Below are 72,089 nucleotides of genomic sequence, written 5' to 3'. Positions count from 1 at the left end.
ATTTTTTTGTTTATGAAAAATGAAAATTTGAGGGGATGTTCCCCTTTCCCTTTTTATACTTTTTTCCAGTGGAAGGGGATTCCCCCCTAAAAAAAAAAAAATCACTTTTGAAAAAAAAACAATTTTTTGTTTTAAATTTAAAACTTTTTTTTTACTTTCATCCCTATTGACATCTTCATAGCAACAAAAAAAAAGGCCTAACAATTTGATTTGGTTGCAAAAACATGTTTTGTGAAAACATTTAGATGATTTTTTTAATAGCTCTGATTCTTACATAGCTTTCCTGCTCAATGGGTTGCAAATTTGAATATTTGTATTGTTAAGCACCATCTTGTCAATCAAGAATGATTGTCCTTCATAAGCTCCACCCATTTTAATTGACTATTTTCAGTAGACAAAAAAAAATTGTAGGGGGCAGAGTTTGTGCCATTTAGACACAGCCCCATCTTGGGAACAGTGCACAGCTGCAGGACAATTCCTTTTCATGAAGAATTCCTCTTTGCATGTATGGCCTACTCTGCTGGCACATGAGTATGAGAAGAAACATGACAAATAATTCCTCAAATGAACTTTCAAAATGTAATATTCACATACCATGTGCAAATGCCACATCATTTACAAATCATGGCCCAATCAGGGCAATACAAACCCATTTCTCAAACAGCACCCCAGCTCCCTCTGCCAACAAAGGCCTCTCACAACTAGTTATGCAATATATTTGCTCTCATACATCTTCACCAGGGAGGCATTGCATGGTCAGCAACTAAGGAATGAAGTCTTCTGCACTAGTACAAAGGATTCCCTAAAGGTAGAAACAGTTGGTCTTTCAGCCTGTTGTTCCTCTTATTTTTATTTATTTATTTGGCAATTAAAGCAATATTGAGGAAGGGGTAAGCTGAAAAGAGAAAGCAGAAAATTAGTTGTTTTGGAAGGAAATTGTGGCTGCAAAGCACTGCAAAGGAAGAGCTGTCTGTAAATTTGCACCCTCATCCTGCTGGTTCTCTGTAGGGCTCTGTTTCCTTTGGGAGAGAAGAAAGGCAAAGACCATGAAGATTTCAACACCAGAAGCTAACTAGCATGCTTGGATTCCTGAGGTGCTCATGTAAATCAGCATCTTAACTGTGGCAGCTGCTGTGAATACCCCAAGGGTTGCCCCTGAAATTATTGTCTATCGAGTTAGATTCTTCGTTGCAGTGAACCATTGAGGAGAGGATAGCCTGAATGTTGGATTTTATTCTCTATTTAACTTAATCACCCTGGAATTTTAGCACAGACTTGCACTATGACTTTGCAAGAAGCACTCAGCTTGTTACCATTTCACTTCAGTTCCTGAAAATGAATTAAAGCTGCTGTTTGTCAGTTGGTTGCACTTTCTAGCACTGCTCATCTGCCAGTGCTGGGCCTGAAGAAAAAGGGAGCTCTCAGCATTGCAATTTGAGCATGCAGATACTAGCATCTTCACTGTGGTCCTCTTCTGGAGCCTGGGGAACAGTTGATTGGGTATGTGGACAGGTTGATTGGGAAACTGTTAGATTTCTCTTCTCTTAGCTGCAGGCCAATAGGGGCTGCGGGAAGCGGCGTGGGCTGAGGGACGTACTGGACGCCGCTTCCCACAGCCCCCATTGACCTGGAGTAGCGAACCACAGCCAGTGGGAGCCATGATCAGCCAAAGCTGCGGATGCGGCAGGTAAACAAACCGGCCTGGCCTGCCAGGGGCTTTCCCTGAACAAGTGGCGTCCCAAGTTTGGGAAACACTGTCTTAGAGAATATTACCTTTATGTCCCATGTCCTCAGTAAACCCATTCCTAGTGCCATCGGCAGGAATATTACTTCTTATATCCTGATTTTTCAACTCTTCATAGCACTGTGTATACTACACTAAACATCCTGTGTATGTTTTAGGAGGCAGTTAAACCTATTGTGAGAGCCGGAAGCACCGCTCCAGCACCACTAATTGATTACCTCAGTTCCAGTTGCTATTAAACAGATGATGCCACAGACCAGGTCAATAACATCCTGGCCTATCGCCCTTCAATAATGTTCGCAATCACTGTCTAGCAAAGCAAGGGTTACCTACTGTAATTAACCCTGGTTTATGGTGCTACTGTGATCATCACCAGTCCCCTAGAAATTTGGTAGATTCTGGGTCTACTACAAGTTTGGAGGGAAGTGCTATAGATGCTCCAAGCAGAAGGCTCTACAAGTTCTAGCTCTCATTGGATTCCCATAAATATTCAGAATCTGATGAATAACCAAGGATTGCTTTGCTAGGGCTGCCAGAAATAAACAGTGCACTACACAGGATAGCTTAAAGTAGCATACAAACCGTGAGCCTAATTCAGCACCTAAAGGCACTCTAATGTAGGGACCTAAAGGCAACAGTGTCATTACATCCACTTCACGCTATCCTGCCTACAAGTTGCAGCCATATGTTCTCCTCCTCCTCCTGCTGGCCCCCTGCCAGCACCAGAATGAGTCTCTGTCCCATTCTCAGGCTTTCGAAGCCCACCCGCTCCAACTCCTAAACTGCCTGCAATCTGGCCTTCCTTTCACAGCCAGCTCCCAGACTGCTCTCTCCAGCCAGCTGCTCTCATTCTAATGCTTTCTCCTGACCCCAGTCCTCTCTCAGCTTTGGCAGTGCTTCCTTTCTTGTGCTCTGGGGAGATTATAGATCTCTCTGCCAGCTGGATGTTGAAATAGGGGCTAGCACAGTGCCCAGTAAGGAGTCAGAAGTCAGACTTTCCAACCCTATGATGTTTCCCGTAGACTGTAGAATTTCAGTCCTCTTATGGGTCTGCAGGAAATTCCTCAACTGGTTAGCTACCTTCCCCAGTCTCCCCACCTCCTGGGCATGACAGCAATCAGTTGTTGCATGACTGTCCGGGCAACAATTCCTGGCTCCTCCTGCTCCCCATCCCACATGCTGGGGGTCAATAATCTCTACTGCTGCTGCTATGTCACCCCTAGCCTGGTAGGGTGAATATGGTCCCCTTCCCATAGCCTAGCAGCTACTCTTTTATTGGCATGCTGTGGGGAGTAAGGAGAAGGGCCCATAAAAGTGGCAGGATGGGCAGCCCAGCAAATCCTCTCAAATGTTGGGGAGTTCAGAATCGTTTGGATGGAAGGATGTGGAGGGGAATCCAGAATCCATTGTGGAAAGGATGTGTGTGTGTGTGTGGCGGTTGGGGGAAGGGGATGGGCGGCTGGAATCAACTGTGGGCAGTGTGCGGGCAGGGCTGTCAAGATCAGTTGCAGGGTGGGATTGGTTCAAGAACATTGTGGGCACCAGAATCTGTTGTGGGTAGTGTAGGTATATGCACAGAAGTGGGGAATCGGTTGTGGAAGCACCAGAAGCAGTTGTGGGGTATAGGAGGTGAATGGAATGGAGAAAATTAGTTGTGGAATGAGGGGGGTTGGAAGAGGGGAGGATTGCAGCCAGAGGATGATGGGTGTTTCAGGCGAGGGACCAGAATGAGTTGTAGCCCTAGGGGTGGGGTCGGGGCATGACAGGATCAATTTGGCAGGACAGAATGGGTGTGGAAGGGAACAGAAGCAAGTTGTTTCTTTTGGTATATGTGGAGGCTGTTGCCACCACTCCCAAATCCATTCCCTCTCCCCTTGTCCATATTCTCCCCTTTTTAATACCCAGGCCATTTTTCTGTTTCATTTTAGAACATGAAAAGATAAGATTGAAGTGGAACAAGGGAGCTAGAAAGAGAGGTAGGTGCCAAGACAGCCTGCAACACTCATCCTTACCCACGATGAGCTGAGAAAAGCACCCAGTGCCTCTACGGCCTACCACACACACTTTTCACCTGCAGCTGACTTTACTCTGCTTACAAATGAGATGCCCCACACACACCAAGAAAGAATCTGGAAGCATCAGAACCATTAGGATTGACTCTAATTTGGTTTTGTGTCAGTTTATGTAAATCTGAACTCTAATTGCCAATGTACGTAGGTATGCATCATGGGTTTTTTTCGTAATGTATACACAGAATTTGGGATTTATTACTTTGCATAATGTTTACCTTGTGCATGGGAACAATATCTGATTTGATTTTATTTTTTTAAAATACAAAATAGACCCATAATGTTAAAGTTACATAATATTTGCTTGTCACTGGAGGCAATACAGACAGTTGGTAATTGGGCTTTGATCCTGATTATATGATCGTTAGGAGGAGAGGATGGGAGCTGAAATGAAATAAAGATTATAGAAAGGGCAAACGCATACTCAAGGGAAAGTTATTTCTGCCACCTCACAATGAGCAATGGAATTTGTGAATATTATTTCCCAACCATTATTTCCCATGTGGGACTTGCATGCAAAATGGCTGATTTTGATGCATATTTGACCATATGAATGATTCCTGCTTTCTTCTGATTAGGAAACATGAAAGTACTATCCCTTGATTAAGAGAAGTTCCTTGAAATGGGGTGCATTTTTGTCATATTTCTGAATAGTTTTGTCTTTTAACAGACCTATTTAGACTTTTGCATAGGCTCATTGATCTCTAATTTCTAATAGGGATATTTAAATGACTCCAACTGCAGTCCACAATATATGTCTATGCTGGACTACATTTAAAAAACATCAAAATCTGTATCTGAGAAGTTAATCACTGTAACAGTCATAAAACAGAATTTTGCTATTGTTACTTCACTTTTGTGTTTAAGGCAAAAAGTTGAATATATGTGCCCTGAATTTTATTTTATGTAGTACTCCCATTAATAGCAATGTAACTTTAAGGCACCGTTAAAATCTGTATTAAGATGTTTTACCAAAAAAAGCCTACTTTAATATATTACTACTGTTTTTTTTTTTCCATTATGATAATTTTAAGGGTTTTTTTTTAATATGTCTCCTTGCAGAAATACTAATTATAGTAAGGATCATAAGAACATATGAATGGCCATACTGGGTCAGACCAAAGGTCCATCCAGCCCAGTATCCTGTCTACCGACAGTGGCCAATGCCAGGTGCCCCAGAGGGAGTGAAGCTAACAGGTAATGATCGGTGATCTCTCTCCTGCCATCCATCTTCACCCTTTGACAAAAAGAGGCTAGGGACACCATTCCTTACCCATCCTGGCTAATATCCATTAATGGACCTAATCTCCATGAATTTATCCAGTTCTCTTTTAAACCCTGTTATAGTCCTAGCCTTCACAACCTCATCAGGCAAGGAGTTCCACAGGTTGATTGTGCACTCTGTGAAGAAGAACTTCCTTTTATTTGTTTTAAACTTGGTGCCCATTAATTTCATTTGATGACCCCTAGTTCTTCTGTTATGGGAACAAGTAAATAACTTTTTCTAATTCACTTTCTCCACACAACTCATGATTTTATATACCTCTATCATATCCCCCCTTAGTCTCCTCTTTTCCAAACTGAAAAGTCCTAGCCTCTTTAATCTCTCCTCAGATGGGACCCGTTCCAAACCCGTAAACATCTTAGTTGCCCTTTTCTGAAGCTTTTCTAATGCCAGTATATCTTTTTTGAGATGAGGGGACCACATTTGTATGCTGTATTCAAGATGTGGGTGTACCATGGATTTATATAAGGGCAATAAGATATTCTCCGTCTTATTCTCTATCCCTTTTTTAATGATTCCTAACATCCCGTTTGCTTTTTTGACTGCCGCTGCACACTCCGTGGACGTCTTCAGAGAACTATCCACGATGACTCCAAGATCTTTCTCCTGATTTGTTGTAGCTAAATTAGCCCCCATCATATTGGGGGTTGGGGTTATTTTTTCCAATGTGCATTACTTTACATTTATCCACATTAAATTTCATTTGCCATTTTGTTGTCCAATCACTTAGTTTTGTGAGATCTTTTTGAAGTTCTTCACAGTCTGCTTTGGTTTTAATTATCTTGAGCAGTTTAGTATCATCTGCAAACTTTTCCACCTCACTGTTTACCCCTTTCTCTAGATCATTTATGAATAAGTTGAATAGGATTGGTCCTAGGACTGACCCTTGGGGACCACCACTAGTTACCCCTCTCCATTCTGAAAGTTTACCATTTATTCCTACCCTTTGTTCCCTTTCTTTTAACAAGTTCTCAATCCATGAAAGTATCTTCCCTCTTATCCCACAACAACTTAACTTATGTAAGAGCCTTTGGTGAGGGACCTTGTCAAAGGCTTTCTGGAAATCTAAGTACACTATGTCCACTGGATCCCCCTTGTCCACATGTTTGTTGACCCCTTCAAAGAACTCTAATAGATTAGTAAGACATGATTTCCCTTTCCAGAAACCATGTTGACTTTTGCCCAACAATTTATGTCCTTCTATGTGTCTGACAATTTTATTCTTTACTATTGTTTCAACTAATTTGCCCTGTATTGACATTAGACTTACCGGTCTGTAATTGCCAGGATCACCTCTACAGCCCTTTTTAAATATTGGCGTTACATTAACTATCTTCCAGTCATTGGGTACAGAAGCTGATTTAAAGGACAGGTTACAAACCATAGTTAATAGTTCCACAATTTCACATTTAAGTTCTTTCAGAACTCTTGGGTGAATGCCATCTGGTCCCGTGACTTGTTACTGTTAAGTTTCTCAATTAATTCCAAAACCTCCTCTAGTGACAGTTCAATCTATGACAATTCCTCAGATTTGTCACCTACAAAAGACAGCTCAGGTTTGGGAATCTCCCTAACATCCTCAGCCGTGAACACTGAAGCAAATAATTCATTTAGTTTCTCTGCAATGACTTTATCGTCTTTAAGTGCTCCTTTTGTATCTTGATCGTCCAGGGGCCCCACAGGTTGTTTAGCAGGCTTCCTGCTTCTGATGTACTTAAAAAACATTTTGTTATTTCCTTTTGAGGTTTTGGCTAGTTGTTCTTCAAACTCCTTTTTGGCTTTTCTTATTACATTTTTACACTGAATTTGGCAGTGTTTATGCTCCTTTCTATTTACCTCACTAGGATTTGACTTCCACTTTTTAAAAGATTCCTTTTTATCTCTCACTACTTCTTTTACATGGTTGTTAAGCCACAGTGGCTCTTTTTTAGTTCTTTTACTGTGTTTTTTAATTTGCGGTATACATTTAAGTTGAGCCTCTGTTATGGTTCTTTGAAAAGTGTCCATGCAGCTTGCAGGGAGTTCAATCTAGTCACTTTACCTTTTAATTTCTGTTTAACTAACCTCCTCATTTTTGCAAAGTTCTCCTTTCTGAAATTAAATGCCACAGTGTTGGGCTGTTGAGGTGTTCTTCCCACCACTGGAATGTTAAATGTTATTATATCCCTCGGCCCGCGCTGCTTCCTGCTGCCCCCATTGGCCTGGAGTGGCGATGCGCAGCCAGTGGGAGGTGCGATTGGACGAACCTGCTGACGCGGCAGGTAAACAAACCAGCCCGACCCGCCAGGGAGTTTACCGTGATGGTCCATGTGCCAAAGGTTGCCGATCCCTGAACTATAGTAAGACTACAAAATTAAGATTTAAAAGAAAATATCTGATAAATATGAAGTTGAGAAGAAAAAGAAATACCTAAGACAAATTGTGATGCTTATTAATGTTAGTGAAACCAAATTTTAAATTAAAGAAGAGAGATAATGTCAAAATAATAATTTTTGTTTTAGTATCAGTCTCACTGCAATGAGCTTCCATGGTATAATATCACTTTTTAATCTTTTGAATGAACGTTTTGTTCCCTTTTTTAAATGTTCTTCTGTTTTTTCTTCCCCCCTTTAATAGTTTTCCTTCATGAGCATGCTTTTACTTCAATGTGTAATTTAAGGGGTGGAATGTGTTGATTTACTTGCCATATTTGAGCATCTCTAGAGATATTCAATTATACATAAATTTCCAGAAGAGAGCTACAAATGATGTTTTATTATAGAGATCATCTCATATATAATCTCTGCTAGCCTCCATCCTGAAGAGGTATGACTTCTTTCCCAATAACATGCTGTTGGTGTTCCTAGGTGCTACTGTAATACAAACAAAAAGTAATAATCAGAGGGGAAAATGTAAGTCTCTGTGTTTGCCATGGATTGGTAGATTGAGAATACCCTTTCAAATTGGTTATGGAAATCTGAGTTTGAAATTTTTTTCTGATTACTTTAAACACCAGCCAGTAAGATCTATTATATATTCTCATCTAGCCTTTAACAAAACAAAATAGATGTAAAGCCTCAGGACAGCACAATAAAGGAAATGCATTGATTTAAATAATTTAATTTAAATGTCCATGTTTGTTTAATTGGCTTGTAAAATCGAACGTGAAAATGAAGCAGTCATCCTCTGAACACACTATGACATAATGCAGTATTAACACCTGCATGTCTGTTGAATCTTCAGAGAATGCATTTATGCTTTACTAATGATATTAACATTACACTGTGATAATGCAGTATGTCTAGGTGGTGGTATTAAATAGTTATTAAATCTGTTGTCATGACTCACAGTGGGTCACTGTTCAATGCTGTTCGACAGTGCACACTGGGTTTTTCTCTTATCTCTCTGCCTGCACTTTAATTCTCATGATAGCTGTGACTAAAAAAGGAAAAGAGGAGATAGCAAATACATTCTAGGACTAGTAGAAGAGCAGAGAAGGAGGTGGAAGTCAGAGGCCATTGTACTGATTCATTTGTTTTCCCAGAGTTACACACCTAATATCTGGTGGGGAATGACATTCTTGTAAAATGCCTCATTTGTCTGAAAAAATGTACAATTACGCTGATGATTAGAGAGCAGATGAATGGCAAACTGGTTTATAAAACAAGATTCACCTAAAAAATGTTTGTTCACTGGGGTCTGGGGCAGCCTCATGAGTTACGCATCTCATTGCAGTGAAGTAATTCGAGGCTCCTGAATATAAAATAAATGTTTGAAAATAAATAGGGGACCAGATTGTGTGCAGGGAGATCTTCTGCAAGGGTATTCTGGGCAGAAAGGGGGCATCCACTGCCACTGTGGCACCATTTTTCTCACACACACATATACCCACTTTCAAACACAGTGGAGGCCTATGTGCAACTGGGTCTATTCTTGGGGAAGATAAACTGACCTAAGCAGGTGAGGGGCAAAGCTGAGGTGCAAGCATATTGTTTCCCGTCAGATTCCACAGGCCTTACCCAGAAATGGTTGTAGTACATTTTTTGTGTAGGTCCCCCCCAGGATCTGGTCCACCATTGGCAAGAGGGGAGTCACTCTTAGTGTGGTCCTACTTTGTCAAAAACCTAGGGGCTTGTGAGCCTTAGCCAGTGATAGGGACTCCTATGTTGATGACCCTGGCTTTCCAAAGATCCCTTACTCTTCTTAGTTCTTACTGTGGAAAATCACAGCAGAAGAAAAACCCGCTCATGTAAACACTGGTGGGTAGAAGTCTTGGAGCGTGATAGGAGAGAACTTTGTGAGGAGAACCTGGCAGAGTTTTCCAGTGGTCAATCCATGTTGCAAGTGCCATCTTCTTAGAACAGGCACCGTTTCATCATGAAAATACAGCGAATCCCTCAAAAGAAAGGAAATTCCTTCTCCTCTTAGTTGCTCAGCTTTTATTCAGACAATTGTGAAGGCATTGTTTTCCTAGTTCCCCCGTTATCATATAATAGAGTTCTAATGTAAAAAATAAGCAGAAAAACAAATGTTTTTAGAGTATTTTTTGGAAGACGAACAGTTGGGGGAGTGCTATGCATTGGGAACACAAGAGGGTTAGAAAGAACCTCCAAAACACAGAAAAATCTTCCAGACCTTCTATATCTATTGTATAAGATCAAAAACAAAACAAAAGGCAGATATTCCCTCTTTTCCCTGTTGCCGGTCACTTTTAAAATGTATTTATTATCAAAAATATCCTGTCAAAGCCTGTAATTCTGGTTTAATTCAAATGTAACATCGCTTTAGGACAGATTATGAGTAAGGCTATGATTTTTCACAGAGGTCGTGGAAGTCACAGAATCCAGCCCTGTCTCCAGAGCACACAGTGCCCCCCCCAGCTGCCCAACCCCTGCAGGTGGTGTGGGGACCCCACAGCTGAGCTCCCCATTTTGTCAGGAATATTTTTAATAAAAGTAAGGGACAGGTCACACAGGCTTCCGTGAATTTTTCTTTATTGCCCGTGACTTGTCCCTGACTTTTACTAAAAATGTCCGTGACAAAATCTTCGCCTTAATTATGAGTACCCAAGTGAGTTACTGTTTTGTTGACTGTTAGAATCCAGTCAGCCAAATATGTCTTTTAATTAACAACAACTCTAACTGGAGCAACCAGAAGAAAATAAAATAACAAAAATAGTCAGGTTTGTACAGCGAGTGGGAGCTTGTTTTACAAGATTCATCCAGTTTCCAGCGAAGTTTTAGTTTCTGCTTCTGCTTCTGAATCTTTTGAAATCTGCCACTGAAAAGGTTCCAGAATTTTAAGCTACCTCAACCACACACAGTCCCCAAACATCCTCAAATACCATACATCACATTAATATCAGTGCATGTTTTGCTTCCCAATTTCTCATTATTACTGTGGGTAACAAATGCCAAGCCTTCCTTCCAACTTGACAGTATTATTGCACAGAATGCTAACTACAATTTCCCTCAATTTAAAATGCATCCAATGACTTTGCACTTAGAGAAAATTAACTTTTAAATTCCCAGGCTATGGTTTTACAGCAATACACTAACAATACAGGGTTATCAGTGCTCCAAACTAATTCTTTAAAATGTATTTCTTGTTACACTTAAAGAATGTAATTTAGGATGTGTGAATACCTCTATAATGGTAACCGGAGGAAATTAGCCCTTAAAATCCCTAAGTATTACTGAGGAATCTTGGGGTTTCTGTTAGATATAACTATTTGGACCTTGGTTCTTCCAGTCACTTTAAAAAGAGTTGACATGTGTTGCCTTAATTTTTTTTTCCCCAGGGAGACTGAATTACCTCAAGATCACTTATTCAAAATTAATTAATTAAAACATGCTGGTTGTTATTAAAGCCCTTATCAGGTTCATTATCATCTTTGCTATACCGTATTTATCTTTCATATGGTGGATGCCTTCCAACCTGTTACCATTTTTCTCCTACTTAAAGTTTACTGCTTTTGTAACCCAGACACCTCCAGGGTGTGGTATTCTGTCCTGCTGAATGGCACCAAGACCACTTAGAGAAAGATTAATGAGTCTGCTTTACAGCCTCAGCTAAGAGTCATATGGCTTTTAGCTCATGCAGTGGAGGCTCATGCATTGATGTCCCAGGTTCAATCCTGCCCGCCGACAGCCAGGGTCTGTCAATGCTACAAGAAGGGGGTCTTCCAGCATTTCAACAGGGAAGTAAGTCTCTGAAGCTCGGGATGTGCTTCCTCAACTTGGGGAAGTATGTAATCCACACACCTCCTGGGTGTAGTAGTCTGTCCCATCTAGTGGCACCGAGACCACTTAGACAAAGAGATTAATGAGTTTGCTCTACAGTCTTGGCTAACAGCCAGTTGGCTTTTAACTCATGCGGTAGAGGTCCATGAACTAAGCTCCAGAGGCCCCAGGTTTGATCCTGCCCACTGACGACCGGGGTCAGTTGGCGTTACACTTTCATTCTAGAAAAGTTTTCTCAGTGTTGTGATGATTGTCCCCTTGATTTATTGTAGAGCTGGGTGAAACATCTAGATTTAGTGTGTGTGTACACGCACATACACAAAATACAGAACTGTACTTGTTTTCTTAACATTCTTCTAATTCAACAGATTCTGTTGATAGTCATATAACTTTGATGAAACCTCATATTTAGATACCCAGATTAAGTGGCTTGATTCTCAGAGGTGCTGAAAGCTGACAGCTTCCACTGACTTCAGTGGACTACTTTCAAATGTAAGGATTTGTGAGGTGGCCCTTTTATGAGACATCTGAATGGTATTACAGAAGATTTTAAATTTAAAAAAATGAAACAAAAAGCTTAAGATGGAGGACAAAACAGCTGAGGTGAATATAACCACTGAAGAAAATCAAGAAGTAGATAGTCTATAACTCTTCTGTGGTACTTGCTAATATACCAATAGTTTATTTTTTTAAATCTAAAGTTTATTTATGAATTACAAATACGAACTTGTTACCAATCCAGAGGTCCTATGCTGTCTGTTTCTGATGATCCAATTATCCCACTGTCTTTTGTGATGATCCATTAGCTGGCAAAGGCTAATCTCACCTGCTATTCTAGTGAGCACTAAAGGTTTTTTAAAAACCCACTGAGGCTAGGTCAAGTCAACTGGGACTTTTAGTGCTGATTGGAATGCAGTGGTAAGGAGGTGCAGCAGCTGGCAATAAAAATCACCCCACTTTATTTTGTACAGCACCTCTGCCTGTGGGTGCTTTAGAAGAACAAATATACCACAAGCACAATAAAGAAAGCAGCTATGTTAAAATATATATAGATAAACTGGGCTTTTGCTTGAATTTAAAGCTAACCAAGGATTCTGCATGCCTATTCCCAATTGTAATGGAATACACAGAGAGGAGACATGCTAAGAGAAAGAGCACCATATGAAAGACTTCCAACATATGGTGTTCTTAAAAGTCCAAATGATCCAGACCTTAAGAATCATTTAAGGACAGAAGGAACTAACAGATCACTAAGATAACTGGCTGGTTAACAGGCTGTCACACAGGATAGACAAATCGTAAGTGTGTACACTTGCCTGTAAGTGTATAAAGCTATTTATAGCTATAATGTGAATGGCTGTAAATGTGTAGAACTACTTGTTTGTAAAAAGAAAAGTTGTGTTCATTTTTTGTTAAAAATAGAGAGCAAAGTTAGAAAAAAACAGAACATATGCATACACCAGGGGTTCTCAAACTGGGGGTTGGGACCCCTCAGGGGGTCGTGAGGTTATTACATGGGAGGTCGTGAGCTGTCAACCTCCACCCCAAATCCCGCTTTGCCTCCAGCATTTATAATGGTGTTAAATATATAAAAAGGTGTTTTTAATTTATAAGGGGGGGGTCGCACTCAGAGGCTTGCTAAGTGAAAGGGGTCACCAGTAAAAAAGTTTGAGAGCCAGTGGCATACACCATTAATGTACTATATTATGAAGCCTAACAAATCCAGAAATAAGATGGTGTTACATTTGTCATGCTGATAGGATTTTTTTCTCTTGTACAGTCTCCTCTTCCTCCAGCATGAAAGAAAAGCTAAGTTCAAAAACTGGATTTTTTAAAAACTGCCATTGGATATGTTTCACAAGACCATGTAAGCTTTTACAATCAAGCTGCTACACATGGTTCCATGAGTTTTCATGTGTGGATTTTGGGTCTTTCTATGCAGAAATTACACTTTACCCAGTTAAATGAAAATTAAAACACTAACATGAAGTTATTTAAAAAGGAAGATGATCTCAAATAAAACCACCAGCACAAGGTAAATGTATTAACAGAAGAAGCAGCTGAACTGAAAACACCAAAATGAAGCCAATGTTTTCACATGACAACCAAAATAAAAACAGCAAAATGCAGCAGACAGTTTCACAGAATGACAACCTGGCATGCATGGAAGGCATTGGTTTCTGGAAGTACCTGTGTAACTGGTAAAGAACATTGTATCCTTGGCATAAGCAGTCAGAAATCGATCTTATGTCCTTGAGTCTGTAAGCAATTATTTTCCTTCAGTGGTTTTGTACCATTCCAATAGTTGTGGATAGTAATCCTGTCCTTACATCGGTGCCAATGACATCATTGGGACATATTTGGATGTCATATCATTCCCTCGAGCATTTTTGTTATCTTCTTTGTATTCCCTACAATCTGTTGACAACATGCTGGCACTGTGAAGTTGAGAAGTATACGAGTGACTCTAAAGCTGGAATTTCTCACAGGAGCCTAAGGGAACTCCCCTGGGAACTCCCAGCTCCCAAGGAATTTCAATGGCATGTGGGTGCCTAACTCCCCTAGGCTCCTGTGAAAATCTCAGCCTAAGTGTGGTCTTAAAATCCCATAGAAAGAATCTGTGATAAGACTATGATGATATGTGATAAGGATGCCTTTGTGTACAGCTCCAAACTGCATTGGATTGATTGTTTTGATTTATTTTTCTTTCCTTCTTTTTTCTTTTCCAAATGCACTATAAGCATGCATGAACGCGCGCACACACACACACACACACACACACGCACACACATGAACAGGCATCCATTTTTCTGGGTTGATATCATTATATTGTTTCCTACGAGTATCTCTAACCTTTTGCATTTTTCTTTGCTCTATCTGGCATTCACAATACTTCCTGATGTATTAGCTTCTGTTTATTTGATTAATGTGAAACTTACCCCAATGACATTGTGCTGCTTGTTCAGGGCTTTGAAAGTGTAATGCAGTGTATGAAGTATGGACTAAAATTCTCTTTACCTTCACTTCGAGATTGTTAATGATCACAATGATCCCAGTGCCAGTTCAAGCTAGAGACCTACAGGTAACAGTATCCTGTTACTAATCCCAGAAGCATTCCAGTGCCTAGTAGCACATAAGTTAAAATTGCACAGCCAATGAGCCAAATCCTGGAGTCTTTACTGAGCTTTCACTTACTCTTTATGCAGGCAAAACACCACTTGACTGTTCAAACTCAAAAGGACTGAGACCTTCTCCTAACTGGGGTTTTATGCACTGCTGCAACTACTCCATTAAAGCTGCACTGTTGCAAACCTTTACCGTATATGGGCTTCACTAGTTCAGAAACTGAGTTGCACCAATGCATCTTACCTCATTTTCAAAGTGAGGTAAGCCAGACTGTACTTCCTTTCCTTGGATTGAGTAGTACTTCACTCCAGAAGCAGTGGCATTGAAATCATTGTGACCAATAGCTGACTGAGTGCCTGACTCAAACATCACGGAAAGTGAAAGATCCCCATTGACTTCAGAGTGCTTTGGATCAGGCCCAATTGAGTTATTCAATATGTGTACAGGTGATAGAATCTGACCTTCTGACAGTAAAATGGTTTCAATAATTCACATAGATTTTTGTTTAAAAAGTTATACCTAAGCTCACAGTTTGTATACCAAGTTTTGCCAGATGTTACTTCAAACAGCTAAATTACAAATCCTTGAAAACTGGGGTTTGTAATAGAGATGCTAACAGCCACTTAACTGGAGCAGTGCACAGATTCATTTGGTATATATGGTGTCATTGTTAATATTGTTGTGCCATCTGTTCACTCTGTGAGTTGTAAAAGATTTTAGCCTCAAACAACTGGCTTTAAAATCTGTTGAATAAATTGGGTTTTAAAGGAGGAAGCAATAAAATGATGACCCTCCCAACTTAATTACATTAGTTTTACTGCCAGTGTCCAAATGTTGGGGACAGAGAGGTTATTGAATTTTTTTCTGTTATCTTCCATCAAATCAATCATTATTATAGCAGTCACTTAGTAGCAAATGATAGTTAAGGTTGCAAAATAGATTTAATTATAATCCCCTGTATGCACATGCTGATAACTTCCAGAAAAATTCATCTCCACAGGTAATTTTTTCCCCATTTTTTGTCCCTGGCTATGATGATATCTTTTGGGAAGTTTATATCAGATCCCTTCAGTAAGTTCAGCGTTCTCAGCGTGTGAGGAAAAATACATTTTTTCCAGTTTAAATAATTTCTGCCACACTTTTTTTCATCCATATATCTCAAAAGTGGCTGAACTTGGAAGCTTGTAACATGACATGTAAATCGTCCTTACTGAGCAGTGTCTCTACAAACAAGGCAGTAAAAATACTAGATGAGGAACTCTCTGAACCACTGATAACAAATCTTGGAAAACTGGGGAAATTCCAAAAGATTGAAGTACTACCAACATAATTCCAATATTTAAAAAAGGTAAAAGGAATGACCCAGGGAACTATAGACTGGATAGACTGATGTCAGACCCAGGGAAAATAATGGAATGGTTAATCTGGAACTCTATCAACAAAGAATTAGAGCAGGGGTGGCCAACCTGTGGCTCCGGAGCCACATGTGGCTCTTCAGAAGTTAATATGGCTCCATGTCTAGTTGGCAGCCGGTGTCAAATGGAGTGCCCCAAGGGTCGGTCCTGGAGCCGGTTTTGTTCAATATCTTCATAAATGATCTGGAGGATGGTGTGGATTGCACCCTCAGCAAGTTTGCAGATGACACTAAACTGGGAGGAGAGCTAGATACGCTGGAGGGTAGGGATAGGATACAGAGGGCCCTAGACAAATTAGAGGATTGGGCCAAAAGAAATCTGATGAGGTTCAATAAGGACAAGCGCAGAGTCCTGCACTTAGGACGGAAGAATTCCATGCACCGTTACAGACTAGGGACCGAATGACTCGGCAGCAGTTCTGCAGAAAAGGACCTAGGGGTTACAGTGGACGAGAAGCTGGATATGAGTCAATAGTGTGCCCTTGTTGCCAAGAAGGCCAATGGCATTTTGGGATGTATATGTAGGGGCATTGCCAGTGGATCAAGGGACGTGATCGTTCCCCTCTATTCGACATTGGTGAGGCCTCATCTGGATTACTACGTCCAGTTTTGGACCCCCACACTACAAGAAGGATATGGAAAAATTGGAGAGAGTCCAGCGAAGGGCAACAAAAATGACTAGGGGACTGGAACACATGACTTATGAGGAGAGGCTGAGGGAACTGGGATTGTTTAGTCCGTGGAAGAGAAGAATGAGGTTGGATATTAGGAAAAACTTTTTCACTAAGAGGGTGGTGAAACACTGGAATGTTACCTAGGGGAGGTGATGGAATCTCCTTCCTTAGATATTTTTAAGATTAGGCTTGACAAAGCCCTGGCTGGGATGATTTAGTTGGGGATTGGTCCTGCTATGAGCAGGGGGTTGGACTAGATGACCTCCTGAGGTCCCTTCCAACCCTGATATTCTATGATTCTGTGAATATACGGCTCCAGGGTTGGAGCTATAGGCGCCAACCTTCTAATATGCCAGGGGGTGCTCACTGCTCAACCCCTGGCTCTGCCACAGGCCCTGCCCCCACTCCACCCCTTCCCGCCCCCTCCACTGAGCCTGCCATGCCCTCGCTCCTTCCCTACCCGCCCAGAGCCTCCTGTGCGCCATGAAACAGCTGATCAGCTGGTGTGGGGAGGGAGGGGGAGGCGCTGACTGGGCGGGAGGCACTGGGAGCGGGAGTGGGGGAGCTAACTGGGGGGCTGCTGACGTGTTACTGTGGCTCTTTGGCAATGTACACTGGTAAATTTTGGCTCCTTCTCATGCTCAGGTTGGCCACCCCTGAATTAGAGGCTAAAAATTATTAATGCCAGTCAAAATGGTTTCATGGAAAGTAGGTCCCGTCAAAGAAACCTGTTTTTTTTCACAAGATTACAGGTCTAGTTGATAAGGAAACTATGTTAATGTAATATATTTGGATGTATCCAAGGGATTTGACTGAGAAACACGTGGCTTTTTGATTAAAATATTTTTGAAAAAATTGCATTATCTGGAATTAACAGGGCACACATTAGATGGATTAAAAACAGGCTAGATGGCAGCTCTCAAAATGTAGTTGTGAATGAGGAGACATCAATGAGTGGGAGATTCTTGGCTATTCAATATTTATACCAATGATCTCGATGACAATATAAAATCCTTTGCTAGATTAGCAGCTAGTAAATGATAAGAAGGTCTGATTACTATTTCAGAATGATCTGAATCACCAAGTTAAATGGTCACAATCCAACAAAATGTGTTTTAATACAAGCAAATGCAAAGTAATGCATCTGGGAACAAAGATTGCAGGTTATATGTACAGGATGGGAGACTGTCTTGGAAAGCAGTGACTCAGCAAAGGACTTTGCGGTAACTGCAGACAACTGAGTCAACATGAGCTCTCAGTGCAATGATGTGGCTAAAAGGTCTAATGTGATCCTCCGACATATTAAAAGGAAAACAGGGAAATGATCTTGGCCAGGTCTGTTGTCTGCACATCTAGAAGGATGGGAAATCCTGCAGAGAGTTCAAAGGAGACCACAAAAATAATTCCGGGGTTGGAAAATAAGCCTTACAATGTGAGGTTTAAGAACTTAATATATTCATCTTATCGAAGAGCAGGTTGAGGGGTGACTTGATCACAGTGGACAAGAACAGAAAAGAGAAAAGAAAAGAGGAAAAGAGAGCTGAGAGAAGGGGGTTTTGCGGTCTTGCTGACAAAGGCATATCAAGATCCAAAGGCTGGAAGTTAGACAAATTCAACCTTGAAATAAGATGCAATTTCCTAGCAATGAGAGTGATTAAACATTGGAGCAGTATAGGAAGTGATAGATTCACCAGTGCTTGAAGTCTTTAAAATGAGATTATATATCTTTCTAAAAGACCCATGCTTTAATCCAGCTTCTGGGAAAAATTATTCGGTCTGTGTATATATACCGTATGTTAGACTAAATGATCATGATGATTCCTTCTGGCCTTAGAGTCTATGAATCTGTAAACATAATTATTCATATGTGAGTGAATCCATTGACTGAAAATTAATGTTTATACATACACAGTAGTACATTTTGTAAATTCTAAGGGTCAGACCCTGACCTCCACTTTGGCTGTGTTGAGTTGTTCCACCAGTGCAAAGTAGCCATAAAGTAGCCAGTGAGAATTCCCCTGGCATGGCAGAAATATTGGGTGCTGCTGGGCTGGAGAGGTTTCCCCTCCATTACCTCTGTCCCATCCTTCTGTCCCACCCCGATGTGGCTGGGGAAGAGGGAGCAAGACTGAAGCCTTGGAGCTCTGAGAAGCTGGCCCAGTTTAGAGCAGTCCCAACGCTGCTTTAACTTGTGCCTTGGGCCTGGACAATGCCCAATAGCCCCAGGAATGAGTGCCAGTATGAAGATAGCTGGAATCTAGCTTTGTATTTTGCCCTCCCAATTAAGATGTTCAGGCATAAAAAATCTGGCAAATGCAGCTATTGATCATACAATTCCTACCATTTCTTTTTTATGAAGTCTTTCCTGAGCAGAAGGAATATTCTTTTCCAACTAATTTCTTCAAGTAAGTTAAAGAAGACAGCTCACTCAGTAGTACATGCTGTGATTTTCTGTCTAGGAAGGCGTTAAGTCATATCCAACACATTTAGTTCACCATCAGTTGGAATAGTGCTGGCTTGGCATTCACTATGATGACAGTTTACAGAAGTTCAGTTAATCTCTCCCTCTCTTGTTTCGGACATGTTTCAGAGCACTTCGGTGTTAATGTATTACTCCAGATCATAAGGGATGATTCCTAGCAAATATGAAACATGGCAAATATTGTAAATTTGCATAAAAGAAGCACTATTATTTGAGATTACATCACAAAGTACTGGAGATTCTTTTATATGCTAGTTGGAGCAAACCTGCAAGCATAGAATTTGGCTTTTTAGCATTAAGAGCTTGTGGGGAAAACAACAACAACAACAAAAAATAATCATAACAAGAGCCTGCTGTTCTCTTAGCTAAAGAAACATACTGTCATTTTTTCCCAGTGATTTCTTTTGTTCTTGTGGTATGGTTTGAGTTTATTAAATATCCTAGGGGTAATTCTCTCTGTGCATCTGTTATTGGGAGCCAGCATTTTATGTTTTCTAGCAAAAACTGAGTTAAAATAAGAAAGATTATAAACGTTGGTAGCCAGGGGGATAACCAGTCTCATTACAGGGGTACTTCTAAAACAAAGAGCTTCTTGTGGTAACTGCCAGCTGGTAGCCAGCTACAAAAGTGTACAGCCAGTTGTCAGCAGTCTTACAATTAGTGCTTGATCTGAAACCCGAAGCAAGACCCTCATAGTCTGTAGGAAGCAACACAAGCATGGAAGCTAAAAATATGACTTTCTGTGCCAAGCCAATAGAACTGATGAGAAGCTTATGTAATCTTCAAGGATCTGTTTATATTACAGCTCACAATAGATGGTATGGTGGGTTGTAACTAGGAGTAATGACATTAAACTAATATAAGGAAAATGTAGGCTGAATATCAGGCTAATAAGCATCTGGACAGCAAGATCTCTGAAATCATTGAATAGTCTCCGAAGGGAAGCTACGTGGCTTGGGGCTTGTTGCATGTCTGAAGTAAATGACGATTTGAGATTGTCGAATAACAGGCTCAACTGGAATTATGTAATCAAAGATTATCAACCGGAGATTAATATAGTACTATACACGATACAGAAAGAATAAATACATTACCACCCTTGATGTAAGATAATGAGCTGGCTCTGTGTCTCTTCTTCACTGTAACTGGTGGGTTGCACTTTCATTCCCCAGCTAAGTTCCAAAAATTCTGTCATTATATAGGGTTTGTAGACAGAGTCCCCTGTTTGCCAAGAATACTCTCTAGCACCATATGTTCTTATGTCATGTCTTTTGATATACATACATTCTCAAGTATCAGAGGGGTAGCCGTGTTAGTCTGGATCTGTAAAAGCGGCAAAGAGTCCTGTGGCACCATGTAGACTAACAGACATATTGGAGGATAAGCTTTCGTGGGTGAATACCCACTTCGTCGGATTCTCAGTTTACCTGATGGATGTGTGAAGGCATGATTATTTACACCTGAGAGGACCAACGTTCTTCAAGATAATATCTCTCAGTGGATCCTTCTTCCCCCATAGTCATTCTTCTCTATTGATTCCCCAATAGGAAACGTCTTCTGTAACAATCATCCCACATCAATCTCCCAGGTTTATATAAGCTTACGTAAGCACTATACGTGTGTGTGTGTTAGTTAAGGGGATGGTTTCCAATAATACCTGGAGTTTTATAGACATGGCAGTGCCAAGGATTATTAAATACAGCCTAATGTACAAAATTCCTGAATAGGGTTATTTACAGGTTAAGAACCAGTATTCTGGTCCTTAGGATTCACAGATTCTAAAGAACAGTTAATATATAAAATGAATAAAATATACAAAGAACTAAAAGGGTTAATATTTATTAACAGGTACTAACAGGCTTCTTAAAAGAGGAGTAGATAAAGCACTGAAAATGTATTATAGGGAACAGCCCTGCCCTGACAAGGGATGAACAAGATGGCTGAACAGGTCTTTTGTCTCTCCAGTATCTATGATTCTGAGGCTCGGTAAGTAGAGATAGTGTGTTCACTTTTAAAATGATATTCTTTTGTATTCTGACAAACAACAGATCACAATCAAATTTTCTCAACTTTCAGAATCTGTCTGACATAAAAATACCTAGAAGCAGAAAACATCAATTTAACATCAACAGTGAGTTATGAACACTTGAAAATGGCAGTGACTGATGATATTGCATTTATTCACAATGCTGATGAGCTGCAAAAATTGAGTATGTGGTTAGATCCTCAAATTTAATTTACTCTGCATATTGAGGAATGTGTTAGAAAAAATGGGATGGATTCACTGAGGATGGATGCACCTGGAGAGAGGTTTGCAGCACTTGAAAATGTTCACAATTTCACCTATACTACTGGACTTGAAACTGGCTAGCACTCCATTGGGGCAGGGACATGGTCAGTGTGTATCACTGCCGCAGTCTCCCCTAGTAGGACTCTCATAGCTGTCTTCTCCTAAGAGAAATCCATGAGGCTAGACAGCAGTGCACTTCTGGCCTGCATTCTCCTGGAGTGAATACTTCCCTGAGCACAGCTATCCTTATTCGTACCTCACTGCAACAGTGTAGCTGCATTTAACTCATGTATCGTAGCGCATGATATCATAGCAGGTCTGTCCCTCGATTCCACTTCAGAAAAGGTGTACATTTTTAACAGAAGTATTCCTCTTAATGTTTATTACACAAGAGAGCTATTATTATCTTAGAGCTTATGATTCCGCAAAGCATTTATGCATGTGCTTAACTTTAAACGTGTGAGTAATCCCATTGGCTTCAGCAGAGTTACTCACATTCTCAAAATTAAACTCACAATTAAGTGATTTTCTGAACTGAGACCAGAATTATGAGGACTTATCAGGAACAATTTGTTTACCATCTCAGCATTCCTTTTGTAAGGACACATTAGCCAGCAGATTGTCTTTTCTTGTGCAATAAAAGGGATGTATATTGGGTGCCATTATTTTTGTACCCACTAAAGTACATATGTTCCACTGTATGTTGCTTTCATGTTTATTTCAGAAACTTCAGCCCACTCACTGTTTGTTCATTCTCTTAGATCTTCATGATTATTAAGATCAAAGGATGTTACTTGAAAGAAGATTTGGTAAACTTTCCATTAACAGGAAGTCAGCTTCTGCTTGAATGCTGTTGCTGTTTGCTGTTTTAAAAACAAACAACAACAACAAAGAAATGCTACCAGCATTTATTATCAGGCGCTCACATTTTAGTTATATTTAAGGAATTGGAAAAATGTATGCAAAATAATAATCCCCATGAAAGGTCCCATGAAATGGTTAAACCCTTGCTACAGCTAATGGCTTACTCCTATAAGCTGTTCTGTGTGGCTGTACCCTTGTGCCCATATAGATGATCATTAATTTTAGTGGAACTCTGCATGAGTGTAGGTATTAGCCTGCATGGAACAGCTTGTAGGATCAGGGCTTGATGTATGATTTCTCTTTCCCCACCTTAAGTTATCTTAAGAAATAAAACCATCTTGATGCACCAGGGGACTGCTTAAAATTAAAGTTATGTTGTTGAACACGTGAATGGAATACCCAAGAATGTTGTTGTCTTACATGATACTTGCTCTGAAATATAACAGCTCTTAGTTCTTTGTTAAAAATATTTTTTCTGTCAAATAATAAACAATACCAACTGCATGGGCCTTCTACTACCCAATATGAAGAGTTATAAAATGGAACAGAAATGTACCCATAACAGTAGATGGCCTCCAGAGCTGAGACTTTTCAGCATATTTCTCCCTGCTTTTGACACTGTGGAGTGTGGAAACAGTCATTTGGCTGTGCCTTTACAGATATACATGCTTTTTTTTTTTTGCTTTGCTTTTTTTTCAGATTCCTCCTGAACTGGTGTGGAAAGGAAAATGGCTGAACTGCTGGTGCAGAGTTGACAAACTATTTTTAACTCTGTTTCCGGAATGGAAACGAGATCGAGGCTTGTGCTGAAAATGATTTTCACACTCTTTATACTAATTAAACCATTTTCAAAGCCATTTCAAGGGGACCAGTGCTGTCAACCATTGTCAGCAACAGGTTAATTCCCCAGGGTAGATGGAGTCTTTTATGTAAGAGAATTGCCGTAAAGAAGCATAATCTGCTCTGGCGAGCCCCAGGTGCAGGTGATTGTAACTCAAAGGAGTTCTGAGGTATTCAATGGACAATTTCTACTAATGGATACAGTAAAAAATCATGATTTTGGCTGGCAGTTTGCAAATAAATAAATAAAAAGGGCTGTATTTGACTGATAATTTGTTTGCCGGCAAGAATTAAACCAGGTTTAATGGTCATCTAAATTGGCTGGATTTGAGAACTTTATCAGTAATTACAACTATAGTTGCTTCTGCATATACAATTAGGTCCCTTCTGTTTTCAGACTCTTCTGTGTCATGGACACAGACAGTTATTTTGGCCTGATAGCAATTGATATTTTTGGTTTGATGAACTCGTAATGCCAGGTGTTTTCCCAAATATATCCTGTAGCTGGTCTTAAATAATGCTTACATAGTTATTTTGGTCATTGTGATAATGATGACAATTACCCATCTCAGATATTACAGATATCATAAATCATGGGAATGTTGTTAAATAAGTTTTTAACAGCAACAACTGGCACTCCTCAAATCCTCCTCCAGATGTTGGGTCTACTTGTTTACCAACCACAATGAACATTCTGTTTGGAGTTGTATTATACCAGTGCCAAATTGCTAGGAACATCAGTCTGTACCAAGACAAGTTACATTACAAAGCCCAGGCCACTAGCCCATTCTGCAGTGTGCTGTGTTCATATATTCAGATACTAATTGTTTGCCACATTTACAGTCACACGGCATAGGTTCAGAGTCATTTTAAATGAAATATCCAAAGTTCCCAGTACAAAGCATATTCTTCATTGCTAATTGCTTCATTTATATTTCTCCAGTCAGTGTGATTTCAGGTGAATATCACTGTCATTTGTAGCACCTGATTAGTTGTTACTACGCAAAATATAATATCCATGTTTATTTGCCTTCCCAAATCCATATCCAAGACAATTGCATTCCAGATTGGTTATTGATCTTTAATAAATTGCATTTAATACTGTGTGCATATAGAGCATAACCAAATGCCATGTGTCTGTTCTTTGCATTGTGGAATTGTTTCATTTATAAGACAAGATCAGTTCACATAGCACAAGAATAGAGCTTCCTGTATTGTATCTTCTTTTTGGATTTCAAGAGCCCTCTTGCCATCTTTAACAGAGATACTTTATTTCTTTTAGATTATCCTTTTCATGCTGGAGATGATTTACAGTTTTTGTGGCATTATTCTTTTGTATGTAATGAAATTGCTGACTTGGAACATCTTCTTCATCTGGGCTTAATGCTTAAAGGGGACAGCACTGAAATCTGTATAGTCAGAAATGGTTGGGGAGGGAAAGACAAGACAGGGATGAAGAAATATTTATTGGGATTCCCTTCAAGGCCTTTCTTCACTGGGCTTCTCAAGAACTTAGTTCAACTCCAGACTTTGTCACTCATGTGTTTTCATTTGGCATACAGCAATGCTATGCAGAGTGGGTCAGACTCAAACGCAGGGGGTGGGTGCAGGGTATGTCACAGATCCAAAGTTACACAGAAACCCTCTTCCTGTATATACATTTACACATTTGATTGCATTTATTATACATTGTGTTACACATTTTTGGATTGGCTTGGTTTCTTTGTGGGAACCCTTTCCTGTACAGCATACTTGTTCATGCCCTGTCTGTGCTCGACCTACTCTTTACCTTATTGTTACATTATTGACTTCTCTTGTCCAGTGTTGTTTTGTGCTTAGTAAATGGTTCCCTTGGTGTTCCCCTCTCATCTTAGCTAGCTCAGACACTCCGTCGCTTAGCTTACTGACCTGTACACTTATCGTAATTAGCACAAACATTATGTTGTCCGCCTGATGATCTATTTACCTCCTTAATCCTGTCTTCCATGAAAGGAAGCCTCCCCACATGTTCAATTACTCTTGTCAAGCCAGACCTACAATATTGTCTCTACTTCCAACATTCCTGTCACAAGAATTATCAAACAAAAAGGATGGAAGGATGGGAAGAACTTATGCCAATCACATTATCATATAAAACCTTCCCTTACATACAGCCCTCTTCTATTTTCTCCACTCAGCACCTTGGGAACACAGATCACCCAAAACTGCTGCAGTCTGGTTCAGACTCAAACTGCGGAACACTTTGTTCATGCCAGAAATATCACTGGGTTCCTAGGCTTTCAATGGGAGAAGGAAATTGACTCAATTTCAAAAACCTCACCAGACAGGGTATGACATTCATGCCAACAGAGGTCAGCATTATCGAAAGTGATATCTAAGTCGTTCAGTATTAATGTTGAGTCACAATTTGTTATAAAGTTGAACCACATTTTTACCAGCTATCAATTTGATCCTGCAGTTTAAAACAAGACATTCTTTATATACAGTAGGTACAAGCTTTTAATCATTTTCAAAAAATTCATGAATTAAATATCACTGGAGTAATTTCTATTCTTCAAAAATAATAAATGGAAAAAAAATTACTTACTATTCAGGCTACCAAGTCACCATTTACCACAAAAGTATTCCATGAGCTTTGTTGAGTACCATGTTTCTAACCATGATTTCCTAAAAAATTGTACCTCACCTGGATTCATTTATCTTTGATTTGCAGTTTATGCTGTATCTGTTCCAGCTCAGATCTGAATTAACTTTGAAACTAACAAATACATTATATGACCATTCATGGAAACTAAGCTAACTAACTTTGGATTTGGTTCCATAGGCCAAGCCAAGGTACTGAATCACTTGCCTAACTTTAGGTCTCATTTAGTGTTTGTGAAAGATTTGAGAAAGACAGGAACATAGGAATAGCCATGAGGTCCATCCGGTCTACAGTCCTGAGACATGAGGTCTGAGGATCTAGTCCAGAATCCTGTCTTTGACAGTGGCCAGCACCACAAGCTTTGGAGGAAGGTATAAAAATGCTACAGTAGGCAAATGTGGGACAATATGCCCCTCTCAAGCACACATTAGGTCTCATCCTGATCTCTACTAGTTAAAGGTTGCTTTAAGATCTTAAGTATGAGTTTTAATATCCCTTCCAGAAATGTTGTTAGAACTATAACAACTCTGGTTATGCTTGTTATCCATATAAATGTCCAGTCCTTGCTAAGTTCTTTGCCTCAATTATTTCCTGTGTCAGTCAGTTTCACAGTCTTAATTCATATAGTGTGATAAAGTATTTTCTTTTATCAGTTTTTAATTTCCTACTTTTTAATTTCATTGAAGGTCCCCTTGTTCTTGTGCAATAAGCCAGGTAGGCTTATAGCATACCGTTTCTTATTTTATATACTTTTAGCATATCCCCTCTTATTCGTCTCCTTTCTAAAATAAACAATTCCATTCTTTTCAATATCTCTTCAGGAGAGCTTTTCCCTGTCCGTGATCATTTTTGTTGCTGTTCTCTGATTCCCCTTCAGTTCTGCAATATCCTATTTGAGATGGGATGACCCATACTGTACACTGTATTCCAGAAGAGGCTGCACAAGTGACTTATATAAAATGGTTATAATATTCTCTCTATCATTCACCGTCCCATTCCTTATGAATTCTAACATCTTGTTCCCTTTTTTGACTACCGCTTCAAACTGAGTAGGAGGTCCTCATTGAACTTTATGATCCATAAGCTGGTCATAAAGTTAGTCTCCCAAAGGAAATATATGACACCGCTCTGTAATGTACACATCTGAACCTTGAATTAAACATAAAAAACAAGATTTCTGGTACTACTTTTTGCAGTGCAGTAATAGCTTATTTAAAGAAATTATCATCTATTGTCAGTCTCAAGCTCAGATTCTGAAAATACTTACACACACCAGTATTTTACATGTGAAAGCAGTCTGAACTCAATGTGGTTACTCATGTGTGTAAAGTTACTCACATGTGTACATGTATAAAGGATCAAGGCCTTATTGCCCAATTTTTCTTAAGCAGCATATAGCTTTTTTACATTGATATATTTCAGTTTTCATGGAGATTCTATCCACGGAGGCTGATTAAAACTTGACTTTTAAATAATGAAATACCTACAGCATATCTCATTCTGGAATAGCAGGTTGCTAGGATATTAAGACGTGCATGTACAAGCTTTGGAAAATTATAATTAAAACTTTTATTAGCCTCAACACTATCAAGACAGGTGTCTCTCGTGTATCCTTGCCGGTTCCATGTTTTGATTGACGGAAGGCATGCTTTATTTCTTTTTAATATGTAACTCAGGAATATAATAATTGTTCCATCAGCCAGAGTCTCTTAATTTGGAAACTTTTGGGGATATAATGATATGTTTGTCAATCAAAACAAAAAACAGTGAGGAACAGAAACTGTAGTAAATACTTCAGGTAATTTGGGAGATTTCAGTGAAAATATATAAGCTACCTACCAAAATACTTGTGCTTACTAGAGATTAGTCTGCTTTGGAGGTGATGGGCAGATGCTCCCTCTCTCTCTCTCTCTCTCCTGTGGCACAATGGCTTCCAGAACTCAGGCAGAATACACCCATTACTGCAATCGTTAAGCATGTGGTCAGTGCAAAGCAGTAAACGTGTCATGGCCCTGCTTCCTTCTCACCCCTTTGAAATGGCTTGAAAATATGGTGATGCAAGTGGGAAGCAGATCATGTACTCAAGTGAGCACAAGGGCTGCAGTTTTGGGTGAATTCCTTTACACTTGGCACCAGAGGAAAAGGGCTCTTGTACCCTTCCCTGCTGCACATCTGGCCCATTAATATTATCTCTGTCCCTTCCTTTCCTTGTGCTAGTATTTGTTCTGTGCTGTGGAGAAAATGAGAAGGAGTTGTTTATAAAGGGAATTCTTAGTGTACACTAGTACACTTCTTTGAAGTGGACCAGTTGGTCTTGGAGTAACGCTGATGTGTCAAGTAGACACACTGGAGGTGATTCTCATTATTGTATTCCCAAGAGTTTCTTCAGTAAGGGAACACCTTGGTTTTGACCTTTTGTTTCATGCACTGTACTTATTTGAAGCTATGCTCTAATTACAGCACTTTTTCCCTTTCAAATGTGATCTCCAGTAATAGCAGCTCTGCAAGTTTTTGGCTCGCTGTCAAGTCATTTGATGGCTAAGTTCCTAATAAATCTAAGCCAGAAGCAAGAAATAGACCTAACCAGAATTTTACTATGAAAATAACACTCTTCAATCAAGTTAGTTAGTTACAAATAAAACTTTAGTGCCAACAAGTTATGATTGTACCATCTGAAAATAACAGAATATTGACTCTTTGAGATACTATGCATGTATACTATGTATATCTTTCTTTGACATTTTCCCCATCAAAAAAGCAGCCAAACTCTCTTCTTCAGTGTTCTTATGCTGCAACATCAGTTACCTTTGATTCTGAAAAGCGTTTAAAGGGGAAAAAAATCGCAAGATTTGTTGGCAGTAATGAAATTCTAGAATGGTACTTTACTGCTAAGTGGAATTTGGGTATAGATAAAACATGTATACATTTGCATCAATTTTCATCTTCTTCAAAAAAAGAAATAAGATGGATTCTAGAAATACATGATGCAGCTGTTAAAGACGTACTTCATGCAGTGGGTTATTTTAAATTGCATTATGTTACACTGATTTCTGTTTTGAAAATGTCTAAATGCAAAGTGAAAAGAAGATTTTTTTTTAAAAAAAATTGTGTGTTATGTCTCCCAAATCCAATCAATACGTCATGCCTCTTAATTCAACTGTAGTGATTTTATTTGGCTCTGAATAACATGAAGAGAATTAAGTAACAGCAAAATAAAAGTAAGCACAGTCAGAGGGGTCCTAGATTACAAATTAGCTATCCCCACTTCATTGTAAATTATAGTAGCTAACTGACTCAAGATGAAACTTCCTTCAGCTGACAGTATCCTTTTGAATTCTGGATCTGGAATATTCTAGCTCTTGATGCGCATTAACCACACACTGTTACCACAGTCCACAAAGCTCTATACACTACACCTGTGGTTTTAAATGTCCAAATTTAGGACTGCATTCTCCAATCCACTAAATCCCCTTTAATTGGTGCAGAGTGGCTGGAGACTGCACAGGAGGGATTTTCCACTGGTTGAGGTGCTCTTGCTGGCAGATGGCTGATGGAGGTTCCTCTGCTACCTCCTACACTACATATCACCCCATCCCCACCATGTCAGGGGTGACCCAGAGTGATGTGAGGATGGGGTGAGGAAGGTAGGGGCCCTGATCTTCCTTTGGTGCCAGGGCTGAGTGATTGAGGATTAGGAAGCCACAAATTGGCTCCTTGCACACCTTCTCTCTACTGCACCTGAGCAGACTTCACATGGGGTGATGAATGTACCTTTTGTTATTTTGGTAGGTCCACATTTTGGCTGAGAGTGCTTGTCAGGAAGCTTTCAAAAATAGTTTCTACATTAATATCGTCTTTGTGATCACTGGTTTCATCACTGTGATGGCAGCAGGCATAGCAGCATTCTTGCTTTGCAATGATCACCAACAGTATCAATTCCTTCCTAGTTAGTATCTATCATTGTTTCTCTGTTTACTTCAACAAGGTATGCTAATGGTATCTTTCTTACAACACCTTTGCCCTGCTTCCTCCCGCCTCTTTAATTTGAAACTGACATTTTTCAACCTAGATTTGAAGCCAGTGGAGCTATATCAATTTACATGAGCTATTCCTTTTGCTTTAGCTTCTTCAAAGGCCTTATTTTGCTTTTCAGTCCAAACCCAGTTTCTATTTTTCTGTAACTATGAAGACATCAGGCTTACTATTGTAGATACATTTGAAATAAATCTTCCACAGAAGTTTGATGTAATTAAAAGGATCTCAACGCCGTTGGGTAAAACACATTGTCATGGCTCTTTTATAACAGATGTATGCCTTCTGCTTCTATGCCAAATCCTAAACAAGCTACTTGGTCCTGGAAGATGGCACACTTTTCTTTATTAGTTCTAGATATATTTTTCAATCTTTTTAAACCCTCTTTCAGGTTCGAATGTCTTCCTATTAATTCTGGTTATACATATGCCAACCAAATAGCTCTTTAGAAAATGGCTAGGGGAACTAGTTATACTGTTTAACAGGTTTTTTTGTAGTCAGTCGGCCCAATTGGAATTATTGGTAGATGATGGCTCTAACAACACCCTCAAGGCAGGTCAGGTTTTGTAAACATCACCTCGCTGAACAGTTCATCAAGTGAATATTGTAGTTTTGGTTTCTGGCTTTTGCTACACCTTCACCAGGAAATTCTAGTGACTGTAGCGTCCGCACTAGTCCTCATCCTTCCATCAGTTCAAGAAGCACACACAGTGTATCTTAGGCACTACACTGCACAGAGGAAATTATTCCCTGCATTGGCAATACTTTTGTCTTTCTGCAGGTTTTTCCCAAAGCACAAGACAGGAAACAGCCTTAAAAAAAATTAGGGTCAAACTGTGGCCATATAATGTTAGCACACAGAGGAGTACGAGGTGAAAAGGCACTGTCTTACTACCCTGTTCTGGCTATCTGCCTCTGAGGTAGCAGTGCAGCAGGGATACCAGCCTTCACAGGACTGCTCCTGCTCAGGTAGGCAGGGAGTGTACATTACAGTTTGCTTCTGGGTCTCCTCCTGACACAGCACAGCAATGTTCTGCCCTTACTCAGGGTTTGTGACAAAATATGGCATTGTATGTACGATATTTTTTTAACGTGTAAGTGTGGCATTTTTAAGAAAGTTTCTCTAAATAAGAATCACAAGAATCACATTCCTTTATAAACATATTTTGTGATGCATATTTTGCCCAGCACTCATAACCCCATGACATTTGCTTGGAAACAAGATCAGAAATCAGTGTATAAATTTCTTGACTTTAACAAAAAATTCACTAGTTTTGCAATAAACTGTAATATATTACTTGTAACTTAGTAAATCAAATCAGTGTATCATAATAAATTGTGTGTTTCAGTGCAGTTAAATGCAGCCTTTGACAACACTTACTTTTGTTTACACTGCAATCTATTTCACTCAACAGATTATGCCTCATTCATGCATAGATGATATAGCCTTCAACTAATGAGATGCTGCACAATGAAACATTTGTCAATGATACATGGTGCTATTGAACTACATCTCTTTCATGAAAATTAACTAAAAAAGAAATATAACAAAACCGAAACCAAATCAAACCCTGCCCACATTCAGTGCTATTAGCGTTCATAGTGTTGCCATCATCTGACATATTATGCTTCCAAATATTAAGCAGTCATTTGGAGAAAGGGCAAAATGTGTAGCCTATTGTGTATTTCATATTAATTCATGTTTCACAAATGACCCACAGTTCCTAAATTATCACAATAGTGCTGCTAGTTTTAGTCATGTGGCTCAAAATAAAGTTTGTGGGAATCATATGGACAGGTCCCTCTCCTGCCCTGATCTGTGAACTGTTTATGCTTTGTTTTTCCTTGGAAAATTAAAACAACAGTTGAAATAAGTATTTATTGCAAGGATTTTCTCGGATAATAGTTCATATTATAATAGGTTTGTTTATATATCTTGGATAGTTGACTCCAGAAACTTTGCAATAATCTTGTCTATTAGAGCATATAAAGTAACTAATTCAAATAGCACATTTATAATGCAACAAAAAGCTGAAAAAAAGGAAACTAACCTGAATTTAATAAGGTTTAAAGACATGGTCTTGAAACAAGAGGAAGAATGGTCTTTAAATTTGGTTTTGGGAGTCAAGATATATGGGTCGTGTTCCTAACTCATACACACATCTACTTTCTGTCCTTAGGGAAGCCACTTCTCCCCCTGTGTCTGGTTTTCCCATGTGTGAAATGGGAAGTAATGAGACTTAATTCATTAAAATCTGTGAAGTACTTTGAGATCCTCAAATAGAAGGTGTAACAGGTGGGATAGGTTCTGTGCTGAGAATTTAAGTGTTGTACTCATCCACTCCAGGAAACAAAAAACATACAATCTAATTGATGTGTTCCATCAGTTTAGATTTTTTAATATTTAATACTCACAATGAAGTGTTGACAAAGGAGGTACAGACCAAGATATACTTGTAGAAATCATTCAGTGAATAATTTTGAATTATAGTTACATTTTAAAAAATAGTATCCTGTTGGTGAACAATCCGCACACAGAAAAAGAGGAAATTCATGGGATATGATTTTCATTGTAAATTACTTTCATGGTTCTAGTTGTCTGTGAGTTTTAAAGCTTAAGTGGTTGCTTGCTCTGGGAAAAGGCCAAGGAGATGTCTACCTGGATACTGCAGGTCAATGGAGAGTATAATGGAGTGTCTATAATTTTTGATTATACTGTAGATACAGACACATGTAGGTGGAGTTCAAGACATCTACTTATCTTCATCCTAGTTGCCTGATTTCTGGGAAGGCATATTTGAGAACTTTGCCCTTGAAGAAGAAGATGAAACTATACAGATCAGACAAGTATGCTCACTGTCATTTCCAGTATCTTGTTAATATTGTCATAGCCAGGTCCAAAGTCACTTCTATGAGCATTTTGAAATGCCAATCATTTGTTCCTACTTCTGCAGCTTTCATAGTAATTTAGATAACTTGCAATTACTTGCTAATGTTTGAACAAACATAAGTGAGGCCAACCTTTTTCCATCTTTTTATGATCAAACAGCCATTGTTCATCCTTTGAGGCTTGTCATTCTATAGCATATGTTAACTATGAAAGGATCTCTTTTTCAAAATGTCAGATTTCATGTCAAACCTTTGTCACAATATAGTGATAATTAAACATCCTTTTAAATGCAACAGTATTTGATGTTTCCAAAATGTTTCTTGAAAGTTCCTTCCTCCCAGCCCCTCATCGTTAGTTTACATGAAAAGGAATTCAATATATTGCAGTATCATTAATTGTGCATTGCATCAGACCTATTAATTGCCAATGGCCTGATTCAGCTTTCAGTAGAAGTCAATGGAAAGGCTCACAATGACTTCAAAGGGAAACCTGACTGATCCCCAAGTCTGGGACAGGTTTAACACAAATGATGAACAAATCTTAAAAGGATACTATATTTGGTTCTGTTTCTATTCCTATTTTAAGCTTGCCTTAACTTAGCACCAAGCCCCGACATCTTCCCTACCCACACAATGCTTGTACCCCAAAATCCCTCTAATTACACTATCTCTTTTGTCTTCAGGAGAACTGAAAATCAACAGTAATCTGCTACTTTCTTTTCCAGTCTGTAGGGAAACTAGAAGGCCTGCTAACTCATTCAGGGTTAGGTTTAAGATAAGCGGTTGATGCTTCTCTTCGGGGGCATGACAGTTAGACTCAGTAATTCCTCCTCCTCCATATTTCTTCCAAATTGAGACCCCAATCCTGCAGTGAGATATGTGTGCAGATCCTTGCACCTACAAGGAATCCCATTGACTTCAGAGGCTTGTCTACAGATATCCAGCTGCAGGATCTCCCAACGGTAAACTATTCCTGATGGTAAACTATCCCTTGGACTAGCAGATCACTTGAGCAATTTGAAAAGAGTGGGTTCAACCCCTATAGGGATTGACTGCTTAAAGTTGATCATCAATAGTCTTTTGGTTGGTATGATGCTGAAATAATTGTCCAGTCCACCTTGCCCAGAAAGCAGCAGCCCTGTTTTAATGCTAAGAGGATGGGAACTTTAAAGTGATGAATGGAGGTCTCCAACATCATGTTAGATAGTCAGCCAGCAGGTTAATGGACTAACCACAAAGTGCACTCTATATTCTTTGGTGTACCACTTCAGAATGTAAATGAGTATGACTGTTTCCAGCAGCAGTTTCATTTTTTTCAGTATTATGAATGGAAGGAAAAACATACCACACATGTCATAAAATAGTGACTTTAAGGCAGATTTCCTTGAGTGTTCTTTCAGCATCATTTACCCATGTATAAAGAGTAATGATAGAATGGAACCAATGGAATGCAGCCATCAAAATGGAAGGCAGAATTCAAATTATATTCCAGTCAACCATGTTTAGGGTATAAGAGCAATTATAGTGTGTGTACATAATAATCAATAGCCTAAACCAATTAAGACAACTATATAACTTGCGTTTTATTATTAAATACAGTAAATAATTGATAAATAAAATCATCTTGTGTGCAAAGCAGTCAAGCCATGCATACTCTGCTGCTCTCATTTTTAGTATTTTAGTTAGTGTCATTAGGCATGTAACTATTTAAATATATCTGCATAGAAGATTAACCTCCAACCTATTAAATGGATGCAGTATAATAATTTTAATTACTTGTTTTTAAATGTGTTTGTTTGTTTCAATTTTTGTTTTAAGCTGAATGCTAATTGCTTTTGGCTTTACGCCCATATAGGTCATGTGGGGGGCTAAATAATGGGGCGGCGGGAGGAAAACTGGAGTCAGAAAACTTTGATTTGATTTTGCAGGATGAATTCTGCCCCCCTTAGGCATGTTGAATAGTACCATTGCTCCATGACTTCAGTGGAAGTATTTGTGCAGTAAGATATTTTTTCCCATTGGTCTGGATTCAGCAGTACTTCTCTGGTCAGCAAACCATTTAAGTGCTCGACTTTAAGTGCATGCCTTAGTCCCATTGATATAATGGAACTTGTACTTAAAATTAACCACTTGCTCCAATGATTCCCAGAACAGGGATAAGCTTAACCACGTTTAAATGTTTTAATGATTTGTAGCCAGTGTGAGTAAGAGGGGCAAAACCTGGGGCAAAAGCTTTGAAATAATTTTAAATGAACATTTACTTATCTATATATAGTTATTCCATAAAATGTGCACGAACACGGGAGAAATAAGTTTAATGTTTCCAGAAATATGAAATTATTCTTTTCATGGATATTGGTTTGAATTATTAAAACTAATAAGCCAAATTACCATCATTGGGCCAGAGGGAGAGCTGGTAAGAAAGACTCTATGGACTGGTGGTTTGGGGGCTCTCCTGGAAAGTAGGAGACTCAAGTTCATGTGTCTGCTGCAATGACTATTTAATTGTTTATAAAAACTGGAATAGGTTAAGCAGGAGAGCTTGAGAGTACTCTACTGCAAAATAGCATATAGCCTGGTGGCTAGGGTACTCTCCAACAATACATAGGAGGCCCAAGTTCAAATCCCTTCTTTATGTCAACCTGGGTCACCCACATCCCAGGTGAGTACCTCAACCATTGGGTTGTTCTGGCATGGGTCTCTCTCTCTCTCTCTCTCTCTCTCTCTCTTTTTTTTGACCAAAAATTCCATCCTGGACCTGAGAAAAGTTTGTGAAAAAACATTTCATGTTTGGAGCAGAAATCATTGTTGCAGAGCCAGTATTTTCTTAGAGTAATTTGTTTCTTTAATCATAGAATCATAGAATATCAGGGTTGGAAGGGACCTCAGGAGGTCATCTAGTCCAACCCTCTGCTCAAAGCAGAACCAATCCCCAATTTTTGCCCTGATCCCTAAATGGCCCCCTCAAGGATTGAACTCACAGCCCTGGGTTTAGCAGGCCAATGCTCAAACCACTGAGCTATCCCTCCCCCCCTTAACCAATGTATATGGGTCCTGTTTGTTTGTGGTCACAAATCACACCTAAACAATTGCTCCTTGCAGAAAACTCAGCTAAAACACCATTACATATCACCAAGAGCAGCTGTCTGGCCTCTGTCTCTTGGACTCCCCTGGAATCACGCTATTCCTGGCTCCTGGATTTTACCTGGGAAAACCCCTACACCAAAGTTACTCATCTTGGACTTGACCCTGAAAGGCATGCCTGAGTCTCACCAAGATTTGAATGCTCAGAGAAGGGCATTTTACCCTTCACAGTGCCCTGAACAACCATCTCAGCGTGGTAGCAGTTTCCACCTGAGTCCTTATACATCAGTGTTTCATAATGCACATCACATTAGCACCTCTTACCATAGCCGTATATTAGGTCCCTGACCGAGCTGGGGTTTGGGTTTTTCGGTTCTGCATTCCATTTTTGGTGGCAAAAAAGGAAAATGTGGGGGGGAGAAAAGTAATGCACATCTTTAACTTTCCACGCGAGTCAAATGCGTTCGGAAAATAAAAGTAGTGTGTTCTTTTTCTTAATGAAGACTGTGAACTTGCTGAGTGCCATAATATCAGTACATCCAAGTCACGCTCCTCCCAAGAAAAGAAATATGATGGCATGGAATGCTGGAAATTAAATGGATGGTTTCACACTCAATAGATCTCAGTTAAAATATTAACAGATTACTGAAAACAGCTCTAGTCCTCTTCCTCAGAAAATGAAGGCTGTTTAATCAAAACAAAATCTCATGGGCACTGAAAATAGGGAGGAAAAAATTAGTGTATTGATCACAATACAGAATTAAAAAGAGGAGTCAATCCAAGTAGCAATGATAATAGAATTTTTTTTTTTATTGAGTCCAATGGGGCACTGGAAGTACAGGAGCGGTGCTCAGTTTCATTTTGTTTAATGATTGGATTAATTTGCTTAGTGAAAACGATCACTCATTGTATGTTTCATGTAAGTGTTTCCCACACTGTTGCATGAGGATGTTAAAGGTTATTCATTTGTGGACATGTATGACTCATGCATGGTAAATGGGAGGTGATAAGTAGCTTTCAGTTACAAGCAGTGATGTGGGCAGTGGCTGGCATGCTTAGAAAAGCTTCCACCATTTTGGAGTGCAGACACAACCACACTCGCCCTCGGTCAATGAGCTGGGGACTGCTGCAACTCAGCACAGTTCTGGTTTCAGTTTTTGTATCATACGTGCAACTTAGGATGATAAGCAATCATTGCTCCTTGTGTAACCCCCATTGTTTTATCTTCTGGTGTTCAGCGAAAAACCTTATTTCTGTCATTACAGCTGCTGTTTCTGAGTTGATAAAGAAATATTTCCAGACAAGGTGGCAGTACAGAGGCTTGAGTGACTGTAATCATGTAACTACTATTTTAGCATATTACAGGGAGTGCAGGAAGTTGTTGACCATATTCAGTAGCTGTATTGGGGACCTTGGATCAGTGTTCGCGTCGCACTCCCCCAGACTGATAGCAGCTCAGACCTTTCTTTTGAGGTCTTTCAGGATTACACGTTGAAGGATGAAGTTGAAGTTGGATGGGTTCAACTGCCTCCTTCCTTTTTCTGTGTTCTTATGGGGTTTAATCTCCTGGGTTTGAGTTGCTGTTTGATAGCCACCTTTGCATTTTCTGGCTGTGTCCAGCTTTGATGTATTTATGACTGGGGAGTGTTTTAAATTTACAAACTGATACCAAATGAGCTCTCCACAGCAGGAACCACCTTTTGGACCCTGAGCCCCTTCCAGCTGACTTGGCATTTTGTTTATTGAATCAGGGCAGGTCTACACTAGAAGCGCTACATCGCACGTATGGTGAAAATGCTGTATGTTGACAGGAGAGCCCTCTCCCATTGGCATAATTATGCCATCTCTAGAAGAGGAGGAAGCTATGTTGGTGGGAGAGCATCTCCCGCCGACATAGCACCAGTGTGGACAGCACTTACGTTGTTGTAACTTGTGTCGCTGAGAAGGGTGTCTTTTTCACACCCCTGAGCGATGCAAGTTAGATCAACTTAAGAGTAGTGTAGACCTGCCCTCAGAGTGATAGTCCCTGCATTTTAAATGTAGTTCACCTAAGTATTTCAATACTGCTTCCATTGCTATTGCTATTTTACTTCTTTGGGCCCAGTTAAGTTCCTCTCTGCCAGCAATCATCTTTGAATTCTCTCATTATTACCACAAACAAATCTGTCCCATTGCATACCCTCTAGGACATTTCCAAAGGAGCAATATTCAGTTAATCTTTTCAGTTTTGCCACATACAGAGCTTACAGTGCCACTCTTTCTCCTCATCCTACTATGAAACTTGAAAAGTTCTATAATAATGTTTGGTTTTGTTGTGTAGTGCTCCATTAAGATCTTTTGCAGGTCCTCTAACTTTTATCTCCTGGTTTCGGAGGTTATAACAAACTCCTTAAAATGGCAAAGTTTCATTGCCATAGATACTGAGGAAGATTTGGTTTTTGTTTATCTATAGTCTCATTTGCAAGAAAATAGTGGCCCAATCTTTCCATATATTGCTACTGAATCATTTTCTGCATTGCGCTCCTCTATTTTCCCATAAATTGCTATGCTTATATTTCCCTTGTCACCAGTTCTATGAAAGGACCACTCAGTGCAACAAAATATGACTTCACTCACAGGACTGCAGGCTGGGGAACTTGCTGCTTAATTCACTGAATCACAATAAATTGATGTGGAGGAACTCCCACTGAAAACAGGAAATAGGGAGGGGTGGAGCATGGCTTCATCCCCCAATGCTCTGGGTACCCTAGTTAAACCCATGGTGACCACTTCACTGCTGCTACATTTTTACTTATTCTTTCAAGTCTGTGTATACATTTCTTGCTTCTCCCAGTGAGCAAATTGTAACTGTGAATTTATATAAAGACCTCTTAGATCATACATCCAGAAAATAGATCTGATTAAACAGATGCACATTCATATATTTGGGTTTTCCTGGACATCAGCAAAGTGGATATAAATAGCTCTAAAAGGTCAAGATTAGTATAAAGGAGTCTAGCTTAAACTTCATCTCTGAATTTGGCCCATAATGATCACAATTTGAATATGAGATGGTTTTTAAAGTGAAGACATTCCAGGCTTGTTTTGTTGGGTTTTTTTTGTTTTTGCCTGTTTGTATTTCTGGAGGGAAGGCAGGTTGGATTTTTTCCTGCGGAGCTTTTTTCCTATTGGAAATATGAGAGTCTTAAAAGCATTCTTTATGTTCATAAACAAGTTTTCTTGCAAACAATATATGTTTGGAATATTGCACTTTTTTCTATTTCTGAACATTTCATGAACTGATCCTAATTGCTGGAAATGTACTAATTATTTATAAGTATTCACCAAAATAATCATTTGTACTAAAATTCAGAAGATAATTAGGATTCATGAAAATGTTCATGAACAGCCAGCAGCTGTTCCAACGTTTGCAGACAACAAATAAACGACCGCATAAACTGAACAGAACTCAGATTATTTTTCACAAAAACATTAATGAATCATCTTTCATGGCATTTGACCAGTTCTAATGACAAGTTACTACAATTCAAATTACTCTTGTAAAAGTTTGAACCCATTCAGAGTTCCCCAAAATATCTTTCATAGTGTTAGGAAATTAAATATCATCAATCCAGCTGACAAAAATCTCCTACATTTTCAGGACCTTGGTGAGTACACAGACAATCCTAGGCTAAATTCCTCCCGTGTTCCTTTTACTAGTTGAAAGCAATTTTCTTTGTAAAAATTACATTTATTTTTAGGAGTAAACATGGTGAGTGTAAGACTATATAATGAGTTTTTACAGATCATTATTGCCACAGTTATTAAACACATTATCAGCACAACATTTCTGCTGGTATGAATCATGTTAATAAATCATCAACACATTACTCTGAAGAATTTTTTTCAAATTTGGATAGAGGATAAAATGTGTCTGCAGTCCTAAAATGTTACACCCCCTTTCCAAAATAATAATAAAGAAAAATTAGGAGAGTGGTTTTGTTTTAAACAAAGATTTAATATTACTTTGTAATCAGACAGGATTACCATTTTTGTTGACATAAATACAAATGCACAGAAACTAATTTCTTACTTCTTTATTTGTAGTATCTTTTAATGATTAAAATGCAATAAAAATCTATTAAAAAGGAAATAGCCAATTGCCTAAAAAAAACCTAAAAAAGCTTTTCACTTTTGTTGTAAAGATAACAGGAGACGGAGCTTCCCTGAGAGCTTCATTCCAGATGGCAGGGTCATAGAGTTCCAGATGGCAGGGGCATAATGTGAAAATTAATTCATATGAAATTTATTTGTATTTTTGAAATCTGTGTCTGTAAAGACCTGATCCAAAGCCTGTTGGGAATAATACTGACCATATAGGGGTATTGTGAGGTTAAATCAAATAATATATGTAAAGTACTTTGGAAGCCTTGACTGGAAAGCACAACAATATAGATTCAAAGCAATTATAAATTAATATTTATTAAGGTATACCAGGTGTGAAAGACACAGATAATTTTTGTGGAACGGAGGTTCAGTTTGAGGATTTTTTGACTTCTTAAAAAAAGAAAAGTTCACAGAGAGTCAGAAAGCCTCTTTCCTTTGTAAAACTGAGTCAAAATTGTATCTTAGTTCCTGCAGAACACATGAGCTTGGATTAGCTAATTAGGGAACTGGAATAACTACCATGTAACCAACTACATGCCCCAGGTGACCAACCTAGCTTGAAAGATAGCACAAGAAATGCATTTTGAAAAATTGCCTCAACATTTCCACAGACATTTGGATAACTGCAAAACACTGACTCAGAGAGCCTTAGGTACATCCAGACAGCCCAGAGTACAAATCAGGAGAGCTCATCAAATGTGACTCAACTTTGTATTGCAGTAATTATGGTGCTGCTCTGTACACGCAGTTCCTCATGCACTGGGTTAGAATAGACTAAGGGCTTCTGTAATTTACACTGGGATGTAATGACCACAAGATCCAAAAACAAAGCAGAGGATCAGATTGGTATGGGAGCAGCCATGCCCCCTTTTCTCTAGCCAGATCTGTTTTTCTCTTTTACGCTGGCAGCTGGGAGAGTGCATGGCATAAAGGTGGCTCTGTCTCATTCTAAAATTAGTCTTCTGCTGGGTGATTGTCCCTGGCTGGCTAACACACATTCATGTACAAATGATATTGGCAGTGCAACACAGATTGGCCACACTGGACTGGAGTTGCTGACTCTTTGTCTCCAAGTTCAATGAAATGTAACTGATGTGACAAAAAGACAAACACACAGTCACAGAGTCAACTCAGATTTGGAAACAGGTTGATGTTCTATTATATTCTATTCTACTCAGTCTTCAGTTGAGTCTGGGCAGGCGTAATGGTACTCTCATTCAGTTCCTTGACAGAGGGTTCTTTTACAGTCTGATGCTGCCTCTGATCTAAATGGAAAATGAATACTGTTAGTTTCAAAAGTTGTCACCATCTGTAGCAGCAACAAGAGTGTCCAGTGGATGAAGATTTGGAGATAAAGGTGGGATGAATCTCAAAAGATGAAACTTAAAACCATACATTTTGAGGATCTCTCTCTTCCTCCCCATTTCCCATCTTCCAAACTCCTCACGTAACTTGCGCACTCTCTGTCCTTCAATCTGGTCCTTCTGTTCCTTTGACCAACAGCTTTTCCAGACCACTTACACACTGATCCTTGCTTTGGTGATAATCCATTTTGCACTGAGACTCCATTCTGGCACTCTCTCTGCTATCCTCCGGCCAGTGAGTCTGTTCAGCTGTCTTGCATTCTGAGAATTCTTTTGGGTCAGATGTACCATACTATGCCTACCTCTATCCACCATAGCCCTGGGAATCCTTAGAATTCATATAGCTTTGGTGCTGCATGTAACAATAAATCCAGCTAATATAATTTTCCAAATTGGTTATCTGGCCCTAATGTTTACCTATAATAATAAATCCAGATTAAGTCTTCCTTGCTGTTGTGTTCCAACTTCCTGGAGTTACTTATCTCAGGGTACTGAGACGTCATAGTAAAGCACAGAATTATGAACATATTGATCATACCTGTACTTTAAGAGTAGTCAGACATTACTGCCTAATTTCGCAAAGGCCTATCCCAGCATGTGTAGCCAGAGATGGAGTCTCTAGGGGGACAGTAGCCTTTTTAGTGTTCAGGTATCCTGTCCAAGAATCTAGAACAGGGATCGGCAACCTTTGGCACGCGGCCCACCAAGGTAAGCCCCCTGGCATGCCAGGCCGGTTTGTTTACCTGCTGCGTCCCCAGAGTCAGCCGATCGCAGCTCCCACTGGCCGCAGGTCGCCACTCCAGGCCAATGGGGGCTGCGGGAAGTGGTGCGGGCTGAGGGATGTGCTGGCCGCCGCTTCCCACAGCCCCCATTGGCCTGGAGCAGTGAACCGTGGCCAGTGGGAGCTGCGATCAGCCAAACCTGTGGACACAGCCAGTAAACAAATGGGCCTGGCCCGCCAGGGGGCTTACCCTGGCGGGCCATGGGCCAAAGGTTGCCGATCCCTGAGCTAGAGGGAACCTATCTAGGATCAATTCACTTGCTTGTTATTAACATTTTCAGTGGCATGGAAAATAAATTCTGAACAACAACTGGAAGAATAGCTTACATGGCAGCAATTACAGTCAAGCAAGTCATTTCATTTAAGAAATCAACACTCAAAGAGATCTTCTCCTTTTTGTCAGCATTTTATTTAAGTAATAAGGCCTAACGTGCAGGGCATTTTCTAGTGGTTAATGACTAGTTGGAGATATTGGGAGCTAGAGATGAAGCCAGAGAGCCACTAAACCAGTTGGTTATTAACTCTTAGGAAATGCCCAATCCAGAGATCATTACTGACATTATAAATTGTGAGGTGGAAAAAGTGTCAAAGAAAAATAAAGTAATTACCTCTTTACGTGCTGAAAAATTAATAAATGGCTTGTATGTAACTATGGATTCAGGGTTATGTTTACAGTATTGATCTTTTCCTAGATGTCAAAAGATATAAACAATAATCAGTAGGAAGGCAAGACATTGTTCTCAATATATCAGAATGTTTACAATGTCATTGTAGCCACTTCCACAATAGAGGAATACAGAAGTTTCAAAGTTGTGGATACATCTGTTTTCGTGTGTGTGTGTGTGTGTGTGTGTGTGTGTGGTGATATTGTAGCTCCACAGCTCATTTTATCATGGTGAATAAATCTCTCTCTATGTTTGATGCCAAGTTTTTCTCTACACTGAACCACATGCACCAGTTTGTATATTCCAATAGTGATTTCTTGGACTTTATCAATGAGACAATTGTGATTCCTGTATTATCATTCCCCAGTTTTCTCCTTTTAGTTCTCAGGATGCCCATGCGTTCACTCCAACGAAGGAAATTGATTTTCTAAAAGTCCTTTGTTTAAGTCTTCACTATCTAGGGCTTGAAATAGCAACTTCCTCCATGATCCATTAGCAGTTTTCTAGATTGGCTCCCTCAGGAAATGATCCTTCAATGTTATTTTGAAATTCAACTTAGTACACTTGAAAGGTGTCAGACTGACAGCACTGGAGACCAAAATCCTCTGTCCATGACACAGGCATAGCAGCAGTAGCAAAGATTGCATCTTCTCCATGCTGTCTTCCTAAAGCCCAGAGGAATGGATCACCTCTATGGTTTAAGGGCAGTGCCATCTCAGAAAGGAATGCCTGGATAGTTCAAATGTTGACTGTGGCTTGATGTATGAGAAATTAAAAGGCAAATTAAAGCCATGTCTACATCATCGGCTAAATCGGCACTGCTGCTATCAATGCAGTGGTGTCAATTTAGTGAGTCCGGTGAAGACATGCTAAAAATCAATGGGAGAGCGTTCTCCCATCAATTTTTGTACTCCACCTCCCCGAGAAGAGTAAGGAAAGTCAGCGGGAGCACATCTCCCATAGACACCGCGGTAAGTGGATCTAGCTAGGTCGACTTCAGTTACGTTATTCATATAACTGAAGTAGTGTAACTTAGATCAATTTACCACAGTAGTGAAGACCAGCCCTAAGTAACTATTGAATAGATGGGTTCATTTCATTTAAATAAAGCTTTTGTAGAGTGTAAAAAAGGCTGATCAGGGAAATCATATGATTGATACTGTAAATGATTTTCACTGTTATCATGCATGACCTCCTCCTAAGGCTTCAGATAAACAAGCTTTCTCCAAACCTTGACTGCCAGAATTAAAAATCAGAACACCATCTTTCCCTTTTGCCTGCTCTATCTAACCCAAACCATTCCATCTGTAAGAAAATTGAGTAAAAAAATCCAGCAAAACAAAACAAAACACAGCAGCAGCTGACTCCAATTTGGCCTGATCCAATGTACATATAATTCAAAAGGGAGGACTGTGCATCGTTTCCAGAAGGCATTATATCAGACCCATAAAATTTAAAGATGTGGGGCTAGATTTTCTCCTGCACCAGAACATCAATTTGGAAAGAAAAGGAGGGTGCGTGAGTGTCAGGGAGCCTGGCTGGTTCCAGGGCTGAAGTGACCTAGAAGAGCGGTTGGTCTGCTCTAACTTATGTCACTGACACAGAAGTTTAATGGACTCTACACAAGTGGAGGATTGGTACAGCAGAGCTCTGCTCCACCACATACCATCCTCACCTCCTTCCTGACTCCAGCATACCCCCTTTCTCTCCCCAGTATTACAGGAACAGGAGAGAATAGGCATAAATACTGGGTATTTCTATGACCAGATTGCAGCTCCTTTGTGAGCAGTGGAATGGGATCATAATGCAATAGAAAGTCTGTTCCATGATATCTGTTAAAAGATATCCAACTTTCCCCAGGAACAACATGATCAAAAGGAGGTGGCAAGGGACAGAGTGCAGGCATGGTTCCATGCAAACTCTCATGTGCTGGTCAGCAGAATTAGCGAGCTGCATGGGGGAAAGTATGCTATACCCCTTACAGGGGTTTTGAGCATGAAAGGCATTGCAGTTTCTGTGCTGCCCTGATCACAAGGAAGCTCATATGCATTCAGCCACTGAGCAGTGATAGCAATTTTCCCCATCATACTTGAGTCTTCTCGATGATGCATGCAGACAAATGTAGCTACTGAGATATAGTCGTTGATATTTTTCAGTTTTATTTAAACTGAGTTCGTCCCAATCGAGCTACAAATCTTTTGGTGTAAGTCTTTCAACTTCCGTCATACAGAGAGAGATTACTGATTCCGAATAAATATTAATCCATTTGTAAAAGAGAAAGAATCAAGCGCTACTTAATATAGATTAAATCTCTCTCCAAAACAATTCATTTAGAACAGTTTAAATCAAATGTAAAAAAAACATACACATGGGGAGAAATAAATATAAGTCCAAATGCAGCATTAAATCAACCCCAAAACTCATTTCCTTATCTCAGTACCATCAATATGCTTATTGCAATGGCTTCTTTCAGTACTGAAAAGTCTATTTCCTTATAAGATTTAGTGATGCCCTTGGATTTACAACCTGTATTTCCGCTGTGCTGTTATTGCTCACAGTTATTTTTTGACTGAAAAACCCCCAATACTTTAAGTTATGTGATTTAATGCTGTGATTTTTTTTAAATAAAGATCCTTAATTGGTATTTCTTTTGTCTTACATAAAGAGTAAAACCATCACAGTATGTTTAAACTGCTGAACAATAAGTACAGTTTTAAAGTGTGTAGTGTATTATATAATATCTCCTAGTTTAAAAAGCTCCATCTCTCTACTGTCACTGTGACTAGACAGTTTTATGTAACATCTTCAAGTTTAACATCTTCAGCTATTCTGTGTCTCATCAGGGTGAGGAATAGCAGGCAATGTTGGCAGCTAGGACCATAGAATTTATTTGTGATGTGAATAAATAAAGGCAAAAGGAAGGATATACAAGATGGCTGCTTCCATCACTGAATCCATATTCTTCTCTAAAGGTTGTGATGGGGCATTGTGGGGAGGGGAACATAGGGAAATGCAATGAAAAGTGTTCTTTAAGGCTCAGTCAATGAACTCTCACCTTTCTTCTCACTGGGCCTGATCCCAACACTATGAAGCCAGTGGTAGAGGCTGCCATTGACTGCAGCTCAGGTCCATTAGCTACTTTTTAATTTTCACTTTCTTAAACACTTTAAGGGGTAAATATTAAACAAAGCTCCATGCTAGGTTTTCACATGCTCGGCATCCATAATAGGGACCAGGTTTTCAAACTAACTGTTCCCATTTAGGTACCAGTTCTTCAAAATGTGCAGCACCTGGCAGCACCATTGTGGCTCCTATAGAAACAGTTGAAAAAAACCCATACCTGAGCTAGTGAGAGATTTTCTGTTGGAACTTTTTTCCAATGGCTAATGCAATTTCATTGACACAGAAACTTCCCATAGGAATGTGTTGATTTCAATTACATAAATAAATAAAGGGATGGGAAAGCATTTTGATAAGGTCAAAAAATTCTGTTTCATCATTTTTGTAACAAAACATTTTTATTTTTTGTTTTATTTAGAAAATGTCAAAATCAAAATCAAACATTTCCATCTTATCAAAATGAAATATTTGGATTAATTGTTTGTTTTTTTTTAATTTCCTTTTGTGGAAAATTTTGAAGTTCTTTGTTTTCATTATGATTTGGAATGAAAACAAAATTTTGAAATCACAGACTTTCCTGTGAAATGGAATTTCAGTTTCCTGCACAACTCTCAGCAGAAAACGTCCTGAACTATTTTGAAAATCAGTCACAAAGGGTTACTTTTGGGACTCAATCCACTTTCCTCATTCTTTTTTCTGTTCCTTTCTCTATATAGAAATTTTTAAAACAAGTTTAAAAGGATTCTTGAATCTCAGTCCATTTTCATTTTCCCCTTTTTTCTCCCTGTCTTCCTCCATTTCACAATTTGTGGGCCTTATGTCATATGCACACAGTCACAAACACACACAAGCATGGAATCACATATGCAATCATATTCAAACATAGAGCTGGTCAAAAAAGGGACAAACACTTGCAATTAAAAACAAAAACAATTCCCCTTTTTCCCCAAATTTGAATTTAGAAAATGCAAAATGTAAAAAGTTCTAGTAAGTTCTATAGGAGGTTGGAAAGTCCTCCCAAAAATCACAAAAATGTTGTCAATATTTTTTTCTTGATTTCTTTTTCAAATATTGAACATTTCAATCAGTTCTATTCATAATAAGATTATCCCATCTGGAGAGAAAATATAGTGATTGCAATTAAAAATTCACATTTCCCAACAGCTACCACACGTTAGTATTTTCCACACTTTTATCTGTACTTTAATGGGCAATAGTTATGGTAAATTTTGGCAAATATTAACTTCTAAAAAGTTTTTATGGTAGTATTTACTATAGAGATTCTGATGTCATTTTAATTTGAAAGCCAATTTCACACAAAAATTGATCCACTTTTGCTTAATAAATACCCTTTTTGCTGAAAATGATATCTTTTTTAATGGTAGAAGAGCTAGTTTTTGCTTATAAATCAGTGAAATTTTCTTTAGAAGGGGTTCAAGTTTATAATGAAATGTGAAAATACTTAAAATTTTCAGTAATTTTACATATTGTTATGAATATTTAACACTTCTAATAAGTTGTCTTCAAGACATATGATATGAGATTGTTAGAGTGTATGGTCTAGATACAAAGGTACAACTGCAATACTGCACTGGTTTTCAGATATTTGCAAAATATTGAAATACAACAGAGTCTAATATTAAAATTTCACAAGTAACTAAGCAACAATTATACACAAAAAATAGACAATATATTGTTAACGAATAATCCTATGATAAATAACAAGATTGTTACAGTCTATTCACTGATTTTGAAGAAGCTGTTGATAGAACACCAGTACAAATGAGTTATTTTATTTGATGTTTCATGCCTAGAGAACTAAGGAAATCACTTTAGAACCCCATCACTCATCCACTGCAATCCTTATAGTCACAAATTAAATGCCATGCCAGTAGCCTGGCTTGATGAAAATATACCTGGGATGCACCAGTAAGATGAACTTCATTGCAGTGCTAGTCCTAGGTGATACCATCCTCCATTTATTACTTTGTTCAGATGATGCCAGTTTCGCTGAATCTTAGAGCAACCCAATGGTGCACTTGAATAGTATGTTGAGAAGAACTGGTAAAGAGAGAGAAAATGTTTTATCATCAGAAATATTTTCAATGTTTTATTTTGGTAATGAAATGTGTAGGGGGAGAGTCCACAGACACATCAATAGCTATCTGTTCTGGAACCCTTTAAAAAAATCAGATCAGAATGCTGGCACTCAACAAAGGAAGTGCCAGATCCACAAAGGGACTTAGGCATTGCAAAGCTGAGCTGGAAACTCCCACATCCCAGCTGAGTTCCATAACCATTGACCTAAAGGTTAAAAGGAAGGCCTCTTACTGGCTGGATACTGTGTAGCTGGGATTTTGTGTACCAGATTGGGCCCCACAGGCAGGAGAGGTGAGTCAATACCTATATTTGCCTGATTTGAGGATCTCACTGAGGCTGAGGAATGAGACAATGCATGTGCCCAGAGGCAGAAACTTAGGCATGGAGGGGACTTTTATAGCAAATGTAGGTGCTGAGTGAGTTTAGGTCCTTATGGGGTTAGGCAGTGCCTACAGGGTTAGGCTGCAGCTGAGCATGGTTTTGTAAATCTGAGTGGCGCATAAATCCCTTTCTGGCACTGGCCCGGAAAGACTTAACACTACAGGTTTGAACCAGGTAAATGACTTGCAAATTTACCCACTCAGTTCTGCCAATATACTCCAATCTTAATTTCCAACAACCCTGCTTATTCTAGTCCTAGGCCTCTCTGAAACAGAGACTGTAAGTTTGGTGGTGGATTTGTGATGTACACAAATGAAGACCTGGGTGAAGCCATCAAACTTGTTTTCATATCCTGGTCTCAGAATTTGAGTTCACAGTTTGTCAGCTGATCCATGATCTGTCCTTTACACAGTATGATCTTACACTTTATCCAGGAATCCAATATACATACCGAGCAATGTGGTGGCAAATTTTCAAAGCCAAATGTATTGGGTAAGCTTCCACAATTGCAAATGCACATTTGTATGTACAAATCACAAATATGTGCATACAACTACAAATGTGTATTGTGCAGCATGTAATGGGTTCATGGACACAGCATGGCTCCATAGTCATTAGACACAGGACTATGGAAATGATAAAACAATCCTCCTGGTCCGTAAAAAGACAGCTTACACTTTTAAAATTGTCATGCAAATGGGTGATGTCAATAGTTATTTAAAAATGCCAAAATTGTTAGATACTTTGGAGTAAACTTTCATCTGTGAAAAGAAGAGAAATAGGAGTAAAATTCCTATACTAGTTAATAGAGGATTAGCATGCGGTTTGTATCATGGAGGAAATGTATCCCGTTAATGTCTAAGGGGTTTATTCTCATTGATATGGAGCAGTGGGGGCAAGGGAGCTAAATTTCATGTCTCTTAGTACCTAATTCAGAAAAGCACTTAAGCAAATGCTTTATTTTAAGCATACTATAGTCTTAAATCCGTTTGTCTTCTGTGGGACTTTAAGCATGCTGTTAAAGTTAAGCACATGCTTAAATTATTTCCTGAATAAAGATGCCTTCTAGAATTGGGCCTTAAGGCAGTTGAAAAATATAAGCAATGAGCTATATACAGTGTGAGAGGGATAGCTGATGTAAGCAGAGTCAGGATGAGCTCCACCCTGACATCTGGTGGTGAGGTGTGGCAAGTTGTGGAAAAGAACTTCAAGGGCTGATCTCATTTGCATAGGCACACCCTCCCCACCTACAATGGGGCCATAGCTGCCCAAATGGTCATTTTGGCTGCTGTGGGATCCCCAGTGTCTCTGTTATTGGGGCAGGAAGAATAAATTGTTATTACCCTGATTATGGGAATCAAGGACAGCGGAACTGTATTTGGCCTTTTGTTATAATGGTGGGACTCGCCATCAACTAAGTAGCACTTGCTAGGCAAGGGACATGGGTTCCAAAACTCTATGAATTGAGAGAGGTGGGGGACAGGTATTAATACTTGGTGGCATGGGCCCCCTTGTAAGGGCCTTACATGCTAATTGCACTTCCTCCTCTCTCCACTGTGGAATATCAGAGCTAATTTTGATTCCCTTAGGAATCTAGTTACAGGCTGCTGAGCTGAATTCACTTTGGGCTAATGCTGCACCAGCACTGAGGCTCCCCTACTACAAGCTGAAATCACAAAAGAGCTAAACTTACTAAAAGCTGAAATCACTGAGTGTAGTGTTAAGTAGTGGGGGGAGCCTGAAGATATATGGTGGAGCAGTCTGCGGGACAGCGAGTGGAGCGGCTGGTGGAGCAGAGCAGTTTGTTGGATGCCTAGAGCAGCCCATGGGGTGGCTGGCAGAGCAGAGCCCCATGGAGAGGTGGGGCCCCATCAGCTTTGGACCACGTAAGGTGCCCCTTAACCCCCCCCCCCCCCCCCCCCCCGCAATCTCCACCCAGGTTGGGAGGTAAAACTCTGCAGATAAACTTTTGAACTCTGGGGCTGCCCTGACCATGGACAGAGACTTTTGGGACTTTGGGTTGCTGGACTCAAGAACTAAAGGGAAAGGACATGCCCCAATTTGCTTGGAGTGGGTTTTTTGCTCATGGGTTGTGTTATGAAGCCTGTTGGTGGTGTTTCCCCAACATAATGCCACATTGTTTCTCTCTGTTATTAAAAGGGGTTTTGCTACATTCCGACTATGTGCTTGCGAGAGGGGAAGTATTGCGTCTTGGAGGCACCCAGCGGCGGTGGTATATATTTGTCCCAAGTCACTGGGTGGGGGCTCGAGCCGGTTTTGCATTGTGTTATTGGAATGGAACCCCTAGATACTGAACCCGGCCCTTGTTGCTGCCAACTCTGACAGGCAGAAGGGTTACACTTATATGGAAATACAGACCTGTGATGGGATATACAAGCCCCACACTGGAGAACAAGGGGTTAAGGAGCAACTCTGGGACCAGGTGGCCCTGCCCAGCCACACTGCAAAGTTCGCACAGGCCCGAGGTGGAGCTTAAAATGGGAAACAGAGCAGTTCAGAAGGGGGCAAGCAGTGAAAGGGAACAGACATCTGCTCTGAGGCAGTAACAGCCAGGTGCTCTGGTTACCTGAGACCCAACTAAGCCTGCAAAGGAGAAGCTGGTGACAATTTAGGATGAGCAGAACTTTTTTTTTTTTTAATCATTTAATTTACCTTGAGGGGAGAAAAGGAGAAGTCAGATAGGAAGGGATTTAGGGAGGCAGTTATTTAGCACCCCAAAGTACAGGACATAGTTGTCCACCCTTGGGCTCTTGATCAGAGGATGGTACTGGGTTTTATTTTTAAGTGTTTTAGTAGCATTTATAAAGAGATACTGAAAACTGTTTTTTCCCCAAACAAGCAACATGAGCTCAGGACCTTTGAGGACTTGGATGGACAGCAGACAGTCAGAAAACAAACAAACAACCTAGACCAGTCCCCCCAATTAATCTTTGCTTCTTTCCATGGTTTACACCTGCAGAGTGTAATAAGAATAAACACAATAAAATGAGAGCCTATTTTGGTCAATTTTCAATTTACATTACAATCAGTTTTGGTTTTTTTACACAGGACCAATCATTGCTGATGGATATCATCATGAACAGTTCCAGCTCCGAGAACTCTTCATCCCTATCTCTCAAGAGTCATATTTCTCAAGGCAAGAAATAGTCTCAGTTAAAGAGACTGCAGCCAGCTTTTGCATAGGTGAACAAAAGTGAGAGAATGCAAGGAGCCTTCTCTGACCTTGACCTTCCTAGGCAGAGGCAAGCCACAATTTGAAACGTGCTCTCCTCAAAAGAGAGATTAAGGAGATGCAGTGCTCACAGATGCGCAGTAACTCCTTCAACAGGGGTCTGTGCCTGATGTGCTCACTTTGGAAGAAATTTTTAAAACTCTTAATATTTTCTAAATTAGTTTTTTCTTTAGGATACTCCCTGGACCAGACACCACAAAGCAGGGTACTAGAGAAACTCCATTGGCACTCATCTGGGACAGCCTGCATATATGTCTTCTCCATTTGCAAGTTATGCAAGCCAACCCAAATGAGTGCCAATAAAGCCATACACAAAGTCATACCAACATATATTCCATCTGTCTCTCTACCTAGAGAGACAAGGTGAGTGAGGTAATATCATTTATGGGACCACCTTCTGTTGGTGAGAGAAACAAGCTTTCGAGTTACACAGAGCTCTTCTTCAGGTCAGAATATATCCTGGGACCAGCACGGCTACAACAACACTGCATGCAATCATTTCTTATTATGCAGTATGCTATTTTTGATACATTGCATTGTTAATCTTTTCTAAACCCTTCCACAATCTGCAGAAACCATTAATTGCATTGTTTCAGAGTAGCAGCCGTGTTAGTCTGTATTCACAAAAAGAAAAGGAGGACTTGTGGCATCTTAGAGACGAACAAATTTATTTGAGCATAAGCTTTCGTGAGCTACAGCTCACTTCATCGGATGCATTCATGCATTAATTGCATTGTAAGTAAGAGCAAGCTGGAGTGGCAAGTGTTATTATAACACAGAATTTAATGGGGGTCAACAAGATTGTATATGATTTGAAACACTTAATGTGTGCAGAGGTCTTTGAATCTGCAGTCCTGTAGCATCTTGTAACAAGGACAAGAAAAATTGTCCTTGTCTCTGAGTCACCAGATTTTTAAAATTGCATTACCTTAAATATCACTTTGATGAAATTCAGTGCTCATTTGACATTTATTTGATTGCTGTGTGTTTATTTTTTGGACATTTCTAAAAAATTGGGTTTGTTGTGGCTTTTTTTAAGTACATCTATGAGAGTTTTGGTTTGGTTTTCAATTTTTAGAGCAGTCCTATGAAAATGTGTGCTGGTCTCCTACAAGTGGCATAGTCAGCAGGATCCTAAATGCAGAAGGGAACATGCAGAAAACAACCTGCCTCTGTTATATACATGTACACATAGTTAGGGAAAAAAGATGGTACATGTAGGGTTAAGCTGATGCAGCTGTTTCCCTCTCTGTGTTTGACTATGGGAAGATGGAGGGCAGCTGGGGTTAGCTTAGGATGCATCCAAGGTCAGCAGAATAACTTCTGGAAAAGACTCTCATAGACCATCCCTTATTTAAGTTATCTGACTTTTCCCCCCTTTCCTCGTAGGTCCCTGACAGACTGAACAAACCCAAATATCCATACTAAAGATTTCTAAGCAAACCAGTTGCAAACACAAGGAGAGTTACACCTAGCTCCCAACACAGTGCACACACACTTAGCTTTAGTCCAAATTACCTCCTTCCTGGGGTTTGCCATTATTGTTAATTAAATACTTATGTTTTGTTGATGCTATCAGCCTTAATTTTCTCTTGAGCTTGGCTCCCCTGTAACTTCCTTCTGCCCCTATAGTTCCCTCTGCCTCAAAAAGATGCACAAATTCTTTTAAATTCCTGGGCAGGAATTGATAGGACCCATCTGTTCTGGCTGCTAGCATGAATCAATAAAATAACTCAGCATCTCTTTGCAGTGTCTTAGTATCTGACAATAGGGTGAGTCAGTAGAAGCATACTGCATCTTTAGGCAGGATCCTAAAACCTGACAGCCTGTTACACCAATAGACACAGGGAATGTTTTGTTTTGTTTTTTTCATTGCGAGTTCACTATCAGGTCCCTCAGTTTTACTGGAAGAGTGCAAACTCTCTTGTTCACTCTCCCCTTCTCTCATGCTTAAAGGCTGTACAACCTTTTAAAAAAATCCTGCCACTCAGATTCTTCATGTTCAGCATTTATTTGTCTCCCCGAAATTCACAGCCTCTCTTTTGACATTAAAAAACCCCCAGTTCTTTTGTATATTTCAGAGCCATGGATACAGTGAATAAAAAAAGAACATTTTGGTATTTCCTATTCTAAATATATATGAAATATTTCAGTGAAGTTCAACACTTCTCCATAGTAACAGCAAGTGTTGTTTTTAAATGCCACCCACTCTATAGCCTTAGGGGGAAAAAAATCTCAAAAATGCCAGTTTTTGTTTGCCTCAGAAATTTATACGAGGAGATTCCCTATCCCTTCTCTAAGTCAGATGAAACTAGAGTACCCGTTGGTAAAAAAGGGGAAGCATGCAACAGCATTCTAGAACTTTGTGATGTTATTAAAAGAGAGCTACCAAATCATATTTATACGGTTTTGTCTGTTTATGTAAGACAAGCGGCTGACTTCTGCTCTCAGAAATACTACTGTAAGTCCAGAGTAGGTCTTGTGACAAAGCTCTGTCCTTGCCTCTGTGGGTCCCGCGTTTCCTGGCGGATTTCGCTAGCCTCAGAGGCTCAGTGTGACCCTCCATGTAACCCTTCTCTCTCTGGAGACAAGGGTCACAGTCTACTGAGCCATTTTCATCATAAGCCAGCGAGGGAGGTGAGGAGAAGTTATCCTTCCTTGCACAGTCTCTGTTGTCTCCCAGTCTCAGTAATTAATCAGGGGGCAAAGGTGGGGGGAGCCCAGGCCCACCCTCTACTCTGGGCTCCAGCCCAGGGACCCTAATAGTATCAGCTATGGTAGCTGACCTTTTAGAAACATGACCTGTACAATTCCCTGGGCTACTTCCCCCACAGCAGCCCTCACTTCCTCAAGCTCCACTTCACCCTTACCTCAGGGCCTCCTTCCTTGTGCTGGATATGGTGTGTACTACTCAGCCTCTCCAACAGCGCAACTTCCTCCCACAACTCCTGACATGCACACCCACCTGACTAACTGGGAGGCTTTTAACTAGTTTCAGCCAGCCCCCGATTGGCTTCAGGTGTCCCAATCAACCTAGCGTTCTCCCTGCCTTCTGGAAAGTTCTTAATTGGCCCCAGGTGTCTTAATTGACCTGGAGCAGCTGCCATTTCACTTATCCTGGTACCAGGGATTTGTTTAGCCTGGAGCTAATATATCTATCTCCCACTACTTTTCCATAGCCATCTGGCCTTGCCCAGTCACAGTCTGCACAGAACATGGCCAAGGTGCTTCATAGTTATCAATGATTCAAAATCATATATTGGATCCATGTACAAGAGAAAAAACACGCCTGGGAAAGTTCGTAGAGTGATAGCTGTAGTTCCAATGGCACTTCCCCATTTTAAGCACAGGCAACTTTTTTTTTAAAAAAATGCAAAAATCTGTCTAAGTAGAATACACTTGTTAAGTGCAAGCACTTTAAGGGAACTTTTGCTCTGATGTTCTGCAGAGGGGAAGCTTGATGTCTTGGTGGTGTAGTTAATGAACAAATCTTTCAATAAGAGGAAATGGGAGTAAAAAGGTCATAATGAATTGACTAATGGCAGATATGTCAGTTCTTCAGAGACAGTAGATTTAGACAGTAAGGAAAGAAAATGCTTTAAATGTCTAATCCTAGCCTTATTAATTCAAAGAAAATGAGGCTATGTCTACACTACTGCGGTAAGTCGACCTATGCTACACAATTCCAGCTACTTGAATAACGTAGCTGGAGTTGACGTACCTTAGGTTGAGTTACCGCGGGGTCTACACTGCGGGGGGTCAACGACAGAAACTCTCCAGTCAATTTACCTTACTCTTCTTGTCGGGGGTAGAGTACAGGGGTCGACTGGAGAGCAATCTGTTGTCGATTTGGCCGGTCTTCACTAGACCTGCTAAATCAACCGCCGGTGGATTGATTTCAGAGTGTTGATCCTGGCTGTAGTATAGACATAGCCTAAGGCAGCCCTGCTGCTGTTACACTCCTACTGCATAGGAGGAAGTGGCTAGTGCAGGGATCAGCTACCTTTGGCATGCGGCCCACCAGGATAATCCCCTGGTAGGCCGGGCCAGTTTGATTACCTGCCACGTCCGCAGGTTTGGCAGATTGCAACTCCCACTGGCCGCGGTTCACTGCTCCAGACCAGTGGGGACTGCAGGAAGCAGCGTGGGCTGAGGGATGTGCTGGTCACCACTTCCCGTAGCCCCCATTGGCCTGGAGCGTCGAACCGTAGCCAGTGGGAGCTGCAATCAGCCAAACCTTCCAACACAGAAGGTAAACAAACTGGCCCAGCCTGCCAGGGGGCTTACCCTGGCGGCGCATGTGCCAAAGGTTGCTGATCCCTGGGCTAGTGGTTCCACCAGCCCTATCCCTATGTCTCTCCCAGCCCATCCTTGTCCCAGCCCAAGCTTTGCTATGCAGAGACACACCCACAGCCCTTGAATTCACAATATGCAAGAATCTGCTTCTACTGCGGGTCTTCCCAAATAGCACTCCCTTTGCATTACACAGTGTTCCATGGCAGACAGGGCCCTCGACAACCATGAATGAGTTGGCAAGATTTGCCTCTAAATATTAGATTCATTGGCGTTGGCATATAGAGGGTTCCACAGCAAATTCTACTGTCCTTCTCACCACTGGAAAAGAGGAAAAAATGCAATGGCTGGTGTAGGGCTATTTATTTCCCTCAGGAGAACTACTCTTGGCAGGTACAAAACAACACTGCAGATAAATGATCAAGAGGTTCTTACAGAAGCTACAGTGAAATTAGGCAACTTTTCAGAATTTCAGTCCATTTAACAAAGTGCTTCCAGTTTCCATTTCAATGCAGGTGAAACAATAAATATTAGACAAAAAGTTAATCTCTATTTGGAACGTATTAATCTGTAGTCAGAGCACTTATTAAATAAAAGAATTGAGGGAGGAAAAAGCAATGCAGACCTCTTGGCAGTTCTTTTCAATTAATTAGTCTTCTCTGCTGAGTGCAGTTCATTAAGAAAACAGGCTTCTGTCCTCCAGCTTTCCAATATTCCCATTTTACTGTGCACCAAACACATCTCCAACTGTATCCTATGCTTTTTTTTTCCCCCAGTGTCACATATAAGACTATATTCTCTGCTGGTGTAAATTAGAGGACCACCATTGACTTCAGTAGAGCCATGCCAATTGACATTAGCTGAAGAACTGATCCAGAGTGTTCTGCCCCGCAGAGAGGTTGACAGTACACAGAAGGGTCACTCAGGCTGGAGGCTGGGGGCAGGCTGCAGGGTTATAGGTGAAACTAGTATAGTTTCCAAACAAAATTTGTTTCTGAACAAATTTTGTGCATCACTGTTGGGGGGAGTTCTGAGTGCCCTGGGATAAATTCTGTTTAGAGTTGGTTTGTTTTTTCCCTTAACTTAATGGAATGTGATATAAAACCAAATATAGTGAAATCAATTTCACATAAAAGTAAGACATGCACTCCATATATGAAGCATCCACATTTGATTATTAGTAAACCATACAGGACCTTTGGAGAGAGCAGGCAGCAAACTACAAAATCTAATCAGAAATCTAACCAGAGAGATAATGCTATTTTCTCCTATTGTTGCTACACGTGCACTAACAGAAGGAAAATAGGGTAGATCCAATGCACAGATACCTGAACCAATTAGACAGCAGTAGAATGTATCTGTATCTAAAAATGCAGCATTTGTAGCTTTAGTTACTCAATGTAGGCTCAAATTAAAAAAAAACTACCTCCCCAAAGACAAAAAAACACCACAGCAACAACACTTTCTGTAGTAAGTCACTAGCACTGCCCCCTCTTTCCCCATTGAGAGAAAAGTTCTGGAGAGGTTTTTCTTTTCCAGTATTGTGAAATCTTACTGGATGCATTCTCTCTGTAAAGTCCTAATTCAATGAAAGGGCCTGATTTGCCACTGAGTTACTCCAGTTTTCTGTCAGTGTAACACCATTAATTTCAGTGGAGTTAAACCAAGGTAAAACTGGAGTAATGTTGGGGAAATCATCCCCAATTTAGTAGCTGACTTTGCCCCCAGATAAAAGCCTTTTCCATATAAGTTACCCATCAGTTTGGGAATCTTTAATACTTTCATAGGGTAGCAAATTCCTGTCTTATACGCTGCATTTTAGACACTATATTTCTTATTTCTTACACCTGTCTTCGTGCCATGTGTACTACAATATGGGGCTCTTTTTTTGGTTGCTCTTTAGGCACTTCCATAATAAACGTGAATAATAATAAAGTCAGAAAATACAGCTATCATTGTTCCCCAGGGCTTTATGACATCTACAGTAGTCCACAAAGGCAACCCAAATCCTTACTCTACCAGCTTTAAATATGGAAGGCCTTGAGCACTATTTAGGATAATAATTCTGATGGTATGGCACATGCATGTTTATTAATAGTTCCATTCCATATGTTCAAAATAGCAACAGTTATTAGCAGTCTTAGCTGGTAATTCAATTTTCTGCCAACTCCCTCTGCATTTGTGGTCTCCACTTTGACACTCTCCAGTTGAAGCTTACTGACTTTCACATCACTATCCAGGTTATCAAAGCTAGAGGAAAAGCTTTCAGTCCCACGGAGGACAAAGAAGCTTGCATTTTTATCTGACTCTTCATGAAGGGATTCCATGCTCATACTGAGGTAATTTGCTAGGATGTAGAAAGCACTTATACACACTGCATGAATCAAAGGTAAGATGCCACTTGCGTCATTGACTGAGAGAAGAGTAAGTATGGCTGGGAAAAAAATCTTTTTAATCTTCATATTGTCCCTTTGCTGTTTCATAAGAATATGTCAGTAAGTGACTATTTCCATGAAGGATTCCACCTTTTCATGTCTAAAACACTGACTCAAATGTGAACTCTCCACTGTGAAACTCTACCAGGAGTACAAAAAGTAAAAGGCTGCAACTTGTCTTCATGTCAGATTTCATCTCTTCCCTCTCCTACTGCCACTTGTTTTTATAGCTCTTACCCTGTGAGTTTCTTTGTTCAAGCCACACATCTCTACAAGGAATGCTTGGATATGGAGGGAGAGTCTTTTGGGGAAAAGTTGGGAAATATTCCCAAATATTTGCCAAGAAATGACAAAATACCTAAGGCACTGTGCCTTTTGACTATGAAAAAGTCATGCAGTGTTAATTTTCTATTGAAGAGTTTTGTGCAAAGAAAATAATAAACATTATTATTAATACAATAGAAAACAAGGTCAGAGTAAAAACAACAAGAGGTTACATTTCTTCTTTAAACAAACAAGGATGCAAACAAACAAAAACAAGAGGCAGTACACACTGAGGCTAGTAAAGTGAAAGACTGCACCACAGACTTTCATCAGCTCTTCCCAATTAATGTCTTTCCTGGAGCTTTGTCCTTACATTCCAAACAAGGCTCTTTTTTGAAACCAGAAGAAGAGGCGAACACACTTGTTATTTAGGAATTCTGGATTCAGTTCCCAGTGCTGCCACCCGTTTCTTGTATGTTTGTGGGCAAGTCACTTAGACCAGATTCGCAAAGGTATTTAGGCTCCTAATTTCCATTGTCACTTTCGGCCTTAACCTCTCTGTGCCTCAGTTACCTAATTGTAAAATGGAGATAAGGAATACTACATTTCTCACACCCTTTGTCGGTCATATTTTTGCGGTGGGTATTGTTTCTTCCTATGTGTTTGACTAGGCACAATGGAGCCTGATGTTGGGTGGGCCTCTACATGGAGCTGTGATACACATAATAAAGAACAATGTCATTAATAAATATACATTGGACACAGCAAATTGTGTTCAGTCTTTATATGCCTTCCATTCTTCACTTCACTGTGTACTTATGTAGTAGCAACAGAAAGCTCACATCACATAAAGAACTCCTTTATTAACCTAGTGAGAGGCTAAGATCAGATGTTGGCTGGCCTCCAGGAAGTGTGCCTGGATCTATTTACTACTATTATCTTTTAAAAACATAATAAAGCAAGGAAGTAAGGCTTTCCAAAGCCAAACCCGGCAAGTGGAGCATGTACTTAGATGATACAAGGAAAATCAAGCCTGACTTTTCAAGGCATAAGTTGATCATGTATGTATGTGGAGGAGGTAGGAGGGATGAGTGGGGAATCAGGAAGGGATCCCTCACCCCCTTAAATTTTGTATAAGTGTGTTATTGGGGATTGTCACCTTCTGAGACATCAGCTATTAGCTGCTGACAGAGGCAGGCTTCTGAACTGGATGACCCAAGCAATCTTCTTCAATGTGATTGGAGAAAGCAATCCCTTTGGCTTAAACCTTCCCCCAGTGTAAATCAGGAGTAACTCCATTGATATCAGTAGTCTTATACTGTTATTAAACCTGTAAGTGAGATCAGAATCTGGTCCTAAGCGTTCAGTAAGTGATGCTGATAAAGTAACATGAAAAGGAGTACTTGTGGCACCTTAGAGACTAACCAATTTATTTGAGCATAAGCTGAAACCTGATAAAGTAACATGTTATCCACTTCAGTTTTTCTTTCCCTCTGGATATTCAGCAACTGTAGAAATCTCGATACATGTACTTGCTTGATTTGGACTATTAATTAAAGTACTAGTACATTTTGAAGTGAATTTTAAACATCTGGGATGGTCAAATAGGGATGGCCACTATCCCCTAGGTACTGTAGCTTTCCTTAATTGCTTTGTTTCAAATATTTTGCATTGAGAGAGAGAGAGAGAGAAAGAGAGAATGAATGAATGCTAGAGGGACACTCTTAATCATCTTCTGCTAATAATTTGATGCTTGTAAACAAGATAATTACTGTTGGCCTTTATAGGTTATAGAATGGAAAAGGAACTATTAATATATTTATAAGATTATTGCTTTTCAATTATTATGATTTTCCTATCCAGTTAGTATTACTCTTTAATATTAACTACTGCAGTAATTGTCAGGATTCTCAGATACTATGATGTTGCATAGCAATATAATACTCCTAAGATTGATACTGTTGTCCTGACTGAAAGAGGTAGTAGAGGTCCAGGGGCTAAAATAGATTAATACCTCCTGTAAGAATGCACCCAAAGGGGAGACATAGGAAATTGTACTTCTGCTTCTTGACCTCACACATGAGGAGTTCCACAAGGTTTAATGCTCTCTCTCTCTCGGTATATGCAACACCTACCTGCAGCCACAAGATGAACTGAGATGACCATGGACTCAAGTGCCAGTAACATATAGATGACACACAGATAAACCAATCCATCATTACATACAACCTAGGTTTGCCAACTTTCTAATTGCATAAAACCGAACACCCTTGCCCCACCCCTGCCCTGCCCCTTCCCAGAGGCCATGCCCCTGCCTCGCCCTTTCTCTGGGGCCCTGCCCCCATTCACACCAGCCCCCTCCCTCCATCACTTGCTCTCCCCCACCCTTACTCACTTTCACTGGGCTGGGGCAGGAGGCTGGGATCTGAGAGGGGGTGAGGGCTCCAGCTGGGGATGCAGGTTCGGGGGGGGGCTAGGAATGCGGGTTTCAGGGTGTGGGAGAGGACTCCGGGCTGGGACATGGGATTGGGGTGCAGGAGGGGATGTGGGATGCAGGCTCTGGGAGGTTGTTTGGGTGTGAGAGCAGGGTTCTGACCTATGGCAGGCGATTGGGTGCAGGTGGGTGCTTACCTCAGGCAGCTCCCTGTCGGTGGTGCAGGGGGGCTAAGGCAGGCTCCCTGCCTGCCCTGTCTCCATGGCGCTCCCAGAAGCAGCCACCATGTCCGGCCCCTAGGCAGAGGGCTGGCCAGGAGGCTCTGTGGGCTGCTTGCGCCCACAGTTGCCGACCCTGCAACTCCCATTGGCCGCAGTTTCCAGCTAATGGGAGCTGCGGAAATGGCACTCGGGTGGGGGCAGTGCACAGAGTTTTCCTGATCGCAAATGCACCTAGGGGCCTCAGGGACAACTGGCAACCCTAATACAACCACACCACTGCCACCAGATGGCCCAGTGCTTGAATGAGATCAGCTCATTAGTGAATAACAGCAGCTGAAGGTGAACTCAAACAAAACAGAGCTGATACTGGTGTGCAGAGGAAATCACATTGAAAAATTTACAGCCATAGTGCAGTCTCCTTTAGTTGAAGTTATGCACTGATTTTTGATCAATTCAATCCTTGTTTACGAGTGTTCATGAACACCTCACTGAGACTAATGATACCAAAAAATTCCCTGGACTTCATTTTGTATTCTTATCTTCCATTTTTTGTCTCTGGCTTCCCTCTTGAATAAGCAGGAGTCACTTCGCCAACTGAAAGCTGTAGGTACCTTCCCATTGGATACTATAGGGCACATGATCACTGCAAGAAAAATGAGGTATGGCCACAAAGTGTTTCTGGACTGAGCTCACCCAATTCAAAAATAGGTGAAAGGGTGTTGGCAGGGTCATAACTCTGAGGTAAACAAGAGCAGTGAGCATGTGCAAAGTGATTAGTAATGAGTAAGTCCAAACATGTCTGGACATATCCAGCCATGCCCCAGTTTATGTTGACAGTGAGCATGTGCAGTAATTCTAAACATCTGACAGTATACGACTGCGAGAGAGAGAGAGAGAATTTTGAAGAACAGTCCCAGCTCCCAATTAACTGAAGCTAACCAAAGGAGCAGCAGCAACTGCAGACAATGCAGCAAAATCAACGGACAGTGTAAGGCTATACAATAATTAAAACTAGCAGGCTAAGTATAGTGTTTGTATTAGTGTGAATATGCGTATGCTTGTAATATGTGTGTGTTTTAATTGTAATTTACCTATATAACATTTAAAGTATAAGTTAAGAACTGCTGTCAGCGATCTGTCACAGGCTGGCCATCTGTGGCTGAGAGCATCATTTAGAATCATTTATATCAGAGGTTCTCAAACTGTGGTCCGTGGACCACCAGTGGTCCATGAGCTCCATTCAGGTAGTCGGTGGATAGTTCCCTCTAAGGTGTGCGCCTGGGTGGCCGCACACAAGAGAACAAAGGGCCACCCACCTAATTAGTGTAGACACGCAGGTGTGGCTCCACTAATTAGGTGCCTGGACCCTGGAGAAGACACACATGTAAGGTGAGGTGGTGGCCTTGGGGAGAATAGGAAGTAGGTGGGAGGGGGCAGTGGGTTGAGAAAAGGGGGTGGGGGGGAATTTGGGATGTGCAGGACTGTGGCGGCCAGAGAGGGCACATCCATCACATTACTGATATTAAAATATGAGTTGTGTGCTTTTATTTGTAGAACAAAAACTGTTTATTATTATTAAGGGTTTTTTACATAACGCTTTTATCCAAAGCACTTTACAATAGTTAGCTAACGGTACAAACAATATTTGGAAAGATCATTAAGTGGTCCGCCAAGACTCGCGGCAATTTTCAAGTGGTCCGTGAAAAAAAAAAGTTTGAGAACCACTGATTTAGACTATATCCTATCACCGTTTAATGCTCTTTAACTTGCAATAAAGGATATGTGTATTCTTAGAATACATTGTAGGAGGATTACATTAATAAAAGATATTTCATTTTGGAAAAAATAATACTGCCCGTGTCAATCATTTTATTGGAAGGTTACATCTGTGTCCTTTAATGTTTCCTTAACTGCTCTGGAAACCCATACCTCGAGAGGGACAGATTAACACTATTTCCAGTCCATGAAGTAGGAAGGAAATGTCTTTTGATGCGAAGAGGTCATTTTATTTGGAACTAAGAACTAAGTATAAGTTGCCAATCAGGAAGTGAAGTCATATTTGTCAGGCGTAGGCAGAGCACAAATCTGGGAAGCCTCTGATCTGTGGCCCAAATTAAAATTCGCCGGCCTTAAGGGCTTCAGAAATTTGGCAAAGGGATTTGCTCATCTCTAGTCATTTTAATGAGTGAGAGATTGTGATGTATGTAAATGAGCAAACTCTTCCCTTATGTGGGTAATGAGAGCTAAGTGTAATTCTGCTCACACCAGGGGAATTTTCAATTAGTCCCCAGCCTGAGACCCATGGAAGTATCAAAGGGTACCATCTGCCTTATAGGCATTAAGTGATTTATTATCCAAATCAAAATAAGGCAAGAGAAACTACAAGAACTGGTGACAATAAAAAGGCAGTAGGAAAGAAAGAAAGCTAAAGAATTTTGTTAAAGGAAGTCATCTATATAGTCTTCAAAGGCCCAATGATGATGGGTACTTCTGCAGTATATTAGACAACAAGATGGTGGAGAAACTATGGAAAGCAATTACCGAATCCAGCTTCACGTCTTCTGGTGTGTTGCTGAAGGAGAACAGCAGTGCTGCTTGCCTTTCACAAATCTATTGGCCTGACTATGGATAAGCACAACGTTCTGTGGTGTCGTGGCAAGGCAGGAGGTTCCATCTGTACCTGTCCACCATTCAGATACTGCAGTCCTACCAGAACAATCTCAAGGGGTAAAGTCCCAGTAGTCTTGAGATAAGCTTTATCGGGAAAGGTAAACAGAGACAACACCACCTTAAATATCTACCAACGGCATTTATAACATTCCAACCTCTCCCAAAATCCTGGATTCCTTGACTGATTGTCTTATATGCCTCCTGCTCTTTCCCTACATTTGTTCCTTCATCCCTCACACATCTCAGCTCCCATTTGAGACACTCCTTACTTCACTTGTCCCCATCAGCCCTGGCTTACCACCAACCAACTGGAAATCTCTCCACCCTGCTTCCTTCTCTGGTACCTAGTGTTAGGATATAGATATTCAGGCCTGTCTGTAAAGGCCTATACTCTAAGAATTTAGGTGTATTCTTATCACTTAGCTAGTTATAGAGGTATAAAAGAAAGAATCAAAATCACTGTCTGCCGGTGTAAGGGCCTTCTCTTACTGTGACAGTCTGAGGCCCTGTTCTTAGGCTAAGGCCTTTGGCTAAACAGCAGAGGCAGCCATAAGCTGGGAAGCGAATGGTCACATCTTTACATTCCAAACTAGTCTAATTGAAATAAGGTGCTATTGGGCTGTTAGGAATACAATCCTGTCCTGATAATGCCTATTGCCTCCAGAGAAAGGGAAGTGCCTAGAAAATGTAAAAGGAAACTTAGTTTGATCGCATCCTGTCTCGCAAGAACTCACTTATCAATAGCTAGGATATGAAATCCTCATTTCTGTGTTGTTCTATCATTGTAGTCCCCATTTCCCTATTGTTTGTCTGTATAATCTCTGTCTGGTTCTGTGATTGTTTCTGTCTGCTGTATAATTAATTTTGCTGGGTGTAAACTAATTAAGGTGGTGGGATATAATTGGTTAAATAATCATGTTACAATGTTAGGATTGGTTAGTTAAATGTCAGTAAAATGATTGGTTAAGGTATAGCTAAGCAGAACTCAAAGTTTTATTATACAGTCTGCAGTCAATCAGGACTGGGAATGGGAACAGGGAATGGAGGTGGGGAAATTGGAATCATGTTTTGCTAAGGGGGGGAATGGGAACGGGAACAGGGACACAGGTAAGGCTCTGTGATGTCAGAGCTGGGAAGGGGGACACTAAGGAAGGAAACTGGAATCATGCTTGCTTGAAGTTCACCCCAATAAACATTGAATTGTTTGCAACTTTGGACTTTGGGTATTGTTGCTCTCTGTTCATGCGAGAAGTACCAGGGAAGTAAGTGGGTGAAGGAATAAGCCCCTAACACCTAGCCTGACTCCTAATTCCCCTACTGAGAATCACTTCCACTTTCCACTTCACCCTCTGTTTTCCAGCGCTGAACCCTTCTTTAACAACTAGTCCCTAGAGTTGGGTGGGAAATGATTTTCACATCCCATACAAATGTTGGAGATGTCAATAATTTTCCAATTTTACATCAGGACACAACCGAGGCCTTCCAAAAAAAAAATTGTGAAAAACCAATAAGAGAAATAACCATTGCACAATAGCCAATGGCTCAGTACACTTATGTAGGCAGTGAGAGACCTAGCTTCAAGTCCCTGCTCCAAAGGAGCCAGGGCACAGACTTGAACCCAGCTCTCCTATATCCCCAGTATCCCACAATCACAGGGCTATAGAGTCAGTTTTTTTCTAGCAAGCTGTCCTGTGGGAAGTGCTTCACTTTAAATAATAATTGTTTAACATTATCCCTTTTACCCCCTGTCAAGGCTGATTCCCCACTCTGGCACTTCAAGTGCAGAAGGTGGGGGCCCGCAAGGATTCTAAAAATTAATACTGGCATTCCAGGCTTGTATTAAACTCCCAACGTTACAGATTCTGTCTGACCTTGGATGGGTAGATTCTTTCACCATCCAAATGCAAAAAACCCTCTTTTGGAACCCAGGAAGGCACACTTGGGAATTCCTTCCTGTAGGGTACCCTCAAGCCCTTTCACACACACACACACACACACACACACACACACACACACACACGAGGGTGGGGGAAGAGCTGATAAAGAAAACAAAGGAAATTAGCTGTTGCCCCCAGCTAATTAAACAACATATGCACAAACCTCTTAGGACCCCAAAAACCCAATCCTGTTCTTAAAAAAGATAAATTTTATTAAAAACAAAAAGAAAGAAAATACATCTGGAACTTAGGCTATTGCTAGATTAAAAAAAACCAATTACAAAAATTAAGCATCAAGATAGCTCTCCTGAGGTTCAGCTTAAAGGTTACAAGCAAAACAAAATCATCTGGGGTTAGCACAGAGGAGTCCACAAGCCAATAAGAAATTAAAAAAAAATAACCCTAACAGTGTCTTCCTAGACATTCCCTGTAAACACTCATATTTGGGGTTTCAGATAAGTAGGTTTGAGGTATGATTTGGTGTTTTTTCATACCTGGTTTTAAAGCTGCTTACAGCATTGCTGCTCTGTCTCTCTCTTTCCCGGAGAACCACAACAGACAGAAAGGGGAAGTTTTTCCCCCCATTTTAAAAAGTTCTAGCCTTCCCACTGGCTCTTTTGGTCAGGTGCCCACTCCCTTCTTTTTTACCTATGGGATTTTTTAACTCTTTACAGGTAAAGCAAGGAGAGAACAGCACCAAGAGGGATTTTATAGCTAACCTGCTGGCTGTGTGTCCATAAAAGGAAGCTACTCCCCTCCCTCCTTTCATTTATCACACCCTCATTTTTGTCTAGCTAATTTAGCTTACAAGCTCTTTTGGGCAAGTGCCCTGATGGATTCCTTATGCATAAAATGGTATGCATCACAGTATTGCTATAAAAGTTAAGAATAATAATATAGATTGATTTGTAGGACTCTTACCACATCAGGAAGCAACAAATATTGCACCTCATAAAAACACTCATGTTCTGGGTATCTGGCTATTGTGGCAGGATTTATTCTGGTTTTTTTTTTCCCCAGGGCAAATTAATAGGTCAGAAAATATATTACAGATATTTCCATACAGAATTTTTTACCCTCTTCCCTGAATTTCACACATATTTGCTGAGTATTTTAGTAATTTTTGTGAGCCCTTTTCATTTCTCCTTGCAAAAATGACCTTTAGCTTATGCCAAAAAATAAATCACAGGAGAACAGCAATAATTCTTTCCCCATTTTGCAGAATCATCAAAATTATCTGGCTTTCACACTTTTCAAAAATGTCACATAGTCCCCAATTCATTCACTGAATAGATTGCTCCATTTTTATCATGCTGTAAAAATGTACAACCTACTAGCAGTGACAGTGATAATCCTGGTTCTTCTCAAATTGCTGAGCAATATATACTGAATTGCTGATCTCCCACAAATCCTACTGAAATCTATGGGAGCAAGAGATCCTCTGTATCTTTGGAAATTAGAACCACTAACTTTGGATAGAAAGTTAAACTGTTTTAACTGTTGACATATATTTCCTGCATTTCAGCTTGTAGTCTCTGAACTGCAAGATGGTTCACTGCTATCTTGTCAGAATACCATGACCAATAATGGCCAAGAGACAAGTTTCCAAAACTTTCACAGTGATACTATTTAGATGAAGTTATCAAAGTCTTTCCTCTAGCCATGTCATCTGTAACAAAACAAAACTATGTTCCTTATGTGCTGGGACACCAGGATTATGTTTTAAGTGACAGTTGGTGTTTACAATTACATGGATCCCTGACACCATGCATACATCTTTAATTTTTAATTTAGTCACTAATATTCAGGTTAATTGAATAAGCTCCAGTCAAATGTCATTTTTTCCTCTACTCCTAGCTGTCCTCTCTCTGATTTATAAATTCATCTTCCTCCACTGAGCTATCTAAGCACTTTCCCCCTTGTCAAGGTTCCTTCCCCACTCTGAACTCTAGGGTACAGATGTGGGGACCTGCATGAAAACCCCCTAAGCTTATTTTTACCAGCTTAGGTTAAAACTTCCCCAAGGTACAAACTATTTTTCCTTTTGTCCCTGGACTTTATTGCTGCCACCACCAAGCATCTAACAAATATAACCGGGAAAGAGCCCACTTGGAAATGTCTTTTCCCCCAAAAAATATCCCCCCCAAGCACTACACCCCCCTTCCTGGAGAAGGCTTGATAAAAATCCTCACCAATTTGCATAGGTGAACACAGACCCAAACCCTTGGATCTTAAGAACAATGAAAAAAAATCAGGTTCTTAAAAGAAGAATTTTAATCAAAGAAAAAGTAAAAGAATCACCTCTGTAAAATCAGGATGGTAAATACCTTACAGGGTAATCACATTCAAAACATAAAGAATCCCTCTAGGCAAAACCTTAAGTTACAAAAAGACACAAAAACAGGAATATACATTTCCTCCAGCACAGCTTATTTTACCAGCCATTTAAACAAAACAGAATCTAACGCATATCTAACTAGATTGCTTACTAACTCTTTATAGGAGTTCTGACCTGCATTCCTGCTCTGGTCCTGGGAAAAGCAACATACAGACAGAGAGAACCCTTTGCCCCCCCCCCCCATCCAGCTTTGAAAGTATCTTGTCTCCTCATTGGTCATTTTGGTCAGGTGCCAGCGAGGTTATCTTTAGCTTCTTAACCCTTTACAGGTGAAAGGGTTTTTCCTCTGGCCAGGAGGGATTTAAAAGTGGTTAGCCTTCCCTTTATATTTATGACACCCATCATCCCCCAAAAAATCATCCGAATCAATCAGTGTTTATGACTTGTAGGATGCAAGTAAACATTTTTTAGTGGCTGTTTATTAAGTGTTGTCATCAGTGGAGATGTAAAAAATATTTAATGGCATCCCGTCACATCAATATTTTATTTGGTTTTGATCCATCTAGATTTAAACCCCCTGAGTTTCAATATGCTTTTTAGATTCAAAACCCTAAAAATCCTATTGATAGAGCATCCCTTATGTGTTCAGAACTCCCACTGAAAGCCATAAGCATATAAGGGCTGCAGGATCAGAACCCACAATAGTTACCCACCCAGGGGCGGTTTTCTTAGAACCTTAATTTGAATTTCCAGGCACAAGTGGATTTAAAACCTCAAATAAATTATTGTAGAGCCTTGCACTGAAAATGATTTTTTTTAAAGAAATCCTACAAAAAATGCATTCCCTAAAATGGGCTTCCAAACCCCTGCATTCTTCATTGCTCCAAACCACGGCTTATGAGGCAATAATTTATGTAGTACATTTAGTTTACGTCATAAACGTACTAGTACGTGATGAATTCTTGCAGACAACAAAGAAGAAAAGAGACTGGCTAAATAATTTAAAGGAGCACAGTGCACATGGACTCTAGTCTCAGTCTCCTGGATAACACCACAACTTTGGGCTTTTTTATGGAAAGTTTTAACTCCCTTGAAAAGCTAACATTTCCATGGAATAGGCAGGCCAGTAATGCCACCAACAAAGATTTGTGCCTTTGAGAAGCCTCAGGATATATATTTGCTAAAGCAGCCCTAAGATGAGACATATTCATCACTATTGTTCAGCCACAGTGAATCTTATTAGCCGACTGTGTGTCTCTCAATTAGCAATAGTAATATTTCAGATTAACAGAAGCAGAATGATGCATAAGTGTACTCTTTCAATGGACAGCATACAATTATGGGGAGATTGCAGATAAGTTTGGGCAGCTAACTAAGTACCTGATTCTGAATTAGTTGTGCAGCCAAATTCATAATGAAGTGAGTGGGAATTTTGGGTGAGCAAGCAGCCCAGAATTGGACTCCCAAGGGTGGGACAAAGTCAAATTTGTGATTATCTTCACATTATGAAAACCATAACAAATCCATTTTTGCTGAAATTGGTATCTCTAGCCTTTTTTGTATCAAAGTGCTAGCTAGCAACCTAAAGGAGAATGTCAGTTAATATTTGTAGTAGTCCTTCTTTAAAGCCTATAAACAAAAAGTTTTGATCTTTGATCTACAAATAATGTTAGCCCCTCCTTTACAGGGAGAAGCTTAAAGAGTAAAGACTAAGGTTTGTCTACACTATGGACCTAACAGCGGCACAGTTGTACCATTGCAGCTGCGCCACTGTAAGGTCTCCTGTGTAGCCGCTCTTTGCCGGTAAGAGAGAGCTCTCCTACCAGCATAATTAAACCACCCCCAAAGAGCAGAGTGAGCTATGTCGACATAGCACTGTCCACACCAGCACTTTTGCCAGTGAAACTTATGTTGGTCGGGGTGTGTTCTTTTCACACCCTTGAGCAACAAAAGTTTTACTGGCAAAAGTGATATGTAGACAAAGCCTAAAATGAATTAAGCAGAAGTAGGAGCCTGTATAGCTGCAGTAATGCAGTGTAAACCTTCAGGGCCAAATCCTAAGTTTCTTTGAAATCAGTGGCAAAATTCCCATTGTTGTAAATTAGACCAAGATTTGACCATTAGCTCCAGGCTTTTCTTTCTTTCTGAGCCGTGCAGTACAGTTTCTCTGGCACAGGCACAGTGGAGTTTGCAGCTGTGTTGGAGAGCTCATAAGCAGAAGCAGCAGGAAGAGGGGAAGGATGAGTGCATTCCGCAATCTGCCCGGTCTCTGGACACCTTGAAGTTTGCTTAAGGGGATCACAGTAGAGCAACAGAGCAGTCTACTTACTTCTTGCCAGCTGGAAATTTGTGGGCCCCATGAAGGTGACAATCCAGTTCCACAAAAAGGCAATAGGAACATAACCTCCCACTGCCTCCAGGTGCAGTTTCGGGCTTCAGGACATGCTGCCAAACCCATAAGGGGCTGCAAGATAAAGATGTTTCTGAATTTCACTTTTAGGCCGTTATCATGTAGACCATGAAGTCAATGGGAGTTTTGAACATGCTACTTCCAGAGAAGATGTTTAGGCCTGGACCCACAAAAGGATTTAGACACTGTACCACTGAGCATTGAAGCATTTAGAAAATCACAGGAATCACACTGAGTCACAAAACCATCTAAGGTAGTCAATTGGAGATGCCAATGAGAGGGGAGTGTGCTAAGCCCCTCCCCTCTCATGGAAATAGTTGCCTAAATCTGGGCTGCAGGGAGGCTCCTAGCTTTGCTAGCGAGCTATGAACCAGGGGAACATAGACATTCAGCCATCTAACTTGCATCTGGGGCCCAATCTGATAGTCATATTCAGAGGTCACCTAACTCCATGTAGAACAGCTGTGGGTGGGGGTGAAGAAAGACAGACAAGCCCCTCTTGTAATCTGTAGTGGAGGTACCCTCACCCAGGAAGTAGAAGATCACCCGTTCAAGCTCCCCGCCCATGCCTGATGAGGAAAAGAGCTTTAAACAGGCCTCTGCCATGCTCTAACCATGAGGCTATTCTGATGTGGGGTTCTCTCAATCTCTCCTATTGAAGTTGTTCCACTTGATTCAAATAATTGAATAATGTATCTTAATTGGGCCACTGAAAGTGAGAATAACTCTATAGCATGGTGGTTGGGGCATTCACATAAGAGAGGAGGACCTACACTGGGGGTCTCGCATATCCTGGGTGAATGCACTAGCCACTGGGATAAAGGTTATAAGACAGCAGCTTCTTCTCCTACCCCTGTCTGTTTTGTGTGGTGTTGGGTGCCCTCTGAGGGTAAGTCTATATGATGATAAAAGACCCACAGTACAGCCACAGCTGGCTCATGGGTATCTAAAATTGCATTGTAGATGTTTGGGCTCAGGCTGGAACCCAGGGTCTGAGTCCCTTGCCCCTTGCAGGGCCTCAAAGGCCAGGCTCCAGCCCCAGCTCGAAGGTCTAGGCTGCAGTTTTACAGCACGGCAGCATGAGCCCTGCAAACCTAAGTCAGCTGGTCTTTTGCAGCATAGATGTACCCTGAGCCCCACTACCAGATTCATGCCCCCTCTACCCCCCTCCATGTGAGTTAGGTGGAAGACTGCCTCTCTTTCCCTGGTTTCTGAATTGCTCTGGGTCTTAGGTAGAACTTAGGCACCCTGACACCTAGAGTGAAGGAGCAGTGCCAGCAGGGAACTTTTTACTGCAAAAACATAGGTGCCAACTAAGTGTCCTTGCCTACTTGGTTCAGCAACAGCTGAATAGTTTTGTGGATTTCAGTGGTGCCTACCAACAGGACTTAGATACCGATGTTACTTTGTGGATCTAGGCCTTAGTACTTAAAAATATATGTGAATATTCCCAAATGTCTAAAGTGGATAGGTTGAAAAAACTTAGCTCAGGGGGTACCTGGTCCATGAGTGGGGATCCCAGTCACTATGATAACACTAATAAATAAATAATAGTCTATGATTTTTAATTTTATCATAACAAAGACCCCAGCTTTTGAAAGCTTAAATTTCCAAATATT

The 72,089-nt window shown here is 40.3% G+C and overlaps 1 long non-coding RNA gene across 2 annotated transcripts; it reads right to left on the bottom strand.

Annotated features, from left to right (window-relative positions):
• Nucleotides 1-39,742: 39,742 nt before the first annotated feature.
• Nucleotides 39,743-70,497, bottom strand: LOC122462130. Of its 2 annotated transcripts, none has more exons than XR_006284504.1 (3): nucleotides 68,235-68,337; nucleotides 47,651-47,795; nucleotides 39,743-41,069 (listed from the first exon to the last, which is right to left on the bottom strand). It is a non-coding gene; the product is annotated as an uncharacterized LOC122462130 (long non-coding RNA). The 2 variants fall into 2 exon arrangements; XR_006284503.1 differs by lacking the exon at nucleotides 68,235-68,337 and adding an exon at nucleotides 70,390-70,497 and having other exon boundaries at nucleotides 39,883-41,069.
• Between the last annotated feature and the right edge of the window lie 1,592 nt (nucleotides 70,498-72,089).

This window comes from Chelonia mydas, chromosome 1, assembly GCF_015237465.2.
Source record: "Chelonia mydas isolate rCheMyd1 chromosome 1, rCheMyd1.pri.v2, whole genome shotgun sequence".
NCBI lineage: Eukaryota > Metazoa > Chordata > Testudines > Cheloniidae > Chelonia > Chelonia mydas.
The sequence above is the reverse complement of the archived record's forward strand: the minus strand, read 5'-3'. Positions and strand labels throughout refer to the sequence as shown.